Here is a 72089-nt window from a genome sequence, read left to right as displayed (position 1 = left end):
ATAATTAAAAATAAAACCTAGGATTTAGTTGAACTGCCATAAGGGAAAGAACCAATAGGTTGTAAATGGTTATATTAAGTTAGGTTCCAAGCAGATGGTAATGTAGACAAATATAAAGCTAGGTTGGTAGCTAAAGGTTACTCACAGAAAGAAGGAATTGATTATGATGAGAACTTTGCTCCTGTAGCTAAGTTAAACACTATTAGAATATTAATAGCTTTAGCTACAAAGCATCATTGCAGTCTACACCGAATATATGTGAAATTTTCTTTTCTAAATGGATAATTGAAAGAAGAGGTATATTTAAAACAACCTAAAAGGTTTTATTGAATAGGGGCATGAACATTTAGTTCAAAAATTAAAGAAATCATTATATGGCTTGAAACAGGAATGCAGGTTATGGTATGAAAAAAGTGACTCCTTTTTTCTTGCTTCATATTTAAAAGAGGAGAAAAAACAATCCCAATCTATATATTGTGTTTGATGAAAAGCAGAAGATTGTTTTGATTGCTTTATATGTAAATGATCTAATTATGACTGGAAATGCTAATGAATTGATTAAAGAAATCAAAGTACAGATGTTGCAAGCTTTTGAAATGGAATACCTAGAAGAATTACATTATTGTCTGGCTCTAGAAGTCTGGAGGGACATTGGCTAGACTTTTCTCACTAAAGGAAAGTATGTAAGAGGATTACTCGAAAAGTTCAGAATGGAACAATGTAAAGTTGTCTCCTTTATAACTAAATGTTAAACTTCAGATTGATGATGATTCTAAAGTCGTGGATGCCACATTGTATAGACAAATAGTTGGGAGTTTGATTTATTTGACTACAACTAGACCTGACTTAGCATTTTCAGTGAGTGTGTTAAGTCAATTCATGTTAAAACCTGTTGAGAACCACTGAGTGGAAGAAAAAGGTGCCTTGAGATACCTTCAAGGAACCATTGATTTTGGTATTAAGTACATTGATTCTTCTGATGTTAATTTGACAGGTTTTTCAGATTCAGACTGGGCAAGAAACTTGGATGATAGAAGATCCATAATAGGTTATGCTTTCAATATCAGGTCTAGGGTAATTTCTTGGAGCAACAAGAAGCAAAGTATTGTATCCTTATCTTCTGCAGAAGCAGAGTATCAAGTAGTGTGTGCAGCCACGTGTGAGGAAATTTGGTTGAGGAGACTTCTCCATGATGTTGGAGAAGAACAAAAAGATGCTACAGTAATCAGATGTGACAACCAAAGCTCAATCAAGCTGGAAAACAACCCTATGTTTCACAAAAACACAAAACATATTGATACTTAGTTTCACTTTGTTAGAGAGAAGGTTCAGTCTAAATTTTTTTTTATTGAATATTGTAAAAATTGTGATAATGCAACAGATATTTTTACCAAGCCCCTTGGGAGGATTAAATTTGAAATGTTTAGGGAGATGTTAGGAGTACAAGTGAACCCTTTCTCCATTAAGGGGGAGAGTTGAAAATAATGGAGAATTTTGTATTATTGGAGAGAGTTTGTTTTCTCATTGTACTTATGTCCTAGATTAGCATTAGTTCCTATTTTCTAGGAATCAATTCTAACCTCCCTACAATGATGCAAACTTATATATTTGTGTCATGTATTATGTTTTGTACTCTATCCTTCAAAATGTTTCCACGACATATCCATCATTCCCTCGCTCTTGATCGTTCCTGATGTATATCATTACTCGCATTACAATCCCTTCGAAATGCTTAGCTTTCAAAATTGTGCATGAAATTCCTTGAAGACTACCCACCTCCAATTTAATCGCTCTGGTATACAACTGACTAATCCTTTCAACAAACAAAGCCTTGTGTATTTATTTTTTGATTACCTAAGAGCCAAAATGCATTTCTTATAGACAAACATGACATGGAAATCCCAATACAAGATAGAAATATTTAATTGATAATGAAAAATGTGCATGGTTTATCCTTTATTAAGAAAAGCTATGGTTCTGTCAAACAAAACGTGGAAAGTTCTTAGATTCAATATTCATTGTCAGAAATTTTGATTGAGTTCATTTTGTAACTCCCAAGTTCTACAAAGGATTATACCACTAATCTTTGATACCCATAAATATAATTCATCACTCGTACCTATCAAAACTATCAAATTGATATTGCCATCAAAATTTATACTAATGCATCGAATCGAGAATTCAACCTACATTAACATGGTCACATTTAACTTGCACATGGAACTTCACAACATTGAACTACCCATTGAAGTTGCGCGTCGAATCGAAAATTGAACCTCACCACATTCAAACCAAAATCTAAATGTGAATTGCCCAAGCAGAGTGGAATCAAAATTTGAACCTTACCACTGTTGGAAAGATAGAGGAGACTAAACATAAATTGACACACAATTCACACGAGTTGTGACTCTTTTATTGATCACACAAAACTTTATATTTACAATGAAAATGATGAAGGGTATTTAACCTTTTCCAACTAGCAACTTGCCTAAAATATCTTAACATCCAACCACACACTAAAAGTCGTCTATCACTTAACTCGACTTGACTCAACACTCAACACTCAGTTAACTGACTCTCTAATTTTAGCCAACTCCTCATGCGGGAGTAATTACCTTATTTTAACACCCCCCTTAATTATAACTTCTAAACTAAGACATGACTCATGAAAATTCAAACATGCATGTTGGTCTATGTCTCAGCTAGGCTTACAACACCCTATTTTCTTCTATGAAACTCAAACACATCTTTTTCTAATGAATTAGTAAATATATTAGCCAATTCATCACTAGATTTACAAGGCTTCAAGTGAACTTCTCCATTGCTCACAAGTTCTCTAATAAAGTGATATCTAATATCACTATGCTTGCTCTTTCGGTGAAACACACTATTCTTGGATAGTGCAATCATTGGGATGTTGTCACAATATAATATTGTTGATCCTTGTTGTTTCTGCTTGAGTCCGTCAAATACTCTTCTTAGCCACATTGCTTGACATGTTGTTGATGTTGCTACTACATATTATGATTCTGCTGACGAAAGTGTCACAATGAGTTGCTTCTTAAATGCCCATGAAATCACACCTGAAATAAGATGGAACACAAAACCAGAAGTGCTCTTCCTATGATCCAAACTACCTACAAAATCATTTTCTATGTACCCAATCAAATATTTATTTTCTGTGCTTGCATACATTATGCCGCAATCTCTAGTTCCTACTATGTATCTCAAAATTCCTTTTCTTGTACTCCAATGTGTGTCTTTTGGAATTTCCATAAATCTGGAAATCAAACTCACTCCTTGCATGATATCTGGTCTTGTAGCTGTGAGATACATGATGTTTCCAACCAATCTTTTGAATAGAATTGGATTGACATCTGATCCTTCATCATCCTTGCTTAACTTTGTACCTGTTTCAACCAGTGTAGGGATATGTTTTCAATTTTCCATCGTGAATCTTTTCAACAAATCTTTGGCATATTTATTTTGATAAATAAAAATTCATTTTTTAGATTTCTCAACTTCTATGCCAAGAAAATATTTCATGAGAGTAAGATTTGTCATCTCAAATTATTTCATCATGGTTGCTTTAAATTCGTCTATCTCAAAATAACCTGTAAAAATCATGCCATCAACATATAAGAAAACAATCAAATTTTGTCCATGCTCATTTACCTTTGTGTACAAGGTACGTTCAATCTTACTTTTAAAAAATCCATTCTTGGTCATGTAGCTGTCAATTCTGCTATACCAAGCTCTAGGCGCTTTCTTCAGTCCATAGAGCGCTTTCTTCAACATGTAAACTTTCTCTTTATTACTCTCAACTTCATATCCTATAGGATGTTGCACATAAATATCTTCTTCTAGAATTCCATTCAAGAAGGCTGATTTCACATCCATCTGGTATACTTTCCACTTGTTCTGAGATGTTGTGGCTAGAACTGCTCTTAGAATATCCAATCTGTCTACCGGAGCAAACGTTTCTCCAAATTCTATTCTCGGTTGCTGCAAGAATCCTTTTGCTACAAGTTGTGCGTTAAATCTGTCAATTTCACCTTTCTCATTCAACTTTGTCTTGTACACCCACTTCACACCAATTTTTGTCCTTTGGAAAATCATCCATATCCCATGTATCATTCTTTTCAATAGCTTCAATTTCTTCATCCATGGCTTGCACCCAATTTTCATCTTTGATTGCTTCTTCAAATGAAGAAGGTTGGAATGAAAATAATGCAAAATTTGAACTAACATCCAAATCAATATCTTTCAAACTTCTCATCTCTCTTACCATTGCTTGATTGATCGCCTGATTGATTGTTGGGCGAATATTTATTTTTTGATCTTCTTGAAGATCCATGCTGCTTTGAAAATATTGGATTCCTTATTGTTGTGTCTCTGTTTGGTGACTTCACATGTGATTCTTGTTGCTCCTTTTCTGCTGCATCATCTTCTTCCATCAGTGGCACTTGTGCATCAACCGTTTGGTCTATAGTTCCATTCCATGACACTTATTCTTTGAACACAACATCTCTGCTAATTATGGTCTTCTTTGTGATAGGGTTATACAATTTGTAAGCTTTTGATTTCTCACTATAATGACTAAATATGAATTTTTCACTCTTATCATCCAATTTTCCTCTTCTCTCCTTGGGCACATGTGCATAAGCTACACATCCAAACACTCTGAGATGAGATACCTTGCAAGACATACTTGAACATGCTTGTTCTGATACTCTGTTCATTACACTCTTTGTAGAAGATCTGTTGATCACATAAATAACACATGCAACTGCTTCTACCCAATACTCATTAAACAAGTTTTTGCCTTTCAACATGCTTCTTACCATGCTCATAATTGTCTTGTTCTTTCTCTCTGCTACACCATTCTCCTGCGGTGTGTACTTGGGTGTAAACTATCTTCTGATTTCATGTTGTTTGCAGTAATCATGGAATTCCTTTGAGTCATATTCTCCACCATAATTTGGCCTCAATACCTTGATCTGTCGATCACTTTGGTTCTATGCTAAGGCTTTGAATTCCTTGAACTTTGCAAAAGTTTCAGACTTTTGCTTCAAGGGGTAAACCCAAGTCTTTCTACTATAATCATTAATGAAAGTGAGGAAGTAACAACTTCTACCAATCGACTGTGTCCTCATAGTTCCACACAAGTCTATATGCACTAGCTCAAGAAGTTGTTTTTCTCTGTATGCAACACCCTTTGGAAAACTTTCATAGTGTTTCTTTCCCAAGATGAAACACTCACAAGTACTAGCAGGTTCTTTGATGGGAGGTAATCCTTTGATCATCTGTTTCTGCTACAAAAATATTAAACCAGAAAAGTGCAGGTGTCCAAACCAAAAGTTCCATAACCAATAATCAACAGAACATGCAATTGTAAAATAACTGACCTGGTCAATATAATTCTAATTAGAGGAAAGAGTTTGTTCCTCATCATTTGCACCTTCACTATCAGTTGCTTACTTGGGGGTTTGTCTCATATATAACACATTCTTGACCTTGAAACACAACTTTGTATCCTTTCTGTTTCAATTCACCAACACTTATCAAATTATGTTTGAGAATATGAACATAATATACCTTTGAGATTGTCTTCGACTTCCCTTGCTTGGTCAGAATGTTGACCACTCCTTTTCCATCTACATCCATAGTCTTTTCGGCCCCCAACTTTACCTATGTTTGGACAGATTGATCGAAATTTGCAACCAAATTCTTGTTGCCTGTCATGTGGTTACTACAACCACTATCAAACAACCACACACTAGTAGAAGGTTCATGCATGGTGTGGCAAGTTAGGAACATGGAGTTAGTACTGTCTGTAGTGACATTAGCTCTCTGGTTCCCTTGATTAGCTATTTTTTTCGTGCAGTCACGAGCATAGTGACCAAATTTATTTCAATAATAACATCTCACCTTTGATTTGTCAACTCTTTGATTATTGTTGAATTTTCTGTAGTTGCTTCTAATTTCATGTTCATGCTCTTCTCAACCATCTCTCTGACCACCATATCTTCTGCCTTGTCTTCTGCCTCTCGATCTACTTCTGCCTTAGGTTTTGTCTCTTGAAATAGAAACCTGACTTTTGAAAGCGGTCTCTAAAGTGGAATCCTTATTTCTGTCTATCCTTACCTCATGTGATAGAAGTGATCCTATCAACTCATCAATTGTCAATGATGCCAAACAATTGTGTTCTTCTATGGTTGCTACCACAACATCAAATTTGGTAGACAAAGATACGAGGATCATCTCAACCACTATTTGAACTTTCATTTCTTCACCATAAATCTTTAATTCCTTTACAAGAGTTATGACCCGATTCCTAAAAGCATCGATGTCCTCTGTCTCCTTCATCTGCAGACTTTCAAAACATCTCCTAGTATTCTGCATCTTAAAAATATTGAATTTTTCCACACCTTTATAGTTTGTCACCAAAGTATCCCATGCTTCCTTTGTTGAAGATGTGATCATAATATTCTGGAACATTGCTCAATCCACTCCCTACTGGATAAGTTACAACGCTTGTGCATTCTACTTCTTGTCTTTCTTCCATTACTCCCTCTCTGCATTATTGAGAGCTAGTTCTGCTGCTTCATCCTTAGGTTTTGAAAATCCAAGCTGGACATAATCCTAAACATCATAAGCCTGCAAAGTGGTTGCCATCTTAATGGCCCACACATCATAATATTTCCATGTAAATGGTAGAAATTAAGGTTGGAAATTTGAGAAAGCCATATTTATTCAAAAAATTCTCTTTAAAAAAAACCCTAAAATTCTCCTTTAAAAATCTTTGCAAAAACACCCTTTCAATAAAAACCCTAAACTTTTATTTTATATATAAAAAAAATTAAAAAAAAGACTTTTATTATATATATATATATATATATATATATATATATATATATATATATAATATTTTTATATAAAAAACCTTTATAATCACCATAAAATAAAAAGCCCACTTAAGAAACAAAACTTTAAACTCCACGTGAGTTGTGAAAAGTAAAGTACTCCATGTGAGTCATAAAAACTTTGGCTTCGCAATTTTTAAAGAATATGCGATCGGATCTAGTAACGTGTCTCTCATGATGATGGCATGCGGCTAACACATTGCACGATGACAAACTCCAGCGTTAATCTTATAACACCACAAAAACAAGTTTGACTCGCATCTTGTGCATTATAACGCTCTATATGTCAGGCCAGGCAGTAACTCCATAAGGCAAAAATGATTTGTGTGTTCTATTCCATCAAGTAGGTCTATTATATACATGAGGGAGAGACTGTTCAGTTCATCTCCCGATGATTGTTCATATTTCATATTTATTTATTTACATATATTTACCCAATCACAAGGATTAGGTGTCAACATTCCCCCCCTTAATCTGAAGGGATGTTGGTGAGTCCAAGCATCATTCTGAATCATTCAAGCTTTTCTCTTCCAAGCGCTTTGGTGAAGATGTCTTCAATTTGCTCATTTGTGGAACAATGACGGAGATGGATTGTTTTGGCCTCAAAATGATGTTGAATCAAATGATATGTAGTATTGATGTACTTCGTTCGATCATGGAACTTTGGGTTCTTGTCCAACTTTATTGTAGAGGTATTGTCAATCATGAGGGGAGTTGATTGTACTTGTTTTACCTGCAAATCTTCAAGAATTTTCCTGAGCCACACAATTTCTTTTGTTGCTTTAGCTGCTACCACATATTCTTCTTTAGTTGTGGAATCTATTGGAACTAATTATTTGCATGATCTATAGGAGACAACTCCTAATCTAAGACTCATAGCATATCGTGAAGTAGATACCCCAGTTTCTTTGTCTCCATCAAAGTCTGAATCAGAGTATCCAATCAAGCTGAAGTCGTCCACCTGTGTATACTTCATTCCAATGTCTTGAGTTCCCTTCAAGTACCTTACAACTCTTTTTGCAATAGACCAATGTCCCTCACAAGGCTTTTGCATAAACCTAGAGAGGATTCCAACAACAAATGAAATGTCTGCTCTGGTAGTAGTTAGGTAGTTGAGACTTCCTACAAGTTGTCTATGCTTTGTTGCATCCTCAAATTCTTTTCCTTCAATAGATGTGAGATTTAAGTTTTGTTCCATTGGACTAGTAAGAGGATTGCACTCTGTCATGCCAAACCTGTTCAACAGATCTCCAATGTATTTCTTTTGAGAAAGAAATATGGACTTTGGATGTTGGGTTACTTCAATGCCAAGATAGTAATGAACATAGCCCAAATCAGTCATTTCAAAACTTTTCCCCAGTTCCTTCTTTATGGATGAAATGTAGCTTTCATTGTTCCCTATCATCAAAAGATCATATAAATATACAAGATATACAACTCTTTTGCCAACTTTCTTGACAAATAAAGTTGGATCATCAAGATCATAATGGTTGAAATTGAGTTTCAGAAGATGCTCAGTTAATTTTTCATACCAGGCTTGTGGTGCTTGCTTGAGGCCATACAAGGACTTCACCAGTTTTCATACTTTATGTTCATGTCCTTTCGCAGTAAATCCTTCAAGCTGGGACATAAAAACATTCTCTTTTAGATCTCCATCTAAGAAAGCAGTTTTTACATCCATTTGGTGGACTTTCCAACCGTTCTGAGCTGCTAGTGAAAAAAGGGTCTGGATGGTAGCCCATTTTTATGTGGGGGAAAAAGTCTCCTCATAATCGACCCCTTCCTTCTGTGCAAAACCTTTTTCCACAAGCCTAGCTTTGTGCTTGTCAAGTGAGCCATCAAATTTATACTTGTTCTTGTAGACCCACTTGCAGCCAATTGGTTTGGTTCCTAATGGAGGGTCAACTAGCTTCCAAGTGTCGTTCTTTATGAGGGCATCATACTCCTTTTGCATCGCTTCTTTCCATTTATCATGAGAAGTAGCTTCTTTGAAGGAATTTGATTCAAAATCTGTAGACAAGTTCAATTCACAATCATAAGAAAGATCCATATCAACAGGTGAATTAGAGTCATATACATCACCTCCATTTTGCCGGTTTGAATTTCTAGTTCCTGTCTTTCCAACTTCATCAGGATGAAAACTTTCAAGTGTCTTTGTCAGCCACTTTGGGGGACCTTTCTTAGATGGTCCAGGCTGCTCCATTGATTGAGTTGGGACTGAATCAATATTGAGTCTCCCAATTCTATCAATCACATCACTTAAAGCATCATCTGTTGTTGGAGTTTCATGTGGGGGAGAATGTTGCTCGGAAGAAGATTCCACATGTTGATCTAGTATAGGAATCCCCCCTTCAAGATGTGGAATTTGATTATCAAATTCTTGAAATAAATTTTCCTTTAGCGAATCTATCCAAGCAATCAAGTTGCCGCTCAACAACATTGTCAGTTTTGGATGATTCAAGGAAAATTACATCTCTAGATACAACAAACTTCTTATTTACTTCATCATAGAGGCGGTATGCTTTGGAGGTGTTTGAATACCCCGGAAAGATACACTTACGACGTATAGCACCAAGTTTGTTTCTATGTACCTTTGGTATCAAGGCATAACAGGTGGAACCAAAGACCCTGAGATGCTTTACCGAAGGAACATTTCCATACCACATTTCATATGGAGTCTTGTTTCTTATAGCATTAGATGGACATCTATTCTTTATATATGCAGCACATAGAACAACATCAGCCCAAAACATTATCTTTACATTTTTGAAGAAGAGCATGGATCGTACCATATTTAAGATTGTCCTATTCATTCTTTCAGCTACACCATTCTGTTGGGGATTATAAGGCACAGTTGTTTGATGTTTGATCCCATGTTGGCGAAGATGGTTTTCAAATTCATTTGATGTGTATTCTTTTCCATTATCAGTGTGAATATACCCAATATGAGATTGTGCATCATTTTCGATCCATTTATGAAAATTCTTGAATGTTTGAAAAGCATCAGATTTGTTCTTCAATAAATAAACCCAACACATTCTGGTGTAGTCATCAATTAATGTCATGATATATTTATTTCCATTTGCAGAAGGAACAGGCATTGCACCAGATAAATCTGAATGAATGAGTTCAAGTTTTCTATGTGCTCTTGAATGTGAATCATGAAAAGACTATTTGCTATGCTTTCCTAGAATGCAAGCATCACGTTGCTTAAGTTTCCTAGGAATTGTAGGCAAACCAGCAACACCATTTTTCTTCAACAAGCAAAGACTGTCATAGTTTAAATTTCCAAATCTAGCATGCCATAATAAAATTGATGGAAGTGTACCTTCTTCATGATAAGAATTGTATGAGAAATGTTGTACACGAGAAGAGGTTCCTGGTAGCTTGAGAAGACTTTCTTCTTCTATTCCCCTCATGACAAGTGAGTGGTCAGATGCTTTTCTTACCTCAAGCTTGCCATCAAACATATGAATGGAGTGACCTTGCTGGCGGATGTGGACCAAGGACAACAAGTTTCTCTTGAGTTGTGGGAGATATAGAACATGATGCAGAAGAAAGTCTGGAAGACCAGGCAGTTTAAGCCTAATTGTGCCAAGCCCTGATGGCTTGATTTTTGATTGATCTGCAAAGTATACTGCTCCATCAACATTATCAGTGAAATCTTCAAAAAAATATTTTCTATGAGTCATGTGGCAGGTTTCTCCTGAATCAAGCAACCAATCATTTTTCCAAGAAGCAAGTGAAGCATTAAACAAATCTTCATTTACTCCAATGTGACATTGTGCCACAACATAGTGAGCAGATTCAGGTGCTTTAACTTTGTCTGTATCATCAATTTTACCTTTCTGTTGGTTTCTTTTCTACTCAATTTTGTCCCATGGTAGCTTGTATGTAGAGGCATCATGTGATCCATTTCTTTTGCAGAGAATGCAGTGAAAATCTGCCTTTTCTCCTTGAGAGTCTCTGCTCCCCCTGCCTCTGAAATTTCTTCTACCTCTTGCTCTGGAAGAATCTTGAGCAAGATTATTCTCTCTGTGTGCAAGAAGAGTTGTCTTCTTTTCCAAACCCTTCACTTTTTCAACAAACTACTTCATCATAAAAATTTGAACTGAGCCCAAAAATAATTACAATATTCGTAGCAAAACACTAATAATAATTTTCTATGACTTTCCAAAAAATGGAATCAACTGCAATCATGCAATATATATTTCACATATTATACCATGGCATGTCATCATAAAACAAACAACATAAGCCCTAATGCCATCACCACATATCTTTCTCTATCATTCATTTGGAAAGAATCAAGCCATTTAATATATGTAGCCATCATCCAAAACAGTCAACGCATGGAGCAACGTATAGTTCAACTCATGGAGCAGTGTACATATGGCATTTAGCAAAAAAAACTTCAAGGTAAATACCAGCTTTATATGCCAAAACAAACTTCAGAAATCGTTGAGACCAACGTTATATGTCAAAACAATGTTATATGTCAATCAACGTTAATACAATGCCAAAACAAACTTCAGAAATCGTTGAGACTAGTGTTATGTGCCAAAACGTTATATGTCAACCAACGTTAATACAATGCCAAAACAGTGTTATAATACCAGCGTTCTTCAAAACAAGAGCAGCAGCATTCTCCAACGGAGTAGCGTTCTATAAATACTTAAAATGAAGCAGTGTTCAGTAGCGTGGAAATAGGCTCTTCAACCAGTCTGTCCATGGTGCTGGCGGATCTTCATGTCTCTCGTGCCACTCGTGTTTGTGTTCATATGAGTCTAGGAACAACCGCTGGCCGTGGTCTGGAAAGTCTGGTCTTCCAACAATACGTTCGAATGCCCTCTCTCTCAATTGGAACTCGAATTTCTCATTCTCCACTCGGAGATGGACTTCCTCAGGGAAACTTCCGAAAGAAGAAATGGACTCTTCTTCAGAAGAGGGGAAGAAGGAGGGCCATGAGAATTGTGGACAGGAAGCTTATGCCGACGGACAACTTGTTTACCAGTGGTGCACGCAGACTGGAAGAACAGAGAAACATTTATGCTGGCCGATGATGATAAAAACTTTAGGGAGCCTTAAGGAATACATGTGACGCCGTTTTGAAGCAGAATCGCAGGCCCTTCAAAAAAAATTTAATGCACAGTTCTTCACGCAACTTACTGCCGCCGAGGTATTCGCTAAAGGAATGTCAGGACAACGCTTTTATTCCATGAAAGGATCATTTCAAGCACAGTCATTGTATGGAAAGCCTAGAGAGCATGGGTAAAGTAGTGTTTAGACCTGGTAGCGCCAGTGGAGGGGGCAGGTCTAAATATATGGAATATGGCAGACAGAGGGCGCAGGCAGTGTCAGGAGCAACTAATTATATGGAGGAGCAGCGCAGCTATATGGAGAGCAGACAAGGGAGTTACAAGGGACATAAGAGCTAAAAAGGAGCTGGCTTTGATACCGTGTCAGGCCAGGCAGTAACTCCATAAGGCAAAAATGATTTGTGTGTTCTATTCCATCAGGTAGGTCTATTATATACATAGATTGTTCAGTTCATCTCCCAATGAATGTTCATATTTATTATTTATTTATTTACATATATTTACCCAATCACAAGGATTAGGTGTCAACACTATATATAATTATAAGATGCGTTATAGTACTAACCACAATGCTCTATATATAATTGTAACGCATACTAACCATGAAAAATATAAATTTTGACGTTCTGTATATAATTATAAGGTGTGTTATAGTACTAATCACAAGAAAATATAAAATTCTCTCTTTTTACACTGACTGTTATTAATACGTTTTTTTTCGTTTTTTGTAATTTTGTTTTAATATCAATTTGTTGGAAATATAGAGGAGACAAAACATAAATTCACACACAAAACACACGAGTTGTGATTCTTCTAATTATCACACAAAACTTGATACTTACAATGAACCAAGTGAAGGGTATTCAACATCTTCTAGCTAGCGACTTTCTTGACATGCAACCACACAGTAAAAGTTGTCTATCACTTTACTCGACTTGACTCAACACTCAACACTTCAGCACTTAAAACTCAGTTAACTCACTTTGTAATTTTAGCCAACTACTCATACGGGAGTAATTACCTTATTTTAACAACCAAATTCATAAAAATGTCAATGGATAACGTGATAAAAATGGCAATGTTTGTATTAAAAATAAAACCCACTAGTCAGCTCTACGAAAGAGAGTCTGAACCGAGAGAGTCTGGCTCTACAGAACGCTCTACATTGTTCATCCACATTACAGATTAAATCGAAAACATGGTTTTAGGGAAGTTAGAATAGCATCCTAAGAAATAAAAACTAATTCCTATCCTGAGGCTACGTGAACCAACTCTACCTATTCTAGGATATTCTCCATTATCTTCAACACTCCCCCTTAATGGAGAATGGGTTCACATATATGCCTAACATCTCCCTAAACATTTTAAACTTAACTTTTCCAAGAGGCTTAGTGAAAATTTCCGTAACATTATCACATGTATTACAATATTCCAGATGAATTTCTTTAGATTGCACTTTCTCCCTTACAAAATGAAATTGAGTATTAATATGTTTAGTGCTTTTGTGAAACACCGGATTTTTGGCCAGCTTGATTGAGCTTTAATTGTCGCATTTGATTGTTGTTGCAACTATCTGTTCTTCCCCAACATCCTGGAGAAGTCTCCGCAACCAAACCGCCTCACGCGTTGTTGCACACATGGTTTGATACTCTGCTTCTGTTGAGGACAAGGATACTGTGTTTTGCTTCTTGCTACTCCATGTGATCACCCCGGATCCAAGACTAAATGCATAACTTGTTATAGATCTGCGATCATCTACATTTCTTGCCCAATCTGAATCTACAGACCCTGCCAATCTAACATCAGAAGAGTTAGTGTAAATAATTCCATAATCTACAGTACCTTGTAGATACCTTAAAACACTCTTTGCTACATTCGAGTGGCTTATACATAAATTGACTTAGCACGCTGACTGCATAAGCCAAATCAAGTCTAGTGGTGGCTAGGTAGATTAGACTCCCAACCAGCTATCTATAAAGTCAAGGAATTTAGACTTCTGTGATCCATAACATTTGTTTAGAAAAATCTTTGGCGAAATCACATAATTGATCATTTGTCGACGCGTTTCGAACCAACTAGTGTGGTTCATCGTCAGGACAAGTTGAAGATACAGATCCAGTATAGCGAGTTAAATAGTCCAAGCAGAGACTCCAACGGCTAAAAAGACTAACGACTATTTTTCAACTTAAGGACCCAGTCAAACCCCTTTAACTAAATTAATATTAATATTCTTTATAATTATTATTATACTACTAGAGCTAAGTAAACTGGGTAAAAATTAACTAGATCAGAGATTATTAATCTATTTATATATTTAATATATAATTATATATAATATTTTTCAATACCTAATATAATACTATATTTAATATTTAGTTTTTAAATTATTAGAAAACTATAATTTTTACTAAAAATTGAATTAGATCAATGGTTAGTTATCAAACTAAATCATTTATTTATTTAAAATATTATATATATATATATATATATATATATATATATATATATATATATATATATATATATAAAAGTATATATATAAATTAATATATTACCATACCTAACATTCTAATAATATTATATTTAATGTTTGAATATATATATATGTGTGTTTTTTTTTTTTTTTTTTTTTTAATTATATATATATATATATATATAAATATATCAATTTAAAATTCTTTAATAACTAATCATTCTAATAAAATTTTTATTTAAAGTATAGATATTAAAATATTATATGAATTTCTATTTATATAATTAAAAAACTTTTTTTAAAATTTTTATCCTACACTATCTCTTAAGGTTAGTTCAATTAACTAGAACTAACAAAAAATCAAAATTAATCAAATGAATAAATGAAAAGTAATATTGATTAGTTAAGAAAAATGCATATTTTAATTATACATGTATTTATAGCATAAGGATGTTAAAAATATAAGGTTAATAAAAAGTAAATAATTACCGTACAATCTAAGGATAGTTCAATCATATATTATGTTAAATATTCCCAGGTTGCCAAATTTAATAATCTTCGAATATAAAGGGAAAAAGAGGGGACTAAATCAAGATCATAAGGGCGATAATTAAAAGGAGAACAAATCAAATCAAGAGAAAAGCAAGCAAATAAACCACAAACACAGAGGAAACAAATCTTAAGGAAAGGAAACAAGAAACACAGAGACCATACCAAGCAAGGACCATCCTCACACTATAAAGTGTTGCATCTGCTGCTTTTGAGCCATCCTCACACTGCAATTTGATGTTCTATTGCAATGGCACCAGTGCAGGCTTACACTGATTCATTCTAAACTTTTCTAACAGGCCTTTGACATACTTTGCTTGAGACAGAAATGTTTGACCTGAATCTCTCCAGATTTCAAGACCTAAACAATATCTGAGCTCACCAAGGTGCTTCATCTCAAAGTTGCTTGATTTCATCAATTAGATATGTAACATCACTTGTAATTATCAAATCATCTACTTATAATGAAATCAACATTATGCACCCTTGTTCATCTTTCATGGTGTAAAGATTAGGGTCATTCTTGCTTCTATTATAGCCAGCATGTAGAAAAAATGAATCCATTTTCTCATACCACAACTTGGGAGCTTGTTTTAGTCCATAAAGTGATTTCTTCAATATACAGACTAAATGTTCTTTTCCTTTTTGGACAAACCATTCCGATTGCTGTAGATAAACTTCTTCTTTTAGTTCTCCATTCAAAAATGCAGACTTTACATCTAGTTGGTGCATCATCCAATGTTTCTTAGTAGCTAAAGCCATTAACATTCTGATGGTGTTCAATTTAGCTATAGGGGTGAAGGTTTCGTCATAGTCTCTCCCTTCTTTCTGTGTGTACCCCTTTGCAACCAACCTAGCTTTTAGTTTTTCTATAGTTCCATCTGCATTAATTTTCAGTTTATATAACCGTTTACAACCTATGGTCTGTTTTCCTCTAGGAAGTTCAACCGATTCCCAAGTGTTATTTCTGATTATTGAATCATATTCCTATTCCATGGCTATTTTCCATTCACTACTTTCATTTGCTTCTTTATAACTAGACGGTTCAACCACATTCATCATACTAGTTATAAAAGCATTTTCCCTATATCTTGCAGGCATATGAGCTTTCCTACATGATCTCCTGAGTGGTGAGGTAGTGGTTTCAAACCTTATTTGATCATCATTTACTTCTCTTCTTGCTGCTGCTGTTGCTATTGTTGTTGTTGCCGTTGTTGCTATTATTGCTGTTATTGTTGTTGTTGTTCATCCTCTGCCTTTGTTTGCTACTGACCCTGATTGTTCTCTACTTCTTCTTCTTCAAAGTATGGAATGTCCTGTTAGTGTCAGTCTTTCCAGCCTTCCTCCAGTGATCAAATATGTTCTTACAAAGTGGTCTAAGAGTGTCAAGGTCAAATTTTGTCATTTCAAAGAGTTTTCAAGCAAAATTTGGTCACTAGGCATTAGGTCTAGGGTTTGCTTTCACTCCTTCTAAATTTGTCCAAATGTCGGTCCATGTCATTATTCAGCTGAGTCTATCATCATTCATAGGGTTGTCATTATCATCTCAGTATCTAATGAGTCATTGTACACCTTGTTCATGCTTCAGTTGTGCCTTGGCAAGGTCATTTCCCTCTCCTAGGGTTTTGAAAGCCAATTTCTCTTGGACGGTCAAGTCATCAGCAAAACTTGTATCCAGATGTTCATACACCTTCCCCTATCCTTCATGTACCTTATCAAATGCTTCCCATCCCTTAGATCCCCCAAATTCCTCATTTTTGCACAAACCCTAGTTTCTAGCTACAACCTGGCAATTTTCTAGGTTGGGCCTGTGTTTTGCCCTTTTGGACCCCTTCCCCTCACTCAATCTCCGAGATTCCACTTTCCCCTGCTTCCTAACATCCCTCCCCACTTCCAAAAATTTCCCCAAGAATTTAGAAGCCCCCTATTCCCTTCATTTCGCTCCATTTCGACAAAATTCCTTGTTTCACACATCTGGACAAGTCGCACTCAAATGATGTTCCAGAGCAATCAAAGATGAATTTTGGAAAACTGAGAGAGGTTTTTGTCCAAAACATGCCAAGGAAGAAAAACCTCCTTCATATTTTGCACAGGTGTCATGGTTTTAAATAAATGTCAAAAATACCGGCGAGAACGAAGGTGCTCCAAGGACGGTTGGCTAAAGCACAAAAACGAAGGAAAACGCCCGATCCACTCCAAATTTTGGTCAAAGCCTCTTTGACTGAGTATGGTACTTGATTGGGGACTCCCAGCCCAAATTTCAAAAAATTTGGAGAAAATTTTGTCATTTGTGAATTTTTTTATACCATACACAGGTTTTTCCCATTAACGGGTCTCACCCCCCGCGCGACCCTTCATCATGGCAACTCCATTTGACAAAAACTCAGCATTTCCAGATTTTTCATGCAAAGTTACACATGCTCATGGATGGACTTGAGATTTGGTGAAGTTTTGGGCCTCCTGAAAGTAAAAAAACTAGCAAAAAATGACTTTCTGCCACTTTTTTGAACTGCAGAAAGCAGTCTTGGGAGATTTGATTTTTGACAGAGCCAATGAACTCCAAATTCAAAACTTCTAGTTGGGTTGGAAAGTAGACTCATAGACCGTTCCAAAAAGCCTACTCTTGCCCAATTTGGACACGTGAAAGTGCCCCAAATGTGGTCCCAAAGGCGCACGACGCGTCAGGCAGAGGCGCGCAACCCGTGAGGCAAACTTTTCCAAATTTCACTGTACAGCTCAGAAAAATGCAGTTTGACCCTGTTTGACTTTTTGGGGTGGATTATTAGGCTCTTTGATGTAATTATTGTACTTTTATGACACTTTTACTCTTATGTACCTCTTCTAGAAGATTCATTCATGAAAAAGGTGAAAATTAAATGAATGAATTGGTTTCCTAGCTTATAGAGGCAAGTTGTTTTGACTGCCTAGATTTTAGTGCTCAGTTTAGAATTAGTTGAAACAGATCCTAGAAGGATGAGCTCGACCCCTAGAGGCAAGGGAGGAGGTTGGCTTGCCTATATTATGTATTTTCTTAATCATTTTCAGGGGTTGGAAGGTTGGACTCTTGAGGGAGAAGCTATCATTGTATTATTCACTGTATCTCTGCAATTTTTGGCTAAGGAAGACCAGGGTTTTGCAGTCCTCTTTGGGATTGTTGTGGATTCATGTGTTGATGGTGTGTTTCTCAATGTACTTGTAATCTTGTTATGTGATTCATTTCCTTTCTTTTACTTCTGCACATTAAACAAATGAAGTGTTAAAGTAAGAATTCATGCTTGCCATGCTCTGCTTTTAAGTTTGTTTAATTTCAATGTTTTCTACTGTCTAAAGAGAATTCAAAGTTATTGTTTGCTCTCTTTAGCTCTTCACCTTTCATTCCTGACCATCCACCTCAATCAAAGGCATCAACACTGTCTCCTACCTCGCCCCAAGGAACCCCCTGCAGAAACTGTGTCCAATCCCCGCACCCAAAATTGCCCTCTCCTCAATTTGCCACCAAAAACCCAAAAAAACCCCAAATCAAACTCTTTGATCAGTTTACTAGCCTAATATCAGTGTTACCTTATTTGTCATCTCATCTATTGAAGATTTTACCGAGATAGACCGGAGAGAGCCTTCTCCTGCCCCGTAGGGCTAGCTACGAGGCTAAATGGTTTGATGTTGCCTTGAGGTTTACCTTTCTCAGCCTGAGGTGAAATTTCAAGCGCTAACATACTGGCGACCATACTGGGGAGAACAAACTTGTTTGTGGGTTGATGTGTTTGTTTTATAAGCTACAGACGGAGCCTGAAGTTATGCCAGGTAGCCTTCGAAACGCTTTTGCTTTGCATAAGCGGAAGTAGATAAACGCTACTTCAGTCAATCTCCGATCTAGCTTGTAAACGTGACATCTAACTTGTTAATTACCCCAGTACATGTGTCAAGTTCAGATCTGATTATTGATAGTGGACAACGATCAGACACTGACAAGGCTGAAATCATTCACTGGCGAATCCTTCACTGAAAACTCCAGAGATCAATGCTTCATGGTGACTTCACTGCAGAGAGATCAATAGCTGTGAGATTTTCAAGATGGACCGAATCACAAGAAGATATGCTCCCTTGAGCCGAGATCACATTCCAGGTTTTCCAAATAAAATTCTAAAGGTAGATTGGTCAAGGAATTTGCCTATATTTAATGATGATGGTAAGAAGGATGGTGCTCTTCATCTAGTTAGATTTCATATGCATATTCGCAAATTGAAGGTGGAATTTCCTGAAGATTGTTTGATGAAGATATTCTTGGCCACTCTGGAAGGTAAAGCCCAATCATGGTATGAAAGTTTGCCACCTGCTTGTATTTATTGTTTAAAGGATTTTCATGCTATGTTCATTGAACGATATAAGGCATCTTATCCATCATTAAATTTAGTTCAAGACTGTTGCAAGCATGCTTATAGTTTTATTGAAAGCCTTGAGAAATATTATGAAGATGATAATTTTATGGATGTTGAGATCATGGAGGCTCTGTATGAAAATCCGTTTCAGCAGCACATAGAAATCTTAGAGGATACTTGTCAAGATCAGCAGGTTGAAGATGGCCATATGGCTGTAATTGATGAAAGAGAAGAGCTTGTTTCAAATCTGCCCACAGAAGAAGACAGCGTGCAGGGTAGCCAAGATTCAATTTTAGAATGTAATGCAGTCAACTCAGCTATTTCAGATCAAAATTCAGATCATGGTGACCAAGAATACCTTGTGTTGAATCCTATAAAGAAGAACTCGACTGTTGAGATCAGCTGGCATGAAGAAAACGAAGTTAGAAATCTAAGTGCTCCCACCTCACCGGAACTATATCTTCATGAGGAGGTCATTCAGTCAGCTCATGAACAACAAGGTGAGATCTTTGCTCAAGCAAGTGAAAAAGTTTTTCTGCATGAATTTGTGGTAGACGATATAAATGATCATCTTGTGCTTCAAGGACCATCTGAAGTTTCTTCTCTTATGATTGATGAATGTAATAAGGAACATGATAACCTGGCCCTCATGTCATATACAAATGACCTACATCACATTCACACCACAGAAGATCAAAACATTCAGGATTTCCTTTCAGATTCTTCATATGTTTCATGTGCTGAAATGTCTTTCCAAGAAGAGATATGCTCATCCGTTTGTTCGGAGTTTTTTGAAGCCCATGAGCGTACTTTTACTGAAGCACATGATGAAGGCAGATCAGAATTTGAAACAAAGGACACCTTGTTCTTTCAGCAGGAGGTGGTAGTGGCAAAACTTCATGTTTTTCAAGATCCAATGGTAGATTTGTTACAGTCAGCAGTGATAGTGTTTATTGCAGTGTTCAGTGATGAAGGAGATCATGGTCAGCTATGTTTTTGGATGCTCAGTTATAGGTTTGTACTATTGACCAGAAGATCTGATCAGGAGAACCAGTCATGAAGGCATCTTCTTGATTGGTTGCATTGGAATTTTGATATAGTTTGATGGTATGTTGTCTTGTAACCTAGGCGGTTATGTACTGCCATCAAGTTTTAAGTTTTAAGTTTAGGTCTTGAGTTAATTTGTTAGAATCAAGTTTTTTCCATCATTTCAATTTGTCATCGAGTCGGTTTGATTCAAGTTTCAATTAGGTTTCAGTCAAGTTTCATTCAATAAATGTGTCAAAGTTTTGTGTCAAAGGTGTAAATAATGACTCCATCGCCCAATGGTTGAAAGGCACTGGTCTGCTCTCCCAGAGATCTAAGGTTCTTGGCACCTCCAAGGAGCTACCATCCCCATTGGAGCCAATGTTAGTGTCAGTCTTTCCAGCCTTCCTCCAGTGATCAAATATTCTCTTACAAAGTGGTTTCAGAGTGTCAAGGTCAAATTTTGTCATTTCAAAGAGTTTTCAAGCAAAATTTGGTCACTAGGCATTAGGTCTAGGGTTTGCTTTCACTCCTAAATTTGTCCAAATGTCGGTCCATGTCATTATTCAGCTGAGTCTATCATCATTCATAGGTTTTTCATTATCATCTCAGTATCTAATGAGTCATTGTACACCTTGTTCATGCTTCAGTTGTGCCTTGGCAAGGTCATTTCCCTCTCCTAGGGTTTTGAAAGCCAATTTCTCTTGGATGGTCAAGTCATCAGCAAAACTTGTATCCAGATGTTCATACACCTTCCCCTATCCTTCATGTACCTTATCAAATGCTTCCCATCCCTTAGATCCCCCAAATTCCTCATTTTTGCACAAACCCTAGTTTCTAGCTATAACCTGGCAATTTTCTAGGTTGGGCCTGTGTTTTGCCCTTTTGGACCCCTTCCCCTCACTCAATCTCTGAGATTCCACTTTCCCCTACTTCCTAACATCCCTCCCCACTTCCAAAAATTTCCCCAAGAATTTAGAAGCCCCCTATTCCCTTCATTTCGCTCCATTTCGACAAAATTCCTTGTTTCACAGATCTGGACAAGTCGCACTCAAATGACGTTCCAGAGCAATAAAAGATGAATTTTGGAAAACTGAGAGAGGTTTCTGTCCAAAACATGTCAAGGAAGAAAAACCTCCTTCACCTTTTGCACGGGTGTCATGGTTTTAAAGAAATGTCAAAAATACCGGCGAGAACGAAGGTGCTCCAAGGACGGTTGGCTAAAGCACAAAAACGAAGGAAAACGCCCGATCCACTCCAAATTTTGGTCAAAGCCTCTTTGACTGAGAATGGTACTTGATTGGGGACTCCCATCCCAAATTTCAAGAAATTTGGAGAAAATTTTGTCATTTGTGAATTTTTTATGCCATACACAGGTTTTTCCCATTAACGGGTCTCACCCCCCACGCGACCCTTCATCATGGCAACTCCATTTGACAAAAACTCAGCATTTCCAGATTTTTCATGCAAAGTTACACATGGTCACGGATGGACTTGAGATTTGGTGAAGTTTTGGGCCTCCTGAAAGTAAAAAAACTAGCAAAAAATGACTTTCTGCAACTTTTTTGAACTACAGAAAGCAGTCTTGGGAGATTTTCTTTTTGATAGGGAATATGAACTCCAAATTCAAAAATTCCAGTTGGGTTGGAAAGTAGGCTCACAGGCCTTTCCAACGAGCCTACTCTTGCCCAATTTGGACACCTGAAAGTGCCCCAAATGTGGTCCCAAAGGTGCGCGACCCGTCAGGCAGAGGCGCGCGACCCGTCAGACAAACTTTTCCAAATTTCACTATACAGCTCAGAAAAACGCAGTTTGACCCTGTTTGACTTTTTGGGGTGGATTATTAGGCTCTTTGATGTAATTATTGTACTTTTATGACACTTTTACTCTTATGTACCTCTTCTAGAAGATTCATTCATGAAAAAGGTGAAAATTAAATGAATGAATTGGTTTCCTAGCTTATAGAGGCAAGTTGTTTTGACTGCCTAGATTTTAGTGCTCAGTTTAGAATTAGTTGAAACAACTCCTAGAAGGATGAGCTCGACCCCTAGAGGCAAGGGAATAGGTTGGCTTGCCTATATTATGTATTTTCTTAATCATTTTCAGGGGTTGGAAGGTTGGACTCTTGAGGGAGAAGCTATCATTGTATTATTCACTGTATCTCTGCAATTTTTGGCTAAGGAAGACCAGGGTTTTGCAGTCCTCTTTGGGATTGTTGTGGATTCATGTGTTGATGGTGTGTTTCTCAATGTACTTGTAAGCTTGTTATGTGATTCATTTCCTTTCTTTTACTTCTGCACATTAAAAAAATGAAGTGTTAAAGTAAGAATTCATGCTTGCCATGCTCTGCTTTTAAGTTTGTTTAATTTCAATGTTTTCTACTGTGTAAAGAGAATTCAAAGTTATTGTTTGCTCTCTTTAGCTCTTCACCTTTCATTCCTGACCATCCACCTCAATCAAAGGCATCAACACTGTCTCCTACCTCGCCCCAAGGAACCCCCTACAGAAACTGTGTCCAATCCCCGCACCCAAAATTGCCCTCTCCTCAATTTGCCACCAAAAACTCAAAAAAACCCCAAATCAAACTCTTTGATCAGTTTACTAGCCTAATATCAGTGTTACCTTATTGGTCATCTCATCTATTGAAGATTTTACCGAGATAGACCGGAGAGAGCCTTCTCCTGCCCCGTAGGGCTAGCTACGAGGCTAAATGGTTTGATGTTGCCTTGAGGTTTACCTTTCTCAGCCTGAGGTGAAATTTCAAGCGCTAACATGTCCCATCCATCATAGTGCTCATCAGGTTCTTCACTATCCTGCTCATGGAATTTAACATCTCTACTAATGAGGATCTTGTGAGTAGAGGGATTAAATAATCTCTATTCTTTATATGACGAACAATACCTTATAAAAGTACATCTGATGGCCTTTGAGTCTAATTTTCTTCTATCTTCCTTTGGTATGTGGGAAAATGCTTTACATCCAAATATTCTTAAGTGTTTTACTATGGACTTATATCTATATAATGCTTCAAAATGAGTTTTAGACTCAAGACTTCTTGTAGGACTCCTATTTTTCAAATAAACCACAGTATTCACTGCTTCAGCCCAAAAACCATTCGAAAGATTCTTGCCTTTCAACATACTTCTGGCACATTCCACCAATGTTCTGTTTTTCCTTTCTGTTACTCCATTATGTTGTGGAGTATGGGGTACTGTAAACTGCTGCAAAATTCCATGATCTTCACAATATCTGACAAGATCATCATTCTTGTATTTTCCCCCTTGATCAGAGTGGAGAATTTTTATCTGTTTCCCTATTTGTCTTTCAATCATATTTTTAAATTGCTTAAAGTATTCGAATGTATGACTCTTATTACTTAATAAATACACCCAAGAAAACTTCGTACAGTCATCAATAAACAGTAGGAAATACAATGCACCTCCTAATGATTTTGTCTGCATGGGACCACAAAGGTCTATGTGCACTAACTCTAGTATATCCCTCTGTTTCTTTTCTACTCTAACAAGGAATTCTTCTCTATGCATTTTTCTTAAAGTACATGCATCACAGTCATTATGTACTTGATTTAGCATAGGAATATCTCTTATAATTTCCTTTCGTTGTAGTAACAACAAATCATTGTAGTTGATGTGGCCAAATCTCTGATGCCAAAGCTCTTCCGTAGTCAGGCTCACTGTTGTCAATGCTTGAACTGGTGTAGGTCTCACATCCAACTTGTACAGTCCTCCTATTCGGATTCCTGTAGCAATTGTCTTCATGCTGTCTAGCAGATCTTTAATGTAGCAGTTAGATTTTAAAAATTCAAATTTTGAATCTTGATCTATAATCATTGATACAGAAATCAAGTTCTTTGTTATTCCAGGCACATACATTACATTATAGATTTGTTTAATATTACCATCAGGTAGAATAACAGAAACTTTCCCACATCCTTTGATTTGATGACTTCTGTCATCACCTAGGTAAATATGTGTGCCTTCGTTGATTTCTTTAAAATCCTCCAGCCAGTGCTTATTCCTTGTCATGTGTGTTGATGCTCCTGAATCTACATACCAGATGTATGCATCAAAATTTTCATCACGATCTGCCATGAACAATCTTAAATTCTGCTCCTTATCACCATTCGTGAGATGACCTACATGTCTCTTTGGCTTCTCCTGTTCTTCATGATATTTCTTTTTCCTACACTCCTTGGCAATATGACCCAATTTTCTGCAATAAAAACATTTAGTTTCAAAGTGGTTTTTATTCGGGTGCATACCTTGGGTCAGATTTCGCTGTTTCTGTGAACTTGCTCCATTTTTCTGTTGTGGACCTCCTTTCCCTTTGTAGAATTTTTTCCTTGCCATCAATGCAAGATCGGCACTCTAGGGCTTCAGATTCGATGTCCCCTCTTCTTCCTGCATCAATATACATGTCAGCTCTTCAAAATGCAGGATCTTTTCTCTGGCATTTATCCCAGTGATGAACATTTGATAATCATCAGTGACACCATTCATTGTAATGGCTACAAGATATGTATCATCCATTGTATGACCAATATCTGATAATTTAGTTTTTAGATCCTTGATCCTTACTATGAATGAAGCAATTGTTTCATTCTCCTCCATCTTCATGGATAGGACTTTACTCTTAAGAAACAGAAGACGATTTGAATTTCCGATCTCGTACAATTCCTTCACAATCCCCAGATCTCGTTAGTTGACTTACTTTCTCTGATGTGCGATATAATATAGCCTTTCACTGACATATTTAACATTGTCCTTGCTCTGCTTTCTTGTTTCTCCCAATCTAGGACCGATGCTGATCTAGTCGCAGGCCTCAGCTCATCTCCATTCACAATCGTCCAAGCACTCTGCGCTTCTAGCAGAGTCTGCATCTTGAACTTCCAATTTTTATAATTGGAACCATCAAGCTTGTTATGCTCGTTCATGCATGCTTCAAATATATTGTTATTCATCTTGGCAATTTAGAGAAAAAAAAATTCGACAGGTAAAAAATGTTGAATTTACCCCAGATCTGTGACAGAGATAGATCATTGTTCTTCAATGTTGTTTGATCTCGCAGCACACCCGCAGATCACCATGGCTTTCTTCTCAGCCTCCAGACAACCTTCTGTTGTTAGCTACAGCCTTGTTCTTGGCTTCCCCACACAGCTTCTCTGATAGCTACAGCCTTGTTCTTGGCTTCCCCTTGATTTACATGATCGTCGCAGATATATGCCCAATATCTGAGACTGTCATAGATATACATCAATCTTCTGAGACATTGTCGTAGCTGTATGCCTAATATCCGAGACGGTCGCAGATATACACCAATTTTCTGAGACTGTCGTAGATGTACACTGAAAACCTGCGACGGTCGAAAAATAAAATTTCTGAGAAGTGTAATAGTGGTATCGTCGCGCTTATCCACTCAAAACCTGCGACGATTTCGGTTCAAAGACACCACCCACCAGCCAGCATACAGGTTCCTTAGCCCTGACTCTCTGATAATATGATAAAAATGGAAATTTTTGTATTAAAAATAAAACCCACTGGTCAGCTCTACGAAAGAGAGTCTGAACTAGGAGAGTCTGGCTCTACAGAACGCTCTACATTGTTCATCCACATTACACATTAAATATAAAACATGGTTTTAGGGAAGTTAGAACAGCATCCTAAGAAATAGAAACTAATTCCTATCCTGAGGCTACGTGAACCAACTCTACCTATTCTAGGATATTCTCCATTATCTTCAACATAACGAAATGTGTGGGCAAGGAAACAAAGAGATGAAATACCTTGTTATTTGTAATGCTGAAAATTTGTTAAAAAAATAGTGTTAAATAAATTAAAAATCTATCCAGAAACATTTAGTGAAATGTGTGATACCTTTCCTATTTGTAACGCTGAAAATTTGTTAAACAAGAAGATTTAATTTTATTCTTTAGATCATATATACAAATTAAAATATTCCCAAATTTTTAAATTTAAATTATCTATATTTTTTATATTTTAAACCATAGAAATTGCACTTAGCCCTATTCAGAAATAAACCACTTCTAGATATATATATTTTAATTGGGAATGAAGTATTTGTAAAATTTTATTTTAACTATGGTTTTTATAAATAAACATAGAACTAAGATAGATTTTTCTTCAGAATATTCTCGATAAAGAAAATTAACATTTGAAAATCAAATTTGTAGGAAGTACATTTTACGCTTCACTCACATTTGGAAGTTTAAATTGTTTAAATTGTTTGTCTAAAAGACATGGTCCATATTTCATGGCGATACGACTAAAAAGTTTGTCAAAGCATGTGTGTAATACTTTGGAGTTAATTCTATAAAGATGGTTTCATTTCACTTTTCATAACTTCGAGTTAATTAAATAAGCATGGTTTAATTTCACTTTTCCTAGGGTTAGTAGTTAATAGCAACCTTGTAATGAACTGTGCTTACTTTCATATTTTCAGCGAAATGATCATTATTGAAATTTTAATGTTGGGAATTTCTGATAATTCCAAACAAAATGAACAGAACATATAAAAATGCTCTGTTTTGAGCTAGGAAACTAAAAATTTGTTTGCTGAAGACAGAATTTTACACATGCACAAAAAAACACTTGTATTCATTAACAAAAGATTGCAGTTACAAAAGATTCTTCCTCTATCAGAGGGATTTCACCAAGAACTCTTCAGAGCAGTAAAAAAATTCACTCTGTCTCTCACAAAATAAAATCAACACTGCTGTGTAATTTTTCTTCTCATTTATGCTGCTGCGTTTTTACATTTCATCACTTGAACGAAAGATGAGCCAAGACATCCTCTACAAAAAAAAAAACATACACTGCTGTGTGTAAAATTCTATCTCTTACATTCACGCTGCTGCAAAAGGAAATCTGTCTCTACTTTCAAATTCTTACATATGCTGCTGCGTTTTTTACATTCGTTTTCTCAAAAAAAATTACTCGCGCTGCTGCGCATTCCCTTACATTGCAAGTTCAACAATAAAACATTACATTCGCTCACGCTGCATATTTTCCCTCTTTCATTACATATATACGTTGCTCTATTCCTTTTTTTTACTTATATACACACGAAAAAACAAAACATCACCATACATTTTGCTTGTCCCGTAAAACAAAAACTTACAGCCGTGAATTTTAAAAATAATAAAATTAAAACTTTACCAACATTCACTGAACTATAGTACGTTTATTTATTACTTCAGCATGGCGAATTAATTTTTGTTTTAACCGTAGATTACGATTGTATGCGTTTATCACACGGACTTTCAAACTGCTACCATAACCATCGATCTGGCCCACATCGATTGGACGGTTGACGGAAATCCCCCGGAGGTCCCATCTTTCCGAACTTTACCTGCCGGGGAAGTGGTTTTTTCAAAAAAATTACTTTGTGCATGTGGCAGCCGATGATTGTGATCGCTACCTTTCCAAAATTACCACTGTTCCTTAAAGAGCGGTGCGGGGAAACAGGTGGTTTTCTGCTACACGGAAATTGAAATTAATATTTCAACACTCCCCTTTAATTTCAACTGCTGGGTTATCAGTCATACCCAGACATTGCCTCAAAAACTCAAAACTTTTCTGTCCCAATGGTTTGGTTAGAATGTCTGCAACCTGCTCCTAAGTTCTGCAGTGTAGTAAAACAATTTCTCTGTTGTTTACCAATTCCCTGATGTAATGAAACTTTGTGTCAATGTATTTCGTTCTCTTATGAAACACAACATTCTTGAATAATGCAATAGCTGAGCTATTGTCACAAAAAATCACAGTTCCTTTTGCTTTCTCTTGGCATAAACTCCTTAATATCCTTCTCATCCAAATTGCTTGACACGCTGTTGCTGTAGCTGCCACATATTTTGCTTCTTCCTTGAGCATTTACTGGACTGTTTCTTCCACCTCTGTTTTGGCTTCTGCTTCTTCGAAATGAACAAGGTCATAAACATGACAATATAAAGCAAACAAAGAGTTCATACCTTCATTTGTTGCCTCTTGTTCATAAATGTCACTTAAATTTATGAACTTCTTACCTCTTTCAATTGGTGTACAAGTGCTTGAAGAAGCACTTGAATTTCCTCCTTGTGGTGTGCTTGGAAAAGCACTTTCATTTCTCCTCAAGGGTGTCTCTTGCTTCCCTTGTGTTGGTGCTGCTGTTTGGGGATGCATTTCAGCCATCTCCTCATCATCTTCATCATGTGACAAAGAGTTTTTAACATTCACTGTTTTCTCTATGCTTCCATCCCAAGTTTCCTCCTCAATGAACTGAACATCTCTACTGACAATAAGCTTCTTGGTGGATGGGTTATACAACCTATAAGCTTTGGATTCATCACCGTATCCAATGAAAATACATTTATCCCCTTTGTTGTCCAACTTCTTCCTTAGTTGATCTGGAATGTGTGCATAAGCCACACATCCAAAAACTTTCATGTGGGTGACTCCTTGCTTTGTCCCACTCCATGCTTCTTCCGGCACTCTGTTCATGACTGCTTTTGTAGGGCATCTATTCAAAATTCACGCTGCACAATGTATAGCTTCCGCCCAATAATCATTTCGCAAATGCTTTGCCTTTAACATACTCGCCATATCCATGATTGTCCTATTCTTCCTTTCGGCAACTCCATTTTGCTGCAGAGTGTACCTAGTGGTAAACTGCTTATGAATTCCATTTTCTCTACAAAAACGTAGAAATTCCTTGGAGATATACTCACATCCTCTATCAGTTCTTAGAACTTTGATATGCAGCCCGCTTTGGTTTTCTACAAGTGCCTTGAAATTGCAAAATCTTTCAAACACTTCACTTTTGTTCTTCAGGAAATAAACCCAAGTTTTTCTAGTAAAATCATCAATGAATGTTAGTATATAGTGGCTGCCTACAAGTGATGGAGTTTGCATCGGTCGAAATAAATCTAAGTGGACAATCTCTAAGGGTGCTTTTGCCCTTATGCTTTTCCCAGATGGAAAACTTTCTCTGTGTTGTTTCCCCAAGATACAACCTTCACAAAGGCTGTCTGGTTTTTCTATCAATGGTAACCCTCTTACCATTACTTTTCTATTCAACAAGTTAAGACCTCCAAAGTTGAGATGTCCAAATCTCAAGTGCCACAACCAATTTTCATCCTTTAGTTCGCGTTGGAAAGCCTCTTATGTCACAGCTGCTATTACTTCTTTATTTTTCAAATCTGCCTTCATTCTGAGAGGGAACATCCTGTTCCTTGTCATCTTCACTTCAGCAATAAATTGTTTGTTGGGTAATTTATCCATGATGGTGCATACATCATTCACAAAGAAAACATTATACCCCTTTTGAACAAGTTGTCCAATACTTAAGAGGTTACATTTCATTCCAGGAACATAATAAACATCTACTATGGTTTTCTTTTCACCTTTCTTTGTTAAGACATTTATTTATCCTTTTCCCATAACAGAAACTTTATTATCAGTCCCTAGTGTGACTTGTGACTTCACACTATGATTTAACACATAAAACAAGGCTATGTTTCCTGTCATATGGTTACTGCAACCGGAGTCTAGAAACCATACGTCTTCACTCTTTTCTTCAGCCATATTACAAGCTAAAAACAAATTATCTTGGCTGATATTTAATCTAGTGAAATTTGCACTAGTTCTATTGTTCATATCATGCTGCTTCTTCCTACATTACTTTGCATAATGCCCATATTTTTTACAATAGTGACATTGGACATTAGACTTATCATACCTTTGCCTTTGAGCATGATGTTGTCCACTTTGTTGGCTGCTGCCTTGAAATTGGTTCTGATTTGGATTACCGTCTCTTCCTCTCTTGTTTTCTCTGCCTTGACCTCTTCCTCTTCCAAAGAACATCTGGGTCTTAAAGGCATGTTCTAGAGATGAGTTTTTATTTCTACTCAATCTCTGCTCATGTGTTATCAGTGATGCATGTAGTTCATCAACAAAGAAATTTGTAAGATCCTTTGTTTCTTCTATGGTGGTGACAATCACATCGAACCTTGAGGGTAGGATCCTCAATAGTTTCTCCATAATCCTCCTATCTTCAAGAATCTCTCCATGAGACCTTATTTGTGTGACCAGACCAGTCACATGTGTGAAGAATGAGTCAATATTATATGACTCTTTCATGCAAAGATTCTCAAAATCTCTCCTCAGCAACTGTAGTTTTGCTGTCTTCACTTTCTCCATGCCTTGATAGGCTATCTTGAGAGTTTCCCATGCTTCTTTGGATCTCTTAGCTGCTTCTATCCTTGGAAACACACTCTCATGCACTGCTTGATACAAAAAGTAGAGGGCTTTTGAATGCTTCTTCTTATTGCTTTTCAACAGATCTTTCTCTGCCTGAGTTAAATTATTAAACTCATTTTCATCTGCTGGTTCTTCAAAACCATCCTCAACAAATTCCCATAAGTCTTGGGAAGCAAGCAAAGCTCTCATGGTTATTGCCCAATAGTCATAGTTTTTTCCATTAGATTGTGGGAGATGAGTATTACAGATACCCATGCTAGTGCTGGCTCTAGCCATTCTTGCAATACTTGACTGTGTATTTAAATAGCTGACTGTCCTCAACAAAAAAAAAAACTAATCTTGAGAAATACCTTGGATTCTTTCTTGACTGAGTCTTCACTCTACTGGAGAAGCTGCTGCAGCAAGAAACACTTCCTTCGGCTTCTTTGACACTTTCAAAGAGCCTGTATAAGCTTTGATACCATGTTGGGAATTTCTGATAATTCCAAAGAAAATGAACAGAACAAAGAAAAATGCTCTGTTTTGACCCAGGAAACTAAAAATTTGTTTGATGAAGACATAATTTTACACATGCACAAAAAAATGCTTGTATTCATTAACAAAAGATTGCTGTTACAAAAGATTCTTCCTCTATCATAGGGATTTCACCAAGAACTCTTCAGAGTAGTAAAAAAAATTCACTGTGTCTCTCACAAAATAAAATCAACACTACTGTGTAATTGTTCTTCTCATTTACGCTGCTGTGTTTTTACATTTCATCACTTGAACGAAAGATGAGCCAAGACGTCCTCTACAAAAAAAAACTTACACTGCTGTGTGTAAAATTCTATCTCTTACATTCACGCTGCTGCAAAAGGAACTTTGTCTCTACTTTCAAATTCTTACATACGCTGCTGCGTTTTTTACATTCGTTTTCTCAAAAAAAATTACTCGCGCTGCTGTGCATTCCCTTACATTGCAAGTTCAACAACAGAACATGACATTCACTCACGCTGCATATTTGCCCTCTTTCATTACACATATACGCTGCTCTGTTCCTTTTTTTTTACTTATATACACACGCAAAAACAAAACATCACCATACATTTTACTTGTCCCGTAAAACAAAAACTTATAGCCGTGAATTTAAAAATAATAAAATTAAAACTTTACCAACATTCACTGAACTATAGTACGTTTATTTATTACTTCAGCATGGCAAATTAATTTTTGTTTTAACCGTAGATTATGGTTGTATGCGTTTATCACACGGACTTTCAAACTGCTACCATAACCATCGATCTGGCCCACATCGATTGGACGGTTGACGGAAATCCCCCAGAGGTCCCATCTTTCTGAACTTTACCTGCCAGGGAAGTGGTTTTTCCAAAAAACTACTATGTGCACATGGCAGCCGATGATTGTGATCGTTGCCTTTCCAAAATTACTGCTGTCCGGCAAAGAGTGGTGCGGGGAAACAGGTGGTTTTCTGCTGCAGGGCAGTTGAAATTAATATTTCAACATTTAATTCATAGATATTATGATTTATTAGGTTTTTTAAACAACAATGTGAAATTTTTGGGGGAGAGAAATCGAAAATACAAATTGTCTGTTGCTTGGGTTTTCATCTAACAATAGTGCCAAAGCATCAAAAGAAGCTATATGGATGTAGGTTGGCATCTGTAGACGATGATATCGAAATGGAATGCGAAGACGTTTAACTGTAAAGATGACAAGTAAAGTGTTGTAGCTCTAATACCAATTGTTGTAGCTCTGATACCACTTGTTGTAGATCTAACCCAGAATATTATAGATCTGATATAAAAGTATAAGATAATGCAAATAAACCCAGAAATAAGATGAAATGATACTTTATTGATCAAACCCTTAAGGTAGGGCAACACCATACATTCACTCCTTAAGGAAGGAGAACACTCCACAAGCCATATGCCTGTTCATACAAGAATACTTCTCTTCATCTTCATATCTCTCCATGTGGAGTCTCTAGCCCTTATATAGGCTTCATACATACAATACCATGCATCATTACCATGGTTTCCTCATACCATCAACTAATACCATGGGCCCATTACATTATTATTAACTACTTGTGGTCCCTTACATGACATGGGTTAACCACCTTATTTATTACTATGGCCCATCCCATTATTACATTATTACCTTGGGTACCTCCCTTGGTACCCCATATTATCCCCCCTAGGTATATAACATTCCACCCCCCTAAGCATGTTTCGTCCCCGAAACATGGGAAGAACACAAATAATAAGATCTACTCAAAAGAGTAGTCCACTGATACCATGCACGTGCATCTAGCCATCCAAGAGAAAGGTGAACCCTCGATCTCGCTGGTGCCTCGCTTGCTTGAGATGGAAGTTGACCGTGGCAGCTCTTCTGTGTTGATGTGCAGTAGGTGGATCGTCTCTCCTTTCTATCCATCATGTGACTACTTGGTTTCCATGATGGTTGTCGTGCGGGGTGATGTGGGTGATGATATGTTGAAGTTTTAACCCACGATGGCTTTTGCTTGACTTCATCTTGCTGTGGTGCCTGTTGTGGTGTCTTCTTTTTCAATATGACTTCAACCACTGAGCCCTCCTCTGATGTATCATCACCTGTAACCTTTTCTTCTGCAGCCTCTGTTTGTGTTTGATTGTCGATCATCAAAGGCTCATCATCTGATATGTCAGTCCCTTGAACATCATCTGTTTCCACCTCCATGTGCTCTACCTGTTTATGGATGGAAATATCCTGTAATGTAATTTTCTTCTTTTTATACCATAGCTTTAGGAATTTCTTCTGCACATTAATATTGATAGTACCCACTGATTCCATCCAAGGATATCCCAAAACAACATCCATGTTATCCATATATGAAGCATAAAAATCACCATGCAACAAATATTTATCCATAGAAATCTTCAAATCCTTGTACACTTGAACATCCTCATTATCAACTTGTGCAGTTTCAATGAGTTTTTTTCGAACTTGCAATCTTTTTGCCAAATTAACACTTATAAGATTTTGCTTGCAATTAGGATTTATAGTCACAACGATTTTCTCCTTCTGAATCAATCCATGAACCTGCAATAAGGAGACACCCGTAGCAATTAACCCCTTATGTGTCTCATTCACCTTTTTTCTAGCACGAGACCATTTGTCTAAAAGGACTTTCTCAAATTCTGCATCTGAAAGTTTGATCAACTGCTGGTAGTCAAGTGATAATTGCCATTTTAGAGCCTCATCTCTCAAATTAAACCGTACTACAGTTTTCCAACATATCCCATATTCAGACTTTATTCTTTGTATGAATTCTTCAATAGTAGGACCATTATCTTTCCCTATAAAATATAGCTTCTCCATGAAGAGGGTTTGAAAAAACTTGGCAAAAATTTGAAATGGCCACAAATCCATCAATATTGCTCAGAATCTCTATTATAACATATTTTTAGAAATGGAACAATCATTCTGCATCTGCCCATATGATAAAAATCCTGATCCAGGCACTAGAATTCCAGATCTGCGCTGCTACGCTCCCGGTGTCACCCAAAATTTCTGCAAAAAGAGCTGATTTTAAATCAGCGATATCTCCCTCATACGGACTCCGATTCGACTGGTGTTTTTTTTGAAATCATGTGTTTTTTCCCAAATATTCCAGATCTACAATTAGATCTTGCAGATCTAGCACCAAGACTTCTAGATCTGCGCCGCAAAACTCGCTGCCCTGAAAATTGTCTGCAACCCCACTGATTTTTAGATCAGCGATATCTCCTTCATCCGGACTCCGATTCAACTGATTTTTTTTTTGAATTTGGGTATTTTTTCACAAGGAATACAGATCTGCAATTAGATTCTATAGATATTTTACCAAAACGTACAGATCTGACCTGCAACTCGCCGCCCCAGAAACCCTGCAAAAATGAAAAAAAATTCTCCACGTTTTGCCCAAGAAAGTGCTCTGATACCACTTGTTGTAGCTCTAATACCAATTGTTGTAGCTCTGATACCACTTGTTATGCTCTTAACCTGCAAAGCAATACCCAAACATAGAATTTGCGAAGAAAAGATACCGAGAACACAGAATATGCGAAGAAAATATACCCAGAGCACAGAATAGCAATGATTTTATTATTCAGAGAGAAATGTTCACAGGCCTCTTCGAGGGGGCAACCTCCAATAGAGCAGAGCTCGATTACAAGACAAGACACAATGCTCCTCGCAGGGAGTCTCTATCCTTTATATATGACTCATACATGCAATACCACGAGCCAATATCGTGGGTTTTATTAATACCGTCTATCTAATACTACCGCCCATTTATCATCTATCTAATACTACCGCCCATTTGCAACTAACTATGGTCCCGTCATTAATTGCGGGTTAACCACTTACAAATATTAATATGGGCTTTATTGACTCTTGACTATGACGTGATCCCATGACATAAATAAGGGGGTTAGGGTGGGACCCTAACATAAAGCCTTCTACGAGTCCAATGGCATTGGGATGCAAGTTGGAGTTATGGTATTATGGTATATAGAAGGAAGTTGATCAGTTTCGAGCCATATACAGAAGGCTCTCAACTCTTTTTTAGGAACAAGCATGTCAATTAATTTGGAAACATCCTGTTATTTTTCATGAAAATTGAACATGCCAACATGTCAAATTATTCAATGTGCTGTCTGAACTGCATACAACTCTCAACATAATCTCAGAAATGTCGTTTATTGCTTTCTTTTAGAGCTTCGATTTGAAGACTCACTAGCCAATCGAAAATCAATTTTGTTACAAAGAAAATATAAGCTGAAAGAATACGGAGAATATAATGTTCAGAGAGACTAATTGGACTTTCTGCAGTTTTTACGGATTTGCCCGCTAGTGCCACTGAGAGGGCTAATATTTTCCATCTTCACCATGGCAGCTACAAAGTCTGTAAATAAGTTGTTCTGATTGGTGCTGTACGCAGTAACTTGAGAATCTGTAGAACCTCCATTAAATAGCTGCTGGTCAGAGTGGAGAAGTCCTTTCTATATTTTCAGATTAGTGTAATACTTGTTATCGAATGTGGTAGGAGTGGCCACATCTAAGGGCGATAGGGTATTGTCCCCACCAGCAGTGGGGATGTTTGCCTTCACAGACGTAGCAAAATCAGCGTTAATATTGGATTTGTTGTAGATTCGAGTTCTGAAAAATGCGCACCGTGATTGACCAATTGTATGAGCACCTGTAATAATCATAACAAGAGTTCGTGATAAGAGTTCAATTTAATTACATGAAAGTTAGATGGTTTATTAACATGATGGCTCCATAAGTAATCTTGTACCTGAAAGTGCAACAAGGTCTTTGGTAGAAAGACCGTGACTTTGAAAAGATGAGATGAGTGTGCTGAGACTGGATGCAGGAGATGGAATGTTGTTGTTTGCAGCGCTTAAACTCACAGTCTCGCCTGTTGGGAATTTTCTGATAAATTGCAAAACAAAATTAACTGAACAGAATAGAGATTGATGCTCTGTTTTTAACACACAGGATCTGCGCAGGGAAGCTAAAAATTGTTTTGCTGAGGATAGAGTTTCAACAACAACAAAAAAGAATTCTATTCATTAACAGGAAACCAATTGTTACATAAATCATCTTCCTCACAAAAAGGGATTTCACAACTTCTGTTCCAAGAAAAACTTTCAATGTCTCTCATAAAAAAGAAATTACTCTGTCTCAGCTGTATATTTTTACACTGCTGTGTGTAAAAACAAAACACTCTGTTTCTGCTGAAAAACAACACACTGCTGTGTACATTTGCACTGCTGCATTTTCACATTACATTTCAACAAAACAACATCAACATACCATACGCGCTGCTGCGTATATATTTTCTCAACAAAACAAATTACATTACGCTGTTGCGTATACCCCAAAGAAAACATTCACACTACTATGTGAAAATTCTTCACTTGCGCACTGATGTGTGCTTCCCTTTTCATTTCAACAAACAACAACTCTCGCACTGTTGTGCCTCACTTGCATTTCATATGCAAACAACAAAAAACTACATTCATATTTGTTGTGCTTCTACCCACTCTTTGACTCTACACTGCTGTGTAAAAAAAAACTTGCATATGCGCTGCTGCGCATTCCACATTTCATATTCTCAATGAACAACACAAAACATTTCTTCACGCTGCTGCGTGTTCCCACTCATTTCTCAAATGAATACTTACCTTCACACTGCTTACATTCGCACTGCTGTGCTTCTCCTTCTTGCCATCACGTTGCTGCCCCTCTCTTGCATTTCGTGCTCTCAACAAACTAAAACATTCACGCTGCTGCGTGTTTCATTTCAATCTCTCAACAAAAGGCATTACCCTTGCGCTGTTGCGCATACCCTGTTTGTTTTCTCAACAAAAATAATTACAATACACACTGCTGCGTATATTGCATTTCACATATGCAACTAACACAAAAACATAACAGGACAATGCAGTTTTTCTTGCCATACTCCCGTGTAATAAAAAACTAATAAAATTAAAATCTTTACCAACAATTACGACTGCAGTAAATTTCATTAAAGTGCTTTACTGACAGAACGGCGGTCAAAAAAAACTTTCACTTCACGCAAGTCATGGTGCAGACTTGTACGCAGCCCTGGCTTCAATCGACGGTGGACAGCGTTGAATTCAATCGGACGGTTGCAATCAATATCGCGCAGACTTTTCTGACTGATCTTTATGCTCCGATGAAAAGTTGTTTTGGAACAGTGGCTCCGGGCACATGTCAGCAGCTGATTGTATCGCTGCCATTTGAGGAAAAACACTTGCTCAGCAAAAGCGGTGCGATGGAGTCTAGTGGTTTTGCAGAATTAAATGTACGTCTATTTAACTGGGCGGCAGTTGAAATTACAATTTCAACATTCCCCTTTAATTTCAACTGCTGGGTTATCAGTCATACCCAGACATTTCCTCAAAAATTCAAAACATTTCTGTCCCAAAGGCTTGGTCAGAATGTCTGCAACCTGCTCCTGAGTCCTGCAATGTCTTAAGACAATTTATCCATTGCTTACCAATTCCCTGATATAATGAAACGTTGTGTCAATGTGTTTCGTTCTCTTATGAAACACATAATTCTTTTATAATGCAATAGCTGAGCTATTGTCACAAAAGATCACAGTTCCTTTTGTTTGCTCTTGGCATAAGCTCCTTAACGTCCTTCTCATCCAAACTGCTTGACATGCTGCTGCTGTAGCTGCCACATATTCTGCTTCTACTGTAGACAATGCTACAATAGGATGTTTTTTAGAAGCCCATGAAATAGCTCCTGAACCCATGTGAAAAACATAATCGGATGTGCTTTTCCAATCATCTACACTTCCACCCCAATCACTGTCAGTGTATCCAATTAAATCTGAACATTCTGAAGTAGTATATAAAATGCCAAATCTTTTAGTACCTTTAACATACCTCAGAATTCTTTTTGCTGCATGCCAATGTGCTTCTTTTGGCCTCTCCATGAATCTGGAAATCAAACTAAGAGCAAACATTATATCCGGCCTAGTTGCAGTCAAATACATGAGGCTGCCAACTATGCTCTTGTACAAGCTAGGATCAAAATCCTTGCTGCTGTCCTCTTTATTGAGTTTTAATCCCATCACTGTGGGAGTGATTGCTGCCTTGTTGTCCTGCATATTAAATCATTCCAACACTTCTTTAACATATTTTGCTTGTGAGATAAAAATATCATTTCCATTTTGTTCTACTTCTATTCCTAAGAAGTATCTCAACAAACCCATGTCAGTCATCTCAAATTCTTCTTTCATGACTGTTTTGAAATTTTCAATAAGATAAAGATCATTGCCTGTGAAAATAACATCATCAACATGTCTTTTTGGAGCTCGTTTTCTACTTGGAGCAGGATTTCTTCTATTATAGCCTTGATTTTTCTCCTTGCCTTTGTTGGAACTAGGAGCATCACAATTTCTTTCTGGCTTCTTCACATCTATTTTTCTTAAAGCATTTTCATTCTTTTTTGAGGGTTCACCTGCATACCCGAGTCCTGATTTATCAGATGGACATCTATGATAGCTGAGCATCTCATCCAAGGCTTGAGAGCTCTTCATGATTTTTTTCATGCCTTCAACCTTTTTTCTGAGGAGGACAATCTCTTCTTCCAATCTTTCACACTCATTATTCTTCTTTGCAAGTTTTTTCTCAGTTTCTTCCTTGCTACGAGTAGCTTCAGCTGCTACTATTTTAAGGGAGATGATATCTGACTTCATTTTGAAGATTTTTTCATTCTTTGCTTGACTGCTCTCCATTTTCTTCTCAGCTTCTTGTGCTTGTTTCCCGGCTTCTTGTAATTGAGACTTAAAGGAGGAGACCTCTACCTTGTACTGACCAATCTCTTCTTCAAGTTTGTTCACGCTCTTGTGCCTTTGTTCAAGTTGACTTGACAAGGTATTTTCCTGCTTCTTTTCTTTATTCAATTGATTTGTCATGGATATGACTTCTTCATGATGCTTCCTTTTGTTTTGATGAAATTCCTTCTTAAGCTTGGCAAGCTCTTCATCCCTTTCTTGTACTTGAAGCTTGATGAGGTCAACTTTCTTCCTTGTTTGATCTTGGTTACCAACTGGAGCTATCTTCTTAAGTGCGTCATTTTCCGTTTTCAAATTGTTAATCTCTTCCATGGCAGTCATAAGTTGAGCGAGGAGTTCTTGTACAAAGTCCCTTTCATTCTTTTCATCTTCTAGGTCTGCTTCAGCCTTGATGTCATCATTCTCATTTTCAGCTTCTATGATGGGTTCAGGATCTCCTTTTTGATTGATGGTCATGGTCAATGCTCCTTTTGAGTGAAGGTCATGAAGTTTGTCCCATATATCCTTTGCTGATGAATGTTTTCCTAGATTCTTCTTTACAGAATCAGGTAGCCCACTCAAGATTGTCTTTGCTGCTTTTGCATTATACTCCTTGGATTCTCTATCCATCTTGCTATCATCAATCACTAATTCCCAAATTTCAATCCCTTGAGACTGTAAGAAAGTCCTCATTTTTACTTCCCATATATAAAAGTTCCCATTGAGCCTTGGAGCCTCAAATAGAATGCTTTCAAATTGATTGTCTTCTATTTTAGTAGTAGAGGGAGACACATCCTTAGGAGGATTGGAGACTTTCTTCCTTGACCTCACCATTTGACTATGTATCTAAAATAACTGACTGTCTTCAACAGTAACTCAAAAAACTAGTTTGAGAAATACCTTGGATTTTTCTTGACTGAGTCTTCACTCTGCTGGAGAAGCTGCTGTAGCAAAGAACCTTCCTTCAGCTTCTTTGACACCTTCAAAGAGCCTGGACAAGCTCTGATACCACTGTTGGGAATTTTCTGATAAATTCCAAAACAAAATTAACTGAATAGAACAGAGACTGATGCTCTGTTTTTAACACACAGGATCTTAGCACAGGGAAGCTAAAAATTGTTTTGCTGAGGACAGAGTTTCAGCAACACAAAAAAAACTTCTATTCATTAACAGGAAACCAACTGTTACATAAATCATCTTCCTCACACAGAGGGATTTCACAACTGCTGTTACAAAAACATCTTCCTCTTAACAGAGGGATTTCAACCAGGGAACGCTTTAAATGCAGTTCCAAGAAAAACTTTCACTGTCTCTCATAAAAAATAAATTACTTTGTCTCAGCTGTATATTTTTACACTGCTGTGTGTAAAAACAAAACACTCTGTTTCTGCTGAAAAACAACACACTGCTGTGTACATTTGCACTGCTGCATTTTCACATTACATTTCAACAAAACAACATCAACATACCATACGCGTTGCTGCGTATATATTTTCTCAACAAAACAAATTACATTACGCTGTTGCGTATACCCCAAAGAAAACATTCACACTGCTGTGTGAAAATTCTTCACTTGTGCACTGATGCGTGCTTCCCTTTTTATTTCAACAAACAACAACTCTCGCACTGCTGTGCCTCACTTGCATTTCATATGCAAACAACAAAAAACTACATTCATATTTGCTATGCTTCTACCCACTCTTTGACTCTACACTGTTGTGTAAAAAAAAACTTGCATATGCGCTGTTGCGCATTCCACATTTCATATTCTCAATGAACAACACAAAACATTTCTTCACACTGCTGCGTGTTCCCAATCGTTTCTAAAATGAATACCTACCTTCACACTGCTTACATTTGCTATCTACTGTGCTTCCCCTTCTTTCCATCACGTTGTTGCCCCTCTCTTGCATTTCGTGCTCTCAACAAACTAAAACATTCACGCTGCTGCGTGTTTCATGTCAATCTCTCAACAAAAGGTAGTACCCTTGCGCTATTGCACATACCATGTTTGTTTTCTCAACAAAAATAATTACAATACGCACTACTGCGTATATTGCATTTCACATATGCAACAAACACACAAAAACATAACACGACAATGCAGTTTTTCTTGCCACACTCCCGTGTAATAAAAAACTAATAAAATTAAAATCTTTGCCAACAATTACGACTGCAGTAAATTTCATTAAAGTGCTTTACTGAGAGAATGTCGGTCAAAAGAAACTTTTACTTCACGCAAGTCATGGTGCAGACTTGTACGCAACCCTGGCTTCAATCGGTGGATAGCGTTGAATTCAATTGGACGGTTGCAATCAATATCGCGCGGACTTTTCTGACTGATATTTATGCTCCGATGAAAAGCTGTTTTGGAACAATGGCTCCGGGCACGTGTCAGCAGCTGATTGTATCACTGCTATTTGAGGAAAAACACTTGCTCAACAAAAGCGGTGCGATGGAGTTTGGTGGTTTTGCTGAATTAAATGCGCGACTGTTTAACGGGGCGGCAGTTGAAATTACAATTTCAACATCGCCTTCCCAGCATTACCGTCCATGTTGGGCCTTGAAGCTAACAAATTGTAATCACAAGTAATTAGAAAGCATTTTCTGATTCCATCAGGTTGTCTGAAATGAAATTAGTGGATATTGTATCTATCATTAACAGCTAATTCAACGGGAGATGAATAGATGATTACTTCAACAATAGAATCACGAGCAGCAATGGTGAGAATGTCCGCACACGACACGACTCCACTGTAGGCTGCCTCCACTTGAGTTTTAATGCTATTCCAATAGGATTGAACCATCACGCCCCTGCAAACAAACCGAATCCAAAATTCAACCTGATGAGACTCAGAAAACATAAAAGATTAGTGATAAGTCATTATTTTTTACTAAATAAACTCTTTCTTACATTGACAAAGCAATCGTGAAAGTAAAGGCGGACAAAGGACGCCCCCATTCTTTTCTCCTTAACGACCGCCTGCTTCACCACTGATTTTACTATCGACTGCAAACTCGGACACGATTTGTCATAAAAAGTTGAGCTCAGTTGCCCATTCACAGCATTTATATTAATGAAAGATACAAACACAGCCATTACCCCAATGTACACTAGAGTCCTCATCATCATATTTAGAAGAAAAGTTTGAAACACAGATGATAAAAGTGAAATCAAGTTGTAGAAATGGGGATGTGTGCCGATTGTTGGAGGCTAATAAAACGATGAGCGCGTCTAAAACAGAAGATAAGGATAAGGGCGAAATCGAGTACCTTGAAACAAGGATGTGTGCTGAGGGTTGGAGGGTACTGAGCATCTTATAGACGATGCAATCCAAGTTGAAGTTGAAGTTGAAGAGGCTTCCACTTCTTTTCTGCAAGAAGCCTTAGTCTGCGTCATAGCAAATAAGCAGAATGTGTAAGGTAGTGTGTTGACTCTGTCAATTTTTGCGTGCGAGAAGCAGAGAGGGAAGATGCGTAGAAGGGCTCTAATCTTCATAAAATGTCAAAGTTGGCTGTACACCGACAGAAATATATAATCCGCTTTATATAAGAGAATTGAAATGTTAATAGTGAAAGACAATGTGTTATCCATGATCTCGGATTTCCGTCAAGAAAATCTAAAATAAAACAAACGTAAAATCGGGAGGCTGATGTGTCTGATTCCTGTGACGCACCTTGTTTGCCGACGTGCAAATTGACTATGTAGTGTTGACAACTCTATATCATCTAATCATGTTTTTAATATTTTATTCTATGTAACTTGCAGCTTTCGGTCAGCGTTGAGCTTGTCCAATCCATCGATTAGCCATAGTCTAACCCGGCCATAATTTTGAAAAAAAAAATAATGGAAATTTTTGTAGGATTAGTAGAATTTTTTGGAAATTGGGGTTATGGTGGCAACCTTTTAAGATTATGGGTGTTCAAGAGATTTTTAATGATACTAAATCTATTTTCATCATTAAAAAAACTATTCAAATATTTTTTAAATTAAATTTCTTGAAAAAATTTCACCATTACCATTTTAGAAAATTGTCGCTTATCTATCTATATTTTGAATTAATTGTTGAATTAGAATAGGTGAATTTGGTTTGTTGTTATTTGGTTTTGTAGTTAGATTGATCTAAATTGAAAGTTAATTTCTAGCATATATAGTGCACTCAGGCTTCACAAGTTTTATGAAACCCCCGAGTTGACAATTAAATGATAGGTAATTAATTTGCCTCAACCACTGGTCTGGATGCACTCAAGGCTATGATGCGCAGGATATCAGACGAGTTGGATAGAGGTGCCAAATCAGTGTACTCAAATACAACGGAGACAAGAGCTCACTTCCAACAGGATGTCACCATTGAGCACGCAGACACCATCACTGACTACGGACTACCAAGCTTGGCATCAGTTCGCTACCATCGATCATCGCGAGGATTTCGAAGAGTTGGTCTTCCTACCACTGTCCAAGTCTTAGTTATAGCTTGCATGGTTTGTTCAATCTTATTTTGTCTCTCATGAGTACATTTGCATATTGTAATGTAACATCTTGTAAAAGTGAAAGACTAAGTGTCGATAGTAGAGTGTAACAGTGATGTAACAGTTGAAGAGTCATAGGGTAGGTGAAGAGTCACAAAGGGGAATGTCAAGGGTCACCCCACCCTTTGCCATTTATAGAACCTCATAACTCATTGTACATGCTTTTGGGAGCCAAGCTTCCTATAGGTGTATCTTAGAGAAAGCTTGGAGTGTATTGTAATGAGCCTTGGCTTTTCCACAATGCAAAGCTAGTATATCTCTTTGGAGGAGCAGGGTGCAATGACTATAATGTTTTATTATCGGGACTAATGGTTGGTCATAATTGTATGTATGATTGGATCTTTCACTTTCTTAATATAATAGAGCCAACACATTTAATTCATATGTCGTTATTATATTTCAGCTAGCTTGGTTACTCTAATGATATATGTAGTTGTTGTTTATGCATGTATGTATGGACTTTTCTATATATGTTTGTATGAATCTTATCGAGATGTGTTGTTGGTTTAACCATCACTTTGGATCGTTGGCTAAACTTTTTTATAGTTTGTGATGTATCTCTCTTGGTGTTCCCTTTCAAGCTGCTTGTTGTCACAGGTTTCCATAGGGCTCACTCATACCCCTGTTACGTGTGTTAGACCCATTCATGCACCTTTCTTGACTTGTTGCGCATGTCACATCCTTGCTACCAACATAGATTTCTTACTCACCTCTGGGCGCAACCACGGTTAAGACAATACCATACTACCCCACTGCTAGGACTCCTACACCAAATAGTTTGAGGTCTAGTTGGGACTTCTTACCGGGGAGATCCCCTGACATGATGGCGGGTCCAACACTATCAACATGTTGCTGGTCTATGTTGCTAGCAATTGTTGCACTTGCTTCTTGATTCAACTAGCTCTGTTAATGGTCTCTGTTACACTTGTTATGTAATTGTCCTAGCCAGTGTTTATTGCTAATCTCTCGCATGCTTGTTGGCCTCTCTTACTGGCCTTCATCGCACTTTTTGGGCAGTGGAGGTCAAGGAGATTGGAATTACAATCATAAATTCTTCATCCTGGATGGCCATGGTTCGAGAAAGAGGTCATGCCAGGAAAGGAGGGCAAGGACAAGGGCATTAGCCTCCCCTGCCTTAGCACGACCAAGGAGTGGAGCAATTTGAAGAAGACATGCTTGAGCACATCAGGCACCTAGTCACTGCCATGGAAGCTCAAGAGGTGAGGAATACTAGAAATGGACACTCTGCTATCAGGAACTTGTTGGGTTGCCATATGAAGGACTAGGACGAAGTCTTGAGAGTCGTGGAAGGAGGAATTATGGACATGGAATTCCATCTGGTTCAGGCTTAGTTCTAAGGGTTATGTTTGGGGCTTTGGGAATTTAATTCCCTCCTCCCACAATGCCATATATATCCAATTCACTAGAGAACTTGAAAAACTTAGCATCGCTCTTTCAGGGCTCCAAGCTTCCGAGCCTTGAAATCCTAGGAACTCTGAAATCAAAGGATAGGCAACCAAGCAACCCTATGAAGAAAGATCAAACTTCTGGCCCTATGGAGAAAGCTCGAACTTCAACCAAAAACACTCTTATTGAAGGAAGTCTCAAAGGTGAAACGTCACAATAGAAGGCCAACGCCAGTTCGTATGGTGTGTTTGTTGAGTAGGACCATCCTCCATGGCTACCAGAAGGATACATTAACAGTTTCGAGTACCCTACCCAGCATGACTAAGCCTGTTAATGAGTTCCAAGAAAGGCTCCCTCAGTTTCCATTTTTTCACTGCTTTTCTTGTAATCTCTGAATGTCATTGTTTATCTAGTCTCTGTTATGCATGATTTTGTTAAAGTACTATGAAATCAAAAACTATCATCAGACTTCTTAGGAGGACCTTCTGGTTTCCCTTTTAAAAGAATATGGTTTTTCCCTAACATCTTCCAATCTAGTACACTTATGGTGCCCATAAATTACTTATCTTAAACACCATCTGCACATGTTAACCCATGCATATACTTTGTAATTTTATGAAAATCTAATGAAATTTTCACTTTCTTACCCAAAAAACATACACTACGAGGTCTTCAATACAATGCTAATGGTGTATATTAAGTATTATGTATAGTCAACATTAAGTTCCAACATTGGTTGATTGAGCATATATCTTGGCACTAGGATACCTTCATTGATGAGATTTAAGGTTAACACTGAAGTGTGAACTCTCGTTATAGTGGTAGATGTGTGAAGTTTGATAATAATCGTGGTGGATTTATACACTGGAAAACAACAATCTTGATCTTGTCTTAAGGATAAAACACCCACCTAAGCTCTACCAATCGACTCCCATTTATATAGTCTACGAAATGCCAATAATTATGAACGGTAATAAATATCTCAAATATAAGTTATTATCTAGGGGAATTCATTGCATATTCTCACGAACAAAGGCAGTGAACTACATCAAGTAGTTCGATTACAGTATTTACTTTTATAACTACTCGAGACTGATAGAATCAAAACTCTCCCATTCTAGCTCACTTGATCTTGATATATGAGTTGTATAATTGAAACGCTTTTTGTCAACCAACCAAATGAAATGTGTGAAATGGCTTAGGTTAGGAGATTATTAGTCCTTTCCTACGGCAAAGTAGGGACTATCGCGATCGGTAGATCGTTGAATTCATATTAATTTAAGTGGACTAATTGCTTTACTAAAATTTAACCAAAGTCTTTGGGTGGCTATATCATTTCACGAAAATTTAACCAAACTTTTCCGATGTACCTCTTATTGGAGATGTCACTGGCCTTGAGGCAACATTACAGTGACTAATGTTATTTTATCCCAAGTTTTTCTTAATCCAACGAAAACAAAGTTTTCAATCCATAACATATCCAAGGTTTTCCCTCCTTCTATTCCGAGCCAAATTTCCTTATCCAAAGTTTTTTTTTGTCCCTTCTATATCCAAAGTTTTTGGTTGCCCTTCTGTATCCATTATATGATTATTTTCTTTAAAACTTAGGATAACCAACAATGAATTGAGTTTAACAAATTTATGAACTTAATGTGACAATTGAGTTTAACAAATTTATGAACTTAATGTGACATTTGTTTTGTATATACAAAGTTATGCTGCCGCCTGTCTTGTAGCCTCAAAACCTGCCTCACCACCTACAACGTCAACACCTGCCTCCTCCACATGTCGTCACTTCCCTTCACGTGGTAGCTTTCCTCTACAGCTGAGACGCCCAGGGTCATAACCTGGTCTTGAATTGCAGCTTCCAAGTGATGAGCGCAACATCCTAACCCACTTTCTTCCTCTACATCTGGAGAACTACGACCTAAGAGAGCTAAGAACATGAATCCTCCTGGAATTATTTCTTCTGCCCTCGCTCCTACGAAATCCACCAAGTCTCGTCTGAATTGGTTGAGATAGGCATTGCCCACCACATCGCTAGATATGTAGATATGTCCGCCATTCCAGGCTGGAGAATTTTTTTCCTCAACGCTAGCAGGAACCTGAAATTTAAAGAGATTAAATCTTCAAAATTGGATTTCACGGCAGGAAATCAAATGAATATACGTAGTATAGTCTGCTTCACTTACTTGTGAAAGCCAATGCAGGCTGATGGAGGAATGGCAGAAATGGAGGGTTTTCCATCGGAAAAGTCTTCAGTAATGTGATCCCCTCACAACTGCTGTGGGGTAAGAGCTAATTGCGGAAGCCTTATTCTCATCGGTCGCTGCTGCTCTTTTTTCATCCCCGGGATTCATGTCGCCTCCTAGGCATGGAGGCAATGTCTGGAACAATGTATTGAAATCAATGGACTGAAAATCGCAGAAGTAAACATGGAATTTTGGGACATCCAGGGACTTTGTAGGTGCCTAAGGTGCAATTCAAAATCTTTTATCAGCCAGAGCCATAGAGTAATTGGTCAGCCTGTCCCGCAAGATCGTTGTCCCAGAGGTGTGAGATATAGCAAAATTTATTTTCTATTAACCATTTGTGATTTGATGGATGATGCAGAAGTTTTGATGGATGCTACCCCTTGACGCTACCCATGCCCATAGCAGGGAGAACGCTCGTGCTGGGAAATGGGGTCATTTATCAGTTTGCTCAAGTTAAGTAGGGTGAGGGAGAACGGTCACGCTTGGAAATGGGGTCATTTATCAGTTTGAGGGGAGAACGGTCACGCTGGGAACGGTCACGAGGACTGCCATGTAGGGTAGGCGTTATGGTGGTGGGGGCGGTGGTGGCCATACTTGAAGTTGGTTTATTTTTTGAAATGGTTCTGTGTGGACCTAAGATAGAAGTGCTTATAAACGATTCTCCTAAGATAGAAGCAGGGGAGGGCAGTTGTGCACAACACCTATGTGGTGGCACGGGAAGGGGGAAACTCCTTTTTTAGATGGAATGTAGGCCTTGCAGCCTGAACGCAATTGTGGTTCACTTGTCTTTTACAAGACTCCATTTCACTTTATTGAAATACAGGTGTGTATGCGCTTCCATTTAATATGCGTCTCTTCCTCCATTTCACATATGTTTCACAAGAATCCAGTTCATTTATGTGTCTCTTCTAAATTATATATATATATATATCTATATATATCTATATATATATATATATATATATATATATATATAATAGAATGTTATATTTCTAAATTTTTTATATCTATATACAATAGAATGCTATATTTCTTTTCGAACCTTAATTAAAGGTTGGAGGTTCAAGCCTTCTTTTCAGCATTGAGTAGATTTGTTGGTGACAGACTCATAGGTTTGCATTTTCCTTTTCCATTTCACAAGACTTAAAAGGTGAATCCAGTTCACTCTTCCTCTATTTCACATATGTTTCACAAGAATTCTAAATTATATATATATATATATATATATATATATATATATATATATATATAATAGAATGTTATATTTCTTTTCGAACCTTAACTGAAGGTTGGAGGTGTTGGCAGCAAGACACATCCCACACTTGCAGAGTTATTAGAAAGGTGCTGGCAGCAAGACAGACCGAAGACCTGACACAAAGTCAAACAAATTATGAATTTCTATTAATCTGTAAGGTGCTTCATGATAATTTGTGTTTGTGCAGGCTCATCTATAATGTGCTTCATGATAATTTGCACAAAATGTGCTTCATGATGATTTGCGTTTGTGCAGGCTGGAGATGAGGGAGAGAATAAGCACAGAATAAGCAGAGGAAAGATAAATCAATGGGTGGTTTCTTTTTTGCTTTTTTTCTTTTAAGCTGAGGAAAGATAAATCAATGGGTGGTTTCTTTTTTGCTTTTTTTCTTTTAAGCTGAGGAAAGATAAATCAATGGGTGGTTTCTTTTTTGCTTTTAGGAAAATAGTAAAATAGTTGGTGATTTCTGAAAGTAAAACCATGATTCAATTTTGTGATAGTAGTCCACTTCCGGATGCTTTTTTGCTTTTAGTAAAATAGTAAAATAGTTGGTGCTTTCTGAAAGAAAACCCATGATTCAATTTTGTGATAGTAATCCACTTCCAGATGCTTCTGCCATTTAGAGTGGTTTTTCTTACGTCAAAATTTCAATTCGTCATCATTGATGTATAACATTTTATATAGTTTCCCATTCCCATTGCTTCATTTGGAGATTCTCTTTTGCTCCAAATGCAGTCCTATTTGCATGAGTGAATGTGTACTTATTTTATATGGCTTTCGTTGCTCCATCGATGGTATTCTTCTACATTATCATTTGTTTTGAAGTTCTTGCATAATTCTTTGTTCTTCTGCAATAATGGGCAAGTAAGTCCTACCATGTCCAATTCCTATGTTCACATATAAACTAAATGGTTGAAATGTTTGTTGTATGCTTTTGGTAAACAAATTGTGTATATGCCCAACTATGTTGATATGTTGAACTGTAATTAATTATTCTAGAATAAACATTCTATGCAAGTACTATTTTAAAAAGCCCTAGTGTCCACTGTTCATCATAGGAATATATTAGAAAGTTCTATGAACGCGTCAAACATTTTGTACTTTAGAATAAACATCCACGGTTCATTTTGGAATAAACATCCACGGCTGTTCATGAGAATATATTAGAAAACTCCACTGTTCATCATGAAATATATTAGAAAATTCTCGGAATTCGCTGAAATTTTGCACCTTAGTTTTTGAAGTTGTATTTTGGAATTACAAATTTTAGGCTTTGGCACACTTATTGAAGTTGTATTTTGGTATTACACATGTTAGGCCTTGGCACACTTACATAAGGATTTCAGTCCCAGCAGGATTTCAGTCTAGGCAGGGACTACCGCTGCTCGCAGTTCTTGTTTATTTTGTTAATTATCAAATCATCGTAGAATATACTCTAACAGAAACTGATGGCTATTGAAAATAGAAACATCTATATATATATATACTCACTCTGACTCCACCAAATTTCATTACAATAAGGGATAATGATAGAATTAATTAACTGTCTCTGCGAAGATTATTACCAGCCACACTTTGTGTCATGTATTATGTTTTATACTCCATCCTTCAAAAGGTTTCCACGGCATATCCAGTTTCCACGGCATATCCATCGTTCCTGATGTATATCATTACTCGCATTACAATCCCTTGGAAATGTTTAGCTTTCAATTGTGCATGCAATTCCTTGAGGACCCCCCAGCTCCAATTTAATCGTTCTGGTATACAGCTGACTAATTCTTTTAACAAACACAGCCTTGTGACTTTATTTTTTGATTACCTCAGAGTCAAAATGCATTGCATATAGACAAACATGATATAAAAATCCCAATATAAGATAGAAATGTTTAATTGATTATGAAAACTTTGCATGGTTTATCCTTTATTAAGAAAATCTATGGTTCTGTCAAACAAAACGCGGAAAGTTCTTAGATTCAAAATTCATTGTCAGAAATTTTGATTTTGCAACTCCCATGTTCTACAAAGGATTACACCACTAGTCTCTGATACCCATAAATATCATTCATCACTCGTACCTATTAATACTATCAAATTGATATTGTCATCAAAATTTATACTAATGCATCGAATAAATTTATACTAATGCATTGAATCGAGCATTCAACCTGCCAATGAAACCTCACCATATTGAACTACCTGTTGAAGCTGCACATCGAATCGAAAATTTAACCTCACCACATTCAAACCAAAATCTAAACGTGAATTGCCCAGGCAGAGTGTAATCGAAATTTGAACCTTACTACATTCAAACAGAAATCTAAACATGAAATGTCCAGGCATAGTGGAATGTGTGGGCAGAGGAAAGAAAGGGATGAAATGCCTTTGCTATTTGTAAAATTGAGAATTTGTTAAAAGAACAGTGTTAAGAAATTGAAAAATTATCTAGAGATATTTAATTTTGTCCTCCGTACAAGATGTGATTAGCGTGGAAGCCATGTCTCAAACACTTAATAATAAACACTTAATAATGATCACAAAAACGTAAATTCTTTAATATTTTGTTATATTGCAGAATTTTGTGATTCATAATGTAGATATATGTCTTTGATTAATCATATTATTAAAATTTGGTCTACATTTAGAACCAACTAATGTGATTCATCACTTAATAATAAACATTTAATAATGATCTCAAAAGCTTAAATTCTTTAATATTTTGCTATATCTCAGAATTTTGTGATTCATAATGTAGATATATGTCTTTGATTAATCATATTATTAAAATTTGATCTACATTTAGAACCAACTAATGTGATTCATCTTTAGACAAGATAAGAAATCAGTAAGAATAAATAACATAAATACATCAAAATAACATTTAAAAATCAATTTTTTTTTAGGAAGTACATTTTAAACTTCAGTCACATTGGGAAGTTTAAATTGTTTTATCAAACACATGGTCCAGGTTTCATAGCAGTACGACTAAGAAGCCTGTCAAGCATGCCTGTAATACTCTGGAGTTAATTATATAAACATGGTTTAGTTTCACTTTTCATAATTTGGAGTTAATTAAATAAGCATCGTTTATTTTCACTTTTAATAGCAACCTTGTAATGCACTGCGTTAACTTTTTATATTTTCAGCGAGATGATTAGGATTCAAATTTTAATTCAGAAATAATATGATTTATTATTTTTCATAAAAAACAGATTGAAATTTTTGGGCGGAGAAATCGAATTGTCTGTTGCTTGGGTTTTTATATAACAATAGTGCGAAAGCGTCGAAAGAAACTATATGGATGTAGCTTGACATCTGCAGACCATGATATCGAAATGGAACGCGAGGACGTTTCAGTGTAAAGACGACAAGTAAAGCCTCCTACGAGTCCAATGGCATTGGGATGCAAATTGGAGTTATGGTATTATGGTATATAGAAGGAAGTTAACCGGTTTCAAGTGATATATAGAAGGCTTTCAATTTTTTTTTTTGGGAAAAAGCATGTCAATTAATTTGGAAACATCTGGTTATTTTTCATGAAAATTGAACATGCCAACATGTCAAATTAATGTGCTGTCTGAACTGCATACGACTCAACATAATCTCAGAAATGTCATTTATTGCTTTCTTTTAGAGGTTTGATTTGAAGACTCTTTAGCCGATCGAAAATCAATTTGTTACAAAGAAAATATAAGCTGAAAGAATACGGAGAATACAATGTTCAGAGAGACTAAGTGGACTTTCTGCAGTTTTTGCGGATTTGCCCGCTAGTGCCAGTGACAGGGCTAATATTTCCCATCTTCACCATGGCAGCTGCAAAGTCTGTAAAAAAGCTGTTCTGATTGGTGCTGTACGCAGTCACCTGAGAATCTGTAGAACCTCCATTAAACAGCTGCTGGGCAGAGTGGAGAAGTCCTTTCTGTATTTTCAGATTAGCGTAATACATGTTGTCGAATGTGGTAGGAGTGGCCACATCTAAGGGCGATAGGGTATTGTCCCCACCAGCGCTGGGGCAGTTTGCCTTCACAGACGTAGCAAAAGCAGCGTTAATATTGGATTCGTTGTAGATTCGAGTTCTGAGAAAAGCGCACCGTGATTGACCAATTGTATGAGCACCTGTAATAATCATAACAAGAGTTCGTGATAAGAGTTCAGTTTAATTACATGAAAGTTATATGGTTTATTAACATGATGGCTCCATAAGTAATCTTGTACCGGAAAGTGCAACAAGGTCTTTGGTTTCTACACCGTGAGCTTGAAAAGATGTGATGAGTGTGCTGAGACTCAATGCGGGAGATGGAATGTTGTTGTTTGCAGCGCTTAAACTAGCAGTCGGGGAATCTCGCCTTCCCAGCATTACCGTCCATGTTGGGCCTTGAAGCTAACAAATTGCAATCACAAGTAATTAGAAAGCATTCTTTGATTCTATCAGGTCGTCTGAAATGAAATGAGTCGATATTGTATCTATCATTAACACTATTGAACGGGAGATGAATAGATTATTACTTCAAAAATAGAGTCAGCACAAGGAAGCTATAACTGATTTCTGAGAACAGAGTATTACATACACTCACAAAAACTTTGTATTCATTAAAATAAAACTGTTGTTACAAAAAAATTACTCTATCTCCATTTGAAAAGATTTACACTGGTCTGTGTAAATTTTTCATTTTCATTTACTGCTCTAAATAAAATAAATTCTTACATATGATGCTGCAGTTTTACATTCACATTCAATTAAAAAACATTACATTCAGGCTCTGTCGAGCATTCCCTTTCTCCCTACTCATGCGCTGCTACGTGATTACAATGCTTTCTTCTAAAAAAAAAGAATTCACGCTGCTCTGTTGTGGTTTTGTTTGTTTCGCATTGCTGTGCGTTTCACCCTTGCATTACAATAGTCAACTCCAAAAAAAACATATTACATAAGATGGGTATCCAACAACAAAACCAAAAAAAATTACATTGAGTATATTTTTTTTAACAAAAAAATATGACCATACTTCCGTACATATTAAAAACACTAGAATTGAAAACATTTACCTATGCCCATACTTCCCGTGAATTAAACAAATAGTAAAATTAAAATTTTACCAACCCTTACTGACCGGAGTAAATTCATTAATAATTTTACTGTTAAACCTGGTGGTCAAAAACTTTTACTTCACGCAATATTTATTTGCTGCAGGCCTGTACGCATCTTTGTTTCAATCAACGGCTTCAAACCTTCATTTTAATCGAACGATCATCGCTCGATCAAGTCACCCGAACATTATGTCCCGATAAAAAGTGGTTTTGAAAAATGTACTGTGGACACGTGTCAGGTTTTGATTGTATCGGGGGCGTTTGAGGGAATACCGCTGCCTCAGCAAAAGCGGTCCGATGGAGGTTGGCAGTTTTCCTCAGCTGTTTTGGTAGAAGTAAATGCGTGCAGTACAACAGTTTGAAATTAATATTTCAACACTCCCCTTTAATTTCAACTGCTGGGCGTTCAGTCATACCCAAACATTTTCTCAAAAATTTGAAACTTTTCTGGTCCAATGGCTTGGTCAGAATGTCTGCAACCTGTTCCTGAGTCCTGTAATGTTTTAAGACAATTTCACCATTTCTTACCAATTCCCTGATGTAATGAAACCTTGTGTCTATGTGTTTCATTTTCTTATGAAACACGGAATTCTTAGATAATGCAATAGCTGAGCTATTGTCACAAAAAATTACCGTTCCTTTTGCCTGCTCTTGGCCTAAGCTCCTTAATATTCTTCTCATCCAAACTGCTTGACATGTTGCTGCTGTAGCTGCCACATATTGAGCCTCTGCTATAGACAATGCTACAATAGGTTGTTTCTTGGAAGGCCGTGAAATGGCTCCTGAACTCATGTGAAAAACATAACCGGATGTGCTTTTCCGATCATCTACACTTTCAGCCCAATTACTATCAGTGTATCTAATTAAATCTGAACATTCTAACACAGTATATAAAATGCCAAACCTTTTAGTACCTTTTACATACCTCAGAATAATTTTTGTTGCCTGCTAATGTGCTTCTTTTGGCCTTTCCATGAACCTATAAATTAAACTAACAACATGCATTATATCTGGCCTAGTTGCAGTCAAATACATTAGGCTGCCAACTATGCTCTTATACAAGCTAGGATCAAAATCCTTGTTGTTGTCCTCTTTACTGAGTTTTAATCCCATCACCGTGGGAGTGATTGCTGCCTTGCTGTCCTGCATATTAAATCTGCCCAACACTTCATTTACATGTTTTGCTTGTGAGATAAAAATTCCATTTTCATTTTGATCTACTTCTATTTCTAAGAAGTATCTCAACAAACCCATGTCCGTCATTTCAAATTCTTCTTTCATGACTGTTTTAAAATTTTCAATGATGTAATCATTATTACCTGTGAAAATAACATCATCAACATATAACACAACAATTAGTAATTTACCATCATTTTATTCGATGTAGAGGGTGGGTTCTCCCTCACATTTGTCAAATCCATTTTCCAGTAGATAGGAATCTATCCTACTGTACCATGCTCTTGGTGCTTCAGCCCATAAAGAGCTTTCTTCAATCGGTACAATTTGTGTTCTTGGCCTTTCTTTTCATAGCCTAGAGGTTGTACGATGTAAACCTCTTCCATTAACAATCCATTTAGAAATGCTGACTTCACGTCCATTTGGTAAACTTTCCACTTTTTTGTGTTGCTATGGACAACACTGCTCTCACTGTTTCCATTCTTGCAACTGGTGTGAAAGTTTCCTCATAGTCTCTCCCATACTGCTGCTTGTATCCTTCGACAACCAATCTTGCCTTGTGTCTTTCTATTTTGCCCTCATCATTACTCTTGGTCTTGTAGACCCATTTGACTCCAATGACTTCTTCTCCTTTTGGTAGTTCAACCAAATCCCATGTCTTGTTTCTTTCTATGGCATTAATCTCCTCATCCATAGCTTCTATCCATTTCCTATCTTTAATTGCATCTTCGAAATAAATAGGGTCATTAACATGACAATATAAAGCAAACAAAGAGTTCATGCCTTCATCATAAATGTCACTTAAATTTATGAACTTCTTACTTCTTTCATTTGGTGTATAAGTGCTTGAAGATGCACTTGAATTTCCTCCTTGTGGTGTGCTTGGAGAAGCACTTTCATTTCTCCTCAAAGGTGTCATTTGTTGCCCTTGTGTTGGCGTTGCTGTTTGAGGATGTATTTCAGCCATCTCCTCATCATATTCATCATGAGACAAACAATTTTTAACATTCACTGTTTTCTCTATACTTCCATCCCAAGCTTCCTCTTCAAGGAATTGAACATCTCTGCTCACAAAAATATTCTTGGTAGATGGGATATACAACCTGTAAGCTTTGGATTCCTCACTGTATCCAATGAAAATACATTTCTTCCCTTTGGTGTCCAACTTCTTCCTTAGCTGATCTGGAATGTGTATATAAGCCACACATCCAAAAACTTTCATGTGGGTGACTCCTTGCTTTCTCCCACTCCATGCTTCTTCCGGCACTTTGTTCATCACTGCTTTTGTAAGACACCTATTCAAAATATATACTGCACAGTGTACAACTTCAGCCCAATAAATATTTGGCAAATGCTTTGCCTTTAGCATACTCCTCGCCATATCCATGATGGTCCTATTCTTCCTTTCAACAACTCCATTTTGCTGCGGGGTGTACCTAGTTGTAAATTGTTTATGGATTCCATTTTCTCTACAAAAATGCAGAAATTCTTTGGAGATATACTCACCTCCTCTATCAGTTCTCAGGACTTTGATATGCAGCCCGCTTTGGTTTCCTACAAGTGCTTTGAAATTTCATAATTTTTCAAACACTTCACTTTTATTCTTTAGAAAATAAATCCAAGTTTTTCTAGTAAAATCATCAATGAATGTTAGAAAATATTGGCTGCCTGCTAGTGATGGAGTTTGCATTGGTCCACATAAGTCTGAGTGGACAATCTTTAAGGGTGCTTTTGCCCTTATGCTTTTCCCTGATGGAAAACTTTCTCTGTGTTGTTTCCCCAATATGAAACCTTCACAAAGGCTGTCTGGTTTCTCTATCAATGGTAATCCTCTTACCATTCCTTTTCTGTTCAACAAGTTAAGGCCTCCAAAGTTGAGATGTCCAAATCTCAAGTGCCACAACCAATTTTCATCCTTTGGTACGCTTTGGAAAGTCTCTTGGGTAACTGCTGCAATTACTTCTTTGTTTTTCAAATATGCCTTTATTCTGAGAGGGAACATCATGTTCCTCGTCATTTTCACTTCAGCAATGCATCTTTTGTTGGGTGCTCTATCCATGATGGTGCATACATCATTCTCAAAGAAAACATTGTAACCCTTTTGAAAAAGTTGTCCAATACTTAAGAGGTTACACTTTATTGCAGGAACATAATAGACATCTGCTATGGTTTTCTTTTCACCTTTATTTGTAAATATTTTTACTTCTCCTTTTTCCATTACAAAAATTTTACTATCAGTCCCAAGTGTGACTTGTGACTTCACACTCTGATCTAACATGGAAAACAAGGCTATGTTTCTTGTCATATGGTTACTGCAACCAGAATCTAGAAACCATATATCATCATTGTTTGTTTCAGCCATGTTACAAGCTAAAAGCACATTATCTTGGCTGATATTTTCTCTAGTGATATTTGCACTAGATCTATTATTCATATCATGCTGCTTCTTCCTACATTCATTTGCATAATGCCCATATTTTTTACAGTAATAACATTGGACATTGGATTTTTTATACCTTTGTCCTTGAGCATGATGTTGTCCACTTTGTTGACTGCTGCCATGGCCTTGGTTCTGATTTGGATTGTTGCCTCTTCCTTGAGCATTTGCTGGAATATTCCTTCCACTTCTGTTTTGGCTTCTGCCTCTTCCTCTCTTGTTTCCTCTGCCTTGACCTCTTCCTCTTCCAAAGGACATCTGGGTCTTAAAGGCTTGCTCTAGAGATGAGTTTTCATTTCTACTCAACCTCTGCTCATGTGTTATCGGTGATGCACGAAGTTCATCAACTGAAAAGTTTGAGAGATCCTTTGTCTCTTCTATGGTGGTGACAATCACATGGAACTTTGAGGGTAGGCTCCTCAATAGTTTCTCCACAATCCTCCTTTCTTCAAGAACTTCTCATGGTTATTGTCCAATATTCATAGTTTTTCCCATTAAACTATGGGAGCTGGGTATTAAAAATACCCATGCTAGTGTTGGTGCTAGAGCCAGCCATTCTTTGCACTCTCAGCTATGCTTCAAATATTTGACTGTGTATTTAAAAATCACTGACTGTCTTCAACAGCTACACAAAAAACTTTGAGAAATACCTGGATCCTTTATTGACTAAGTCTTCACTCTGCTAGAGAAGCTGCTACAGCAGAAGGAACCTTCCTTCAGCTTCTTTGACACCTTCAAAGAGCCTGGACAAGCTTTGATACCACTGTTGGGAATTTTTCTGGTAAAATTCCAAAAACAAATTAACTGAACACAGAGCAATGCTCTGTTTTCTCCACAGGATCTTAGCACAGGGAAGCTATAATTGATTTCTGAGAACATAGTATTACATACACCCACAAAAGCTTTGTATTCATTAAAATAAAACTGCTGTTACAAAAATATTCTTCCTCTGCCTGAGGGATTACACCAAAAACTTTCAACAAAAATTACTTTGTCTCCATTTGAAAAGATTTACACTGCTGTGTGTAAATTTTTCATTTACATTTACTGCTGTAAATAAAATAAATTCTTACATATGCTGCTGCAGTTTTACATTCACATTCAATAAAAAAAAACATTACATTCAGGCTCTGTCGAGCATTCCCTTTCTCCCTACTCACGCGCTGCTACGTGCTTACAATGCTTTCTTCTCAAAAAAAAATTCACGCTGCTCTATTCTGGTTTTGTTTGTTTCGCACTGCTGTGCGTTTCACCCTTGCATTACAATAGTCAACTCCAAAAAAAACATATTACATACGATGCTTATGCAACAACAAAACCAAAAAAAATTACATTGCGTATATTTTTTTTAACAAAAAAATATGACCATACTCCCGTACATATTAAAAACATTAAAATTAAAAACATTTACCTATGCCCATACTTCCCGTGAATTAAACAAATAGTAAAATTAAAATTTTACCAACCCTTACTGACCGGAGTAAATTCATTAATAATTTTACTGTTAAACCTGGCGGTCAAAAACTTTTACTTCACACAATATTTATTTGCTGCAGGCCTGTACGCATCTTTGTTTCAATCAACGGCTTCAAACCTTCATTTTAATTGAATGATCATCGCTCAATCAAGTCACCCGAACATTATGTCCCGATAAAAAGTGGTTTTGAAAAATGTACTGTGAACGCGTGTCAGGTTTTGATTGTATTGGGGGCGTTTGAGGGAATACTGTTGCCTCAGCAAAAGCGGTCCGATGGAGGTTGGCAGTTTTCCTCAGCTGTTTTGGTAGAAGTAAATGCACGCAGTACAACAGTTTGAAATTAATATTTCAACAATGGTGAGAATGTCTGCACACGACATGACTCCACTACAGGCTGCCTCCACTTGAGTTTTAATGTTGTCTATTACTTCGAATCCTCTGGCAGAATTGGCGTTTGTGGCTCCAGTCTTTTCTCTGGTAAACGTCACGTTGTCATCCAATGAGACTGAACCATCGCACCCCGGCAAGGGATCCAACTACAAAATTCAACTTGACGACACAAACAAAGCATAAATGATTAGTGACAAATCATTATCTTTTGGCTAAATAGAACACTTCCTTACATTGACAAAGCAATCGTGAAAGTGAAGGCGGACCAAGGACACCCCTATTCTTTTCTCCTTAACGACCACCTGCTTCACCACTGATTTTACTATCGACTGCAAAGTCGGACACGATTTGTCATAAAACGTTGAGCTCAACTGCCCATTCACAGCGTTTATATTAATGAAAGATACAAACACAGCCATTACCGCAATGTACACTAGAGTCCTTATCATCATATTTAGAAGAAAAGTTTGAAACATAGAAGATAAAAGCGAAATCGAGTTGTAGAAACGGGGATGTGTGCCGAGTGTTGGAGGATACTGAGCTTCTTATAGACGATGCAATCCAAGTTGAAGTTGAAGTTGAAGAGGCTTCCACTTCTCTTCTGCAAGCAACCTTAGTCCGTGTGACAACAAATGAGCAGAATGTGTAAGGTGTTGGGGAATTTTCTGTTTAATTCCAAAACAACAATGAACAGAAGAAAAAATGCTCTGTTTTTAACACATATGATCTTAGCACAAGGAAGCAAAAATTGTTTGCTGAAGAAGAACATAATTTTTCACACACATAACAAGATTTCTATTCATTAATAAATAATGCCTGTTACAAAAGGGTATTCGTCTTCTTGAGGGATTACAGTAGGAACGCTTCAGTTCCATAAAAATTACTCTCTTTCTCTAAAAAAAAATTTTGTCTCAGCTTGTACAAAATTAAATTGCTGTGTGTAAAATTTTCAATACATTTACTGCTGTAAAAAAAATTCTTCTCATTTCATTCACGCTGCTGCATATTTCATTTCAAAAAAAAACTTTCTCTGCACTGCTGTGCATTACTTAGAAGAAGAAATTACATTTACACTGATGTGTAATATTTCATATGCACACTGCTTTCTTCTCATTCATTACATATTCAATGAAATGACATTACATTTACTTGTTGCCATACTCTCGTAAAATAAAAAAAAACATTAAAATTAAAACATTTACCTACATTCAACCAACTACTGTAAATTCCATTAATTACTTCACTGGAAAATTGGCGGTCAAACAAAACTTTTACTTCACGTCACGTAATTTCCTGCAAGCCTGTACATCAACTTTGGTTTCAATCGGATGGCTGAGATTGGTTTGAAGAAGGTGCGATCTGCGATAGCGATCAGATCGCATCGCGGAATTTCAATCGGCATAAAACACAGGGCTGAGCGTTAACATATGGGTGCGATTTGCGATTAGATCGCATCGCAACATCACAATCGGAAGAAATCAAGAGAACCTGACAGAAACAACAGGTACGGATGCGATTTGCGATTTGCGATAAGATCGCATCGCAAAGGAAAAAAAAGTACGCTGCAATTGGAATTACATTTCAACACTCCTCTTTAATTTCAACTGCTAGGTTATCAGTCATACCCAGACATTTCCTCAAAAACTCAAAGCTTTTCTGGCCTAATGGTTTGGTCAGAATGTCAGCAACCTGCTCCTGAGTTTTGCAGTGTTGTAAAACAATTTCTCCACTGTTTACCAATTCCCTGATATAATGAAACTTTGTGTCAATGTCTTTCGTTCTCTTATGAAACACAACATTCTTAGATAATGCAATCGCTGAGCTATTGTCGCAAAAAATCACAGTTTCTTTTGTTTGCTCTTGGCATAAACTACTTAACATGCTTCTTATCCAAACAGCTTGACATGTTGCTGCTGTAGCTGCCACATATTCTGCCTGTGCTGTAGACAACGCTACAATAGGCCGTTTTTTAGAAGCCCATGAAATGGCTCCCTGAACCCATGTGAAAAACATAACCGGATGTGTTTTTCCGATCATCTACACTTCCAACGCAATCACTATCAGTGTATCCAATTAAATTTGAACATTCTGAAGTAGTATATAAAATGCCAAACCTTTTAGTACCTTTAACATACCTCAGAATCCTTTTTGCTGCCTGCCAATGTGCTTCTTTTTGCTTCTCCATGAATGTGGAAATTAAACTAATAGCATACATTATATCCAACCTAGTTGCAGTCAAATACATGAGACTGCCAACTATGCTCTTGTACAAACTAGGATCAAAATCCTTGCTACTGTCTTCTTTGCTAAGTTTTAATCCCATCACTGTGGGAGTGATTGCTGCTTTGCTCTCCTGCATATTAAATCTTTCCAACACTTCATTAACATATTTCGCCTGTGAGATAAAAATCTCATTTCCATTTTGTTCTACTTCTATACTTAAGAAGTATCTCAGCAAACCCATGTCAGTCATTTCATATTCTTCTTTCATGATTGTTTTGAAATTTTCAATAATATAATCATCATTACCTATGAAAATAACATCATCAACATATAACACAACAATTAGTATTTTACTATTCTTTTCTTTGATATAGAGAGTGGGTTCTCCCTCACATTTTTCAAAACCATTTTCCAGTATATAAGAATCTATCCTACTGTACCACGCTCTTGGTGCTTGCTTCAACACATAAAGAGCTTTCTTCAATCTGCATACTTTGTGCTCTTGACCTTTCTTTTCATAGCCTAGAGGTTGTTCAATGTAGACCTCTTCCTTTAACACTCCATTTATGAATGCTGACTTCACGTCCATTTGGTAAACTTTCCATTTGTTTTGTGCTGCTATGGACAACATTGCTCTCATGGTTTCCATTCTAGCAACCGGTGCAAAAGTTTCCCCATAGTCTCTCCCATACTGCTGCTTATATCCTTTGACAACCAGTCTTGCTTTGTGTCTTTCTATTTTGCCTTTAGCATTACTCTTGGTCTTATAGACCCATTTAACTCCAATGACTTCATTTCCTTTTGGTAGTTCAACTAAATCCCATGTCTTGTTTCTTTCTATGGCATTGATCCCCTCATCCATAGCTTCTATTCATTTCCTATCCTTAATTGCTTCTTCGAAATGAACAGGGTCATCAACATGACAATATAAAGCAAACAAAAAATTCATACCTTCATCATAAATGTCACTTAAATTTCTGAACTTCTTACCGCTTTCATTGGGTGTACAAGTGCTTGAAGAAGCACTTGAATTTCCTCCTTGTGCTGTGCTTGGAGAAGCACTTTCATTTCTTCTAAAGGGTGTCTCTTGCTGCTCTTGTGTTGGTGTTGTTGTTTGGGAATGTATTTCAGCCATCTCCTCATCATTTTCATCATGAAACAAAGAGCTTTTAACATTCACTGTTTTCTCTATGCTTCCATCCCAAGCTTCCTTCTCAATGAACTGAACGTTTCTACTCACAAAAAAATTCTTGGTGGATGGGTTATACAGCCTATAAGCTTTGGATTCCTCACTGTATCTAATGAAAATACATTTCTCCCCTTTGCTGTCCAACTTCTTCCTTAGCTGATCTGGAATGTGTGCATAAGCCACACATCCAAAAACTTTCATGTGGGTGACTTTTTGCTTTCTCCCACTCCATGCTTCTTCCGGAACTTTGTTCATGGCTACTTTTGTAGGGCATCTATTCAAAATATACGCTGCACAGTGTACAGCTTTAGCCCAATAATCATTTGGAAAATGCTTTGTTTTTAGCATACTCTTCGCCATATCCATGATTGTCCTATTCTTCCTTTCGGCAACCCCATTTTGCTGCGGAGTGTACCTAGTGGTAAACTGCTTATGAATTTTATTTTCTCTACAAAAACGTAGAAATTTCTTGGAGATATACTCACCTCCTCTATCAGTTCTTAGAACTTTGATATGCAGCCCGCTTTGGTTTTCTACAAGTGCTTTGAAATTGCAGAATATTTCAAACACTTCATGTTTGTTCTTCAGGAAATAAACCCAAGTTTTTCTAGTAAAGTCATCAATAAATGTTAGTATATAGTGGCTGCCAGCAAGTGATGGAGTTTTCATCGGTCCACATAAATCTGAGTGGACAATCTCTAAGGGTGCTTTTGCCCTTATGCTTTTCCTAGTGGAAAACTTTCTCTGTGTTGTTTCCCCAAGATACAACCTTCATAAAGGCTGTCTGGTTTCTCTATCAATGGTAATCCTCTTACCATTCCTTTTCAATACAACAAGTTAAGACCTCCAAAGTTGAGATGTCCAAATCTCAAGTGCCATAGCTAATTTTCATCTTTTGGTTCGCTTTGGAAAGCCTCTTGAGTCTTCTACTATTTCTTCTTTATTTTTCAAATCTGCATTCTTTCTGAGAGGGAACATCCTGTTCCTTGTCATCTTCACTTCAGCAACACATTGTTTGTTGGGTGCTCTATCTATGATGGTGCATACATCATTCACAAAGAAAACATTGTAACCCTTTTGAACAAGTTGTCCAATACTTAAGAGGTTACATTTCATTCCAGAAACATAATAAACATATTCTATGGTTTTTTTTCACCTTTTTTAGTTAAGACATTTACTTCTCCTTTTCCCATAACAGAAACTTTATTATCAGTCCCTAGTGTGACTTGTGACTTCACACTCTGATCTAACATAGAAAACAGGGCTATGTTTCCTGTCATATGGTTACTGCAACCGGAGTCTAGAAACCATACATATTCACTCTTTTCTTCAGCCATATTATGAGCTAAAAACAAATTATTTTGACTGATATTTTCTCTAGTGAAATTTGCGCTAGTTCTATTATTCATATCATGCTGCTTCTTTTTACATTCATTTGCATAATGCCCATATTTTTTACAATAGTGACATTGGACATTGGATTTATCACATCTTTGTCCTTGAGCATGATGTTGTCTACTTTGTCGGCTGCTACCTTGGCCTTGATTCTGATTTGGATTCTTGCCTCTTCAGTGAACATTTGCTGGACTGTTTCTTCCACCTTTGTTTTGGCTTCTGCCTCTTCCTCTCTTGTTTCCTCTGCCTTGACCACTTCCTCTTCCAAAGAACATCTAGGTCTTAAAGGCATGTTCTAGAGATGAGCTTTCCTTTCTACTCAATCTCTGCTCATGTGTTATCAGTGATGCATGTAGTTCATCAACTGAGAAGTTTTTGAGATCCTTTGTCGCTTCTATGGTGGTGACAATCACATCAAACCTTGAGGGTAGGATCCTCAATAGTTTCTCCACAATCCTCCTTTCTTCAAGAATCTCTCCATGAGACCTTATCTGTGTGACCAGACCAATCACGTGTGAAGAATGAGTCAATATTATCTGACTCCTTCATGCATAGATTCTCAAAATCTCTCCTCAGCAACTATAGTTTTGTTGTCTTCACTTTCTCCATGCAGTGATAGGCTGTCTTGAGAGTTTCTCATGCTTCTTTGGATCTCTTAGCTGTTGCTATCCTTGGAAACACACTCTCATGCACTGCTTGATACAAAAAGTAGAGGGCTTTTGAATGCTTCTTCTTATTGCTCTTCAACAGATATTTCTCTGCCTGAGTTAACCTATTAAACTCATTTTCATCTGCTGGTTCTTCAAATACATCCTCCAAAAATTCCCATAAGTCTTGGGAAGCAAATAAAGCTTTCATAGTTATTGCCCAATAGTCATAGTTTTTCCCATTAAACTATGGGAGCTGAGTATTGCAAATACCCATGCTAGTGCTAGCTCCAACCATTCTTGCACTCTTAACTATGCTTTAAAATACTTGACTCTGTATTAAAATAACTGACTGTGCAGGACAATCTTCACTGTTGAGGACACAAAAAAAAACTTGAGAAATACCTTGGATTTTTTCTTGACTGAGTCTTCACTCTGCTGGAGAAGTTGCTGCAGCAAGAAATCCTTCCTTCAGCTTCTTTGACACCTTCAAAGAGCCTAGACAAGCTCTGATACCACTGTTGGGAATTTTTTGTTTAATTCCAAAACAACAATGAACAGAAAAAAAAAAAAAAAATGTTCTGTTTTTAACACACAGGATCTTAGCACAGGGAAGCAAAAATTGTTTGCTGAAGAAGAACAGAGTTTTTCACACACATAAAAAGATTTCTATTCATTAATAAATACTGCCTGTTACAAAAGGGTCTTCCTCTTCTTGAGGGATTACACTAGGAACGCTTCAGTTCCACAAAAATTACTCTCTCTCTCTAGAAAATTTCTCCGTCTCAGCTTGTACAAAATTACACTGCTGTGTGTAAAATTTTCAATACATTTACTGCTGTAAAAAAAATCTTCTCGTTTCATTCACGCTGCTGCATATTTCATTTCAAAAACAAAAACTTTCTCTGCACTGTTGTGCATTACTGAGAAAAAGAAATTACATTTACACTGCTGTGTAATATTTCATATGCGCACTGCTTTCTTCTCATTCATTACATATTCAATGAAATGACATTACATTTACTTGTTGCCATACTCTCGTAAAATAAAAAAACATTAAAATTAAAACATTTACCTACATTCTACCAACTACTGTAAATTCCATTAATTACTTCACTGGCAAACTGGCGGTCAAACAAAACTTTTACTTCACGTCACGTAATTTCCTGCAAGCCTGTACATCAAATTTGGTTTCAATCGGACGGCTGAGATTGGTTTGAAGAAGGTGCGATCTGCGATAGCGATCAGATCACATCGCGGAATTTCAATCGGCATAAAACACAGGGCGGAGCGTTAACATATGGGTGCGATTTGCGATTTGTGATTAGATCGCATCGCAACATCGCAATCGGAAGAAATCAAGAGAACCTGAGAGAAACAGCAGGCAGGGATGCGATTTGCGATAAGATCGCATCGCAAAGAAAAAAAAGTACACTGCAGTTGGAATTACATTTCAACATAAGGTAGTGTGTTGATTCAGTCAATTTTTGCGTGCGAAGAAGCAGAGAGGGAAGAAATGTAGAAGGGGTCCAATCTGCACAAAATGTGAAAGCTTGGCCGTACATCGACAGAAGTATATTATCCGCTTTATATAAGAGAATCGAGATGTCAATAGTGAAAGACACCGTGTTATCCACGATCTCGGAATTTCACTTTTTCGCTGTTAACACGTGTATCGAATAGTCAATGGGACATTCAATTTCCAAGTTTCTTCTGTGTTGTTTTATTATACTAGATATGATGATGAAGAGGAGCAAACATTAAATGGAGAAACAATTGGTATGATATTGTTAAATGATGGAGGAGATAGAAAGTGGACATCTATTTTGACTCAAATTCTCATTTACTAATTTTGTTTGATTGGCTGACTTGGTCAGCAAAATCTAAAAGAAACGAAACGTAAAATCGGGAGGCTGATGTGTCTGATTCCTGTGACGTGCCCTCTTTGCAGACGCACAAATTGACTGTGTAGTGTTGAATGCTCCATATCATCTAATCATGTTGTTAATATTTTATTCTACGTAACTTGTAGCTTTCGGTTAGCGTTGAGCTTGTCCATTCCATCGATTAGCCGTAGTGTAACTCGGCCACAATTTTGAAAAAATAAATAAATAATGGAAATATTTTTGGAAATTAAAGTTATGGTTGTTGTTTTTAAGATTTTGGGTGCATCATATATATTTTGATGATGCTAAATCTATTCAAACACTTCCTATATTAAATTTCTTGAATTTTTTTTTTAGAAATTTTAACAGAATTTTAATAAAAATTTTACCATCTTAGAAAATTGTTTTTCAGTATACAACGTCCATCCATAATTGTCCGACTAATCCTTCGCCTGCTCGTATGGAGTTTCTCTGTTGGGTAATTTCCTTAATCGTTTAGATGTCTAGAATTTACGAAGAACAAACGTCGATGTTTACGCTCTGCCTTACCCTTTGAGCCAATCGATGTTGTTTATATTTAGCGAAGGACTTTTCTATGGCTTCGTATGGATAATATCTTATTATTATGATAATTTATAAAACAAGGTAGCCACTATCATAGTGGTAGTCCCTACCGGGGTTGACAAACTCCAGTTCTTAGCCCTCCAGGCTAAGATCCAATGACAGCTTACAAGCTATGGTAGTCCCTGCTGGGGTTGAGTCCCTACCGGGGTTGAGTCCCTGTCGGGGTTGAAAAAATCCTGTTCTTAGCCCTCCAGGCCATTGATCCAATAACATCTTACAAGCTACGGTAGTCCCTGCCGGGGTTGACAAACTCGAGTTCTTATCCCTCCAGGCCATTGATCCAATAACAACTTACAAGCTACGGTAGTCCCAGCGGGGGTTGACAAACTCCAGCTGTTAGCCTTCTAGGCCACTGATCCAATAACAGCTTCCAGCTTGTAGAATGTAGCCCAACTCTGACGTTTCAAATTTAAGTTTCTAAGGCAAGAGCCGTGTTTCCAATTTCTACTTTCTCCTCGGCGTTTGAAGTTATGGTCACCGCGTATTCCCAGGAGTTCGCCCTCGACTCTCTTGCGGCTGCGTCCATCGTTGCCTCCAATGCCATGCGCTTCAAGATCCCTCTTCCAAGAATCCGTTCAAACCTTTGTTTTTCCGAGGATGGTATATTTCTGGTCTTTCCTTTTATTAAACGGACTTCGTCAAATATGTCTCATTATAATATGAATTACATTAAAATTGACAAGGTTCATAATTCCCCTTTACAAAAACATTTCTATCAAATGTAATCCGATATATATGTAATGCTTAAATTTTTAAAGTAATAATAATAAAATAAAATCAAAGTTTTTAACCTATTAAATTTCTAAGTCGATATGGAATTAAATTTCTAAGTCCCCTCACACATATGGAGATGTTTTTATGTAAGTGAATGCTTAAACATAAATCTTAGTACTATAAACATAAATCTTAGTACTCCAACAAGTCAAGAACACACATAAGCATTGGTTATACATTGAAAAGTATTCGCTTTGTTGTTTCAACTACAATCAACCCTTTCACCATTCATTTGTTACCTTGGCTTATGTCGTAGACCTAATGCAAATGGTTGGAGGGCATGAGATATGAGGTATTACAATCATGTTTGATTTTATTTTTATTTAAGCATCGTTGAAAAAGTTATTGTAGTTCAGAATTTAATAAGGGTTGCAAGCACCTAGAAGTTCTTTTCGTGCATAATACTATTCTTACATGTTTTAAGCAAATAAATGCTAAATTTTATCTGAATATGAAGAGCAAGAGAACCACAAATTACTTACTAAGTTTGATGGATAGGGGCATATGGAATGCACTTATTGATATGAATCACGGTATATGGTGCACACATTAAAACGAATTGTAGAGGCTAATGGATTTCGAAGTGCACCTCATTGGGAGCGAAGGCAGTGAAGCGACACCATGAGATCTAGAAAAATCACATACATGTCGGCTCCATGGGCCACGTTTAGATTCTCTATTCGAATCGGAGCCCATGATGGGTGTTTTATTCTTGGTAATCCACTAGAATTTCCAGTTAAAAAATTTGGCAATCTTTGATAGTCAAGACTCTTTAAGATATCCAAATTTAGCATTCATTAAATCTAAGATCCTTGCAGTTTATACATTGTGATTTAATAATATTATATGTCAATCCAATTGCATCACGTGCATACATTCCAATAAACCAAATCGTAAACCAATTAAATGTTTTATATTATGCAGTTGTTGTTATCCGTTGTGGGAAATATATCTCTAAACAAGCCATTGTAACATTTGTTGGTGACTTCTGTTGGTGTTGTCGTTTGTATCTTCTACTGGTGAGAAAATATCATTCATAATTGAAGAGAAATACATTTTCACATTTCAATTTCGTTATTTTAAATGGAAACTAATTTATTTTAGTATAGTATTTAATATAACATGCTTATGGAAGAAAGATTAGTTGATAAACTTGATGCATTATAATATTAAGAAAACGACAAATGTAAAAGACATTTAGACAGAAGCCGTGACTCTTGAAATATTAATTTCAAACTGTCGCGCGTATTTAATTAAGCAAAACCACCAGTCTCCCATCGGACCGCTTTTGCTGAGGTAGTGGTATTCTCTCAAATGCCCCTGATACAATCAAAATTTGATGCGTGTCCCAACTACTTTTTGCAAAATATCTTTTTAGGGACATAACAATCGTTTTGTTTGGGCAAGCGATATCTGTTTGATTAAAGTGAAGGCTGTCCACTATTGATTGCATCCAAAGCTGCATACAAGCCTGCAACATGACATTGCGTGAAGTTTTTGAGTTTGACCGCCGGTTTGCCAATAAAATAATTAATGGAACTTACAGCGGTTCGTAAATTGTTGGTGAGATTTTTAATTTTATTATTTTCTATCAGCGGAAGTATGGGCACAAGTAAACTTTGGTAAAACCATTTAATTTTATTGTTTTTAATTATTCATGTGAGTATGATAGGTAAAAGCGTGGAAGTATGTGTGTAAGCTTTTTTTTGGTTAAGAAAACATAGGGGGAGCATGTAATTTAGAAAATGGAAGCACGCATCAGCGCAATTATAAAATCTTTCACACAGTAGTGAAAAGGTAATGTAAGTTTTTTTTGTTGTTGGAGAATATGTAGTAAAAACACACAACAGTGTGAATATGAAAAATGCAACAGCATGAAGATTTTTTTTGTTGAAGAAACGAAATGTAATGGGCAGCAGCACATGTAAAAGAAATTTTTCTTTACAGCAGTAAATGTAAGATTTTGTTTTTACAGCAGTGAATGTAAAAGAGATTTTTACACACAACAGTGTAAAATCTCAGGAGGAGACAGAGTAATTTTTTTTGTTGAAATGTTCTTGGTGTAATCCCTCAGGCAGAGGAAGAATATTTTTGTAACAACAGTTTTATTTTAATGAATACAAAGTTTTTGTGGGTGTATGTGTAATACTCTGTTCTCAGAAATCAATTGTAGCTTCCCTGTCCTAAGATCCTATGGCAAAACAGAGCATTCTCTTTGTGTTCAGTTTATTTGTTTTGGAATTTATCAGAAAATTCCCAACAGTGGTATCAGAGCTTGTCCATGCTCTTTGAAGGTGTCAAAGAAGCTGAAGGAAGGTTTCTTTCTGCAGCAGCTTCTCCAACAGAGTGAAAACTCAGTCAAAAAATCCAAGGTATTTCTTAAACTAGTTTTCTATGTTGCTGTTGAAGACAGTCAGTGATTTTAAATACACAGTCAAATATTTGAAGCATAGTTTAGAGTGCAAGGAATGGCTGGCTCCAGCACCATCACTAGCATGGGTATTTTCAATACTCAGCTCCCACAGTTTAATGGGAAAAACTATGACTATTGGGAAATAACCATGAGAGCCCTGTTTGCCTCACAAGATTTATGGGAATTAGTTGAAGATGGATTTGAAGAACCAGCAGATGAAGAAGAGTTTAATAACTTGACACAGGCAGAGAAAGATCTATTGAAGAGCAATAAGAAGAAGGACTCAAAAGCCCTCGTATTTTTATATCAAGCAGTGCATGATAGTGTGTTTCCAGGGATAGCAGTAGCCAAGACATCCAAAGAAGCATGGAAAACTCTCAAGACGACCTATCAAGGCATGGAGAAAGTGAAGACAGCAAAATGACAGTTGCTAAGGAGAGATTTTCAGAATCTATGCATGAAGGAGTCAGATAATATTGACTCATTCTTCACACATGTGATTGGTCTGGTCACAAAGATAAGGTCTCATGGAGAAACTCTAGAAGAAAGGAGGATTGTGGAAAAACTGTTGAGGGTCCTACCCTCAAAGTTCGATGTGATTGTCACCACCATAGAAGAGACAAAGGATCTCACAAATTTTTCAGTTGATGAACTTCATGCATCACTGATAACACATGAGCAGAGGTTGAGTAGAAATGAAAACTCATCTCTAGAGCAAGACTTCAAGACCCATATGTCCTTTGGAAGAGGAAGAGGTCAAGGCAGAGGAAACAAGAGAGGAAGAGGCAGAAGCCAAAACAGAGGTGGAAGGAACAGTCCAGCAAATGCTCAAGGAAGAGGCAGCAATCCAAATCAGAACCAAGGCCAATGCAACAGTCAACAAAGTGGACAACATCATGCTCAAGGACAAAGGTATGAAAAATCCAATGTCCAATGTTATTATTGTAAAAAATATGGGCATTATGCAAATGAATGTAGGAAGAAGCAGCATGATATGAGTAATAGATCAAGTGCAAATATCACTAGAGAAAATATCAGCCAAGATAATGTGCTTTTAGCTTGTAATATGGCTGAAACAAATAGTGATGATATATGGTTTCTAGATTCCGGTTGTAGTAAACATATGTCAGGAAACATAGCCTTGTTTTCTGCTTTAGATCAAAACATGAAATCACAAGTCACATTTGTGGCTGATAGTAAAATTTCTAAGGAATTTAGACTTCTGTGATCCATAACATTGTTAAGATAGTCTTCGGCAAAATCACATAACCAATCTTTTGTCGACGCGTTTCGAACCAACCACTGTGGTTCATCGTCAGGACAAGTTGAAGAACCAATCCGGCTTAGCTAGATTAAATTTCTGTTATGGGAAAAGGAGAAGTAAAAATATTTACAAAGAAAGGTGAAAAGAAAACCATAGCAGATGTCTATTATGTTTCTGGAATGAAATGTAACCTCTTGAGTATTGGACAGCTTGTTCAAAAGGGTTACAATGTTTTCTTTGAGAACGATGTATGCACCATCATGGATAGAGCACCCAGCAAACGATGTATTGCTGAAGTGAAGATGACAAGGAACAGGATGTTCCCTCTCAGAATAAAGGCAGATTTGAAAAACAAAGAAATAATTGCAACAGTTACCCAAGAGGCTTTCCAAAGTGTACCAAAAGATGAAAATTGGTTGTGCCACTTGAGATTTGGACATCTCAACTTTGGAGGTCTTAACTTGTTGAGTATAAAAGGAATGGTAAGAGGATTACCATTGATAGAGAAACCGGACAGCCTTTGTGAAGGTTGTATCTTGGGGAAACAACACAGAGAAAGTTTTCCATTAGGGAAAAGCATAAGGGAAAAGGCACCCTTAGA

General features: G+C 36.9%; 2 protein-coding genes and 1 pseudogene across 2 annotated transcripts; all 3 read right to left on the bottom strand.

Annotated features, from left to right (window-relative positions):
* Positions 1–35558: 35558 nt before the first annotated feature.
* LOC149138387 (cationic peroxidase 1-like) lies at positions 35559–42197 on the bottom strand (annotated as a pseudogene).
* Positions 42198–46758: 4561 nt separating this feature from the next.
* Positions 46759–47808, bottom strand: LOC149138386 (indole-3-acetate O-methyltransferase 1-like). The gene is made up of 3 exons (XM_089450353.1): positions 47776–47808; positions 47281–47472; positions 46759–47106 (listed from the first exon to the last, which is right to left on the bottom strand). The coding sequence occupies exons 1-3, from the start codon at positions 47806–47808 to the stop codon at positions 46759–46761; spliced, it is 573 nt and encodes a 190-aa protein (XP_089306479.1).
* Positions 47809–52238: 4430 nt separating this feature from the next.
* On the bottom strand, positions 52239–59525 carry LOC149138385 (cationic peroxidase 1-like). Its single transcript, XM_089450352.1, has 4 exons — positions 59307–59525; positions 59037–59219; positions 52724–52889; positions 52239–52624 (listed from the first exon to the last, which is right to left on the bottom strand). Exons 1-4 carry the CDS (start codon positions 59523–59525, stop codon positions 52239–52241), a joined length of 954 nt encoding a protein of 317 aa, XP_089306478.1.
* Positions 59526–72089: the final 12564 nt, after the last annotated feature.

The sequence above is a fragment of the Pinus tabuliformis genome, chromosome X (assembly GCF_031772625.1).
Source record: "Pinus tabuliformis cultivar Carrire ecotype Pingquan chromosome X, CPIR1, whole genome shotgun sequence".
In the NCBI taxonomy this organism is placed as follows: domain Eukaryota; kingdom Viridiplantae; phylum Streptophyta; class Pinopsida; order Pinales; family Pinaceae; genus Pinus; species Pinus tabuliformis.
This window is presented reverse-complemented; position numbering and strand designations above follow the sequence as displayed.

Bases quoted from the DNA above. Each gene is read 5' to 3' on its own strand.
- LOC149138386 (XM_089450353.1), bottom strand. From the start codon at position 47,808: ATGGCAGTCCTCGTGACCGTTCCCAGCGTGACC. The intron at 47,473-47,775 runs GTTCTCCCCTCA...ATTGCACCTTAG, and splicing joins TGACCGTTCCCAGCGTGACC to GCACCTACAAAGTCCCTGGA. The intron at 47,107-47,280 runs GTGAGGGGATCA...TTTAAATTTCAG, and splicing joins GCTCTTACCCCACAGCAGTT to GTTCCTGCTAGCGTTGAGGA.
- LOC149138385 (XM_089450352.1), bottom strand. From the start codon at position 59,525: ATGATGATAAGGACTCTAGTGTACATTGCGGTAATGGCTGTGTTTGTA. The intron at 59,220-59,306 runs GTAAGGAAGTGT...TGAATTTTGTAG, and splicing joins TTCACGATTGCTTTGTCAAT to TTGGATCCCTTGCCGGGGTG. The intron at 52,890-59,036 runs GTTGAAATATTA...GCAATTTGTTAG, and splicing joins GTGCAGACATTCTCACCATT to CTTCAAGGCCCAACATGGAC.